Consider the following 72,089-nt stretch of genomic DNA (forward strand, 5'->3'; position numbering starts at 1 on the left):
TGTGTGTGTGTGTGTGTGTGTGTGTGTGTGTGTGTGTGTGTGTGTGTGTGTGTGTGTGTGCAAAACTGAAATTAGCATTCAAAAAGATCTTTCTTTCTTTCTTTGGAGAAAGGCGCTTCAGAGCAGAAATGTCTCATCATAGGATAAAGGTGATCGCTCAGAATAGCTTTTGTATTGATTTGCAGTGTGACCCTTCCCTCTAAGGAGACAAGAGGACCCAAAGCATGCCATGAAAATACCCCTCACACCATAACAGAGCTCCCCGGACCCCCTCACTGTAGAGGTCAAGCATACAAGCCTGTATATACTGTTCTCTTGGCGTGCGCCATCCATGCGCACTTTACCACTTGTGAAGAATGACTCGTATGACCATATCACCTTTTTCCACATCTCTGTAGACGTTTAGTTTTTTTAAGATAACTCTTCTGCTGTGTTTCCCCATAAAGACAGTGTTCAGAGAGGCTAACAGTGGGAGGGAGAGGTGATGACATGCGGCAAACAGCCTCCGGCAGATTCTAACCTGGGCCAGCTGCAGGGAGGACTTTAGCCTTATTATTATAGGGTGACCATATTTTCAAAAACCTAATCCGGGACCCATTCAATTTCAAAAATAGCAAAAATTGCCGATCTACAAGCCCACAACACGTCATGATGCAAAGCATTTGAGCTTGCACAGCAGCTATTTTCGCTACTTTTCACAATTTATTTTACCTTTTTTTGTTAAAATTTTCATCTGGTGTTTTCATCAGTTTGGCAGATTTAACACTTATTTGGCGCTTCACATGGTGACTGGCAGCTTTCAACAGAACAGAATATGATTGCTAAACATCTCTGTAATCTCTGTATAACTTTGGTGAAAACCAGGATCATTTGGTTGTGAATGTTGAAAACCGGGGCATTTTAGTGGTACAGTATTTGTCAGGACTCGGGACACCCAGCTTGATACCAGGACAATCCCAGCCGAAGCGGGACATCTGGTCATAAGGTATGTGCTCATACCAGTTGAGCCACCAGGGTGCCCAGTGCCTATTGCACCACTGAACTCTGAACCACTAAATCCCTGGTGCTCCTATTCTGGGGTGAATATTTCCCCAAAATAGCAGATCTACAAGCTGAAAACGCAATGTGATGTGTTTTAAGCCTGTAGATTGGCTATTTTTGATGAAGAGATTTGGTGTAGAAGAAAATACTAGAAGATCCTGGGGGCCTCCGGACAACTATAGGGTTTAAGTGGTTAAATAATATAGTAATTGTCTTTGTTTTGAAAAGGTTTATGCACTGTCTGCAACTGTACTATAGGATCCCTCTCTATGTAGTTGTCGATGGACTGTTCTTGTTGACAGGCTGATCACATCCTGCATTGACATTCCCATGTCACCTGAGGAACCTCTTCAGCTTTTCCTTAGGTACAGTAATTCATAGCCTCGTTCCCAGCCTTACTCATCTGCGAAGAGAGATGCCTGGTCACGACCTGAAGCAGAGAGTGTCTATAGGGGCAGAACTTCCGTCGTACCTATTTCCCCTGGAAACTATATATTTTTCGACCAATCACAAACACTTGTTTCATTCACAGAGAACGTTAACAGATTTGTAAAGCGTCAACGTAATTTACTTGGACGGTACTTCCGCCAAATTCCAGTACTTCCATTTAGGCACTCAATCGGCCAGGTCTTGCCCAGCGTGAGTAATTCATGAGCATCACGGACATCATTTCCAAAACTATTTCATGATGTCTCTCCGAGAGTCTAGAACAGTGGTTCCCAAACTTTTTAGCTCAAGACCCAAAAGAGAAATCGGATGTTTGCCAGGACCCAAACTAGCGCAAAATAGCAGATCTACAAGCTCACAACGCGTCGCTTTATGTCGCGTTGTGAGCTTGCAGATCTGTTATTTTCACAACTTTGTTTTTAGCTGATGAAAATGTGTGGAAATCTTTTGAAAATCTTTTAAAATAATATGAATTCATGACAACATTTTGGAAACAAAAAATGAAGGGATATTCACCCGCTTAAATGGATCCGTGACCCACAAATGGGACACAAATGTTTGGGAAACAGTGGTCTAGAATCAAGAATGAAAGAGGTTTATTCGTCACTACTACTCATACAGGTAGCCTAGTACAACCAGCTCGTATTGAAACACTAGTCTGTTGAGCTGTGTTTGTGACAGAAGCCCCTGCCATCCATTCCCCAATATTGGAATGCTCTTCCATAGTCACTTTTTTCTCTTGCCATCTCTCTGTACAATGCCACAGAGCATTGATAGCATGGTTAACTGCATCATGCAGTGTACACCTGTATGGAAGCAGATCAGGCATTCATTATGTTTCTCCTCTCAGTTATACAGGTTTCTCCCTTTAATTTTGTCACCCGTCTGTATTCAGTATTATGTGTGTGCTGATCACGGCTGTCCAGCAGGCTCCTCGTCACCGTCTCTCCAGCTCTCGCAGACAGTTGACTGGTGATACCAGACGGGGTGTATTTTTAGCAGTGCCACAGATGGGGCCATGGCAGCATGTCAGAGACCAGAATGTTCTTTATCTCAGCTGTCAGGCCGTTCCCTCAGGTCTGAAATGGATCCCGTCCACCGCGGGGAGGCAGGGGAGGGGAGTCGACGTGCGACGCACGACCGGGGGGTCCTCAATGAAAGGTTTTGCTCTCAACGCCTCTTTTCAATATGGGATATTTAATCTCGTCATTTCAGTATACAGTAATGGCTTCTGAATCAAGTTTGAGGATGTTGTTTACATGAGAGTAAACATTACACACAGTGACTCACTGCATGTTTTGCAGAAATACTATCAGTATCAAAGAAATAAAGAAATAAAGATAAGCAGAAAAGGAGAAGGAGAATAATAAAAGGATAGCATCGTGCAGCATGGCAAGTTTGTAAAAGATGTGTGTGTGTGTGTGTGTGTGTGTGTGTGTGTGTGTGTGTGTGTGTGTGTGTGTGTGTGTGTGTGTGTGTGTGTGTGTGTGTGTGTGTGTGTGTGTGTGTGTGTGTGACGTGTAAGTGCGAGCGTGTGCTTGTCATGAATCTTGTGGGACTGGCACTAACATACCCGAGATCAAGGTGTGTTGAAATGACATGGCTGTGCTTGTACCCCAAAAAAAAATGTTCTCATGAAAACCAACTTTCCAAAGCCGACCATGACAGTACAGATATGCACTGCAGCTATCAACTGTACAGTAGAACATCAAGTGGCATCAAGAATGTTCTGGTCAATCTGATTTCATTCAAATCAGGGCTATTTAAAGATTTGCGAAAATAGACGATCTACAATCTCACAATGCGTCTCAATGCGAGGCGTGTCTGGATCGGCTATTTTCACTACCATTGACAATTGATAATGACATGAATAAAATGCTAGCGGATACAGGTTGAAAGTGTTGCTGTAATAATCTTATGAATTCAAATTACATTTTGTATTTATACAGTATATTTTCATAATTATGAATCTTTATTGTCTCCGCCAGGCCAAAAGGCATAGCGAGAGTATGTTTTGCCCCCTGTCCGTCCGTGTGTCCGTGTGTGTGTGTGTGTGTGTGTCCGTCCTGTCTGTGTGCTAGCAGCTAATCTGCCACCCTTTTCACAATGGCCTATTATAGCGCCACCAGGAGGCCAGAATAACGTACCTGACCTGGCAGAGACCTGTGCTCCGAGGAGCACTTTTTCTAGTTATATTATATTTTCTTTGTATTTTATTATATTGTTTTCCTCTCCTACCAAATTGGCCCCCTGGCTCCCCCTGGTGGCACCCCTGCTGCTGCGGCCCCCACTTTGAAAACCTGTGGATTTGTTTTTTGTCAGGTGATGTAACGCAGTGGTTCTCAAAGTGGGGTGCGGGCGCTCATAGCGCGTCACTTTGTGCCACGCTATGGGCTTGTAGATCTGATATTTTTTGAAAAATCACGATTTTCTTTTGCAAATCTTTGAATATATATAATTTTATAAAGCAAAGATTTATAACTCAATAAATGTTTGCTTTATCTTTGCTTCTGGGGGTCCCTGCCACAAACCGTTTTCAGATGGGGGTCCGTGGCCAAATACACATCAATTTGGCGGTCTTTGGCACAAAAAAAGTTTGAGAAGCACTGATGTAACGACTCTGTCCAGCATTTGGCAGCTGGGTGGGCTCTGTAGGTGCAAATCAATTTTCAATCAACAAGCTAAACCAGGCCCGTGCAACTCTAGACAAAGCATACCCACTCTCAATAACATCCCACCAACTCTGGTGTTGTGTCAAACTGAGGAGGCCAGTGGCCTCTATGTGACTTTTTAGACACGGAGGGGGGTAGCAGAACACTTTGCAGAGGGTCAAAATGGTTGGCTTTGTGCATCGCAGTTGGAAGTCTGCAGAGACATTTCACCGGCAGCACACGTAGCAGGCTGTCCATTTGAATTTCGGCGAGAGAGAGAGAGCGAGAGGGGGGGGGAGGAGATGGTTGTAAGAATAAATGAATCAAGGCAAATAACAGGTACTGCCAGACCACGCAGTGAAGAAAACACTGGCAGTATCCTTGAAACCCCTGGAACCCTCCAACGGACCCCTGGGGGTCCCCAGCGCAACTGCAATAGTGGTGCAGAGTAGTAGGAGTAGGAGTTCAATTTGTCACAGTTTCAGTAAATTATTGTTAAAGGTTTTAGTTGGAAAATGTAACATTATGTTTGCATACGCGTTCCACTAAATAGGCAACTTTCTTCTTCAAAATACTTTTGGCCTGTTATGTAGTATGTTGTGTGCATTTACATGCAAACTAAGGTCATACAGTATGCTTAAAGCACAAGCCAGTATTAGAGCCACCTACTGTATATGGCCCAATGACATTGGTATGAAACCTGCTGAAAGCGAGTCCCCCTCCATGACCATGAACCACTTTTCAACCTAGCGTCCCCATTTTGGGCATGTACAGTATGAGAACAACACAAATAACGAAAATGGCGGATTTACAAGATGCATTGTGAACTTGTAGATCTGCTATTGTGTTGTCTTTCCTGTATAGATTGCTCTATCCAAAGGTATCTGTAGACGTGTGTCTTCTTAAAATGTTTGCTGCACTATGTTGTCTTGTATTGTTGATATAAGGTATCTGTTGCTATGCTATAGTATACAGCACAATGTACAGTATCTGCACATAATGGTACATGCCTTATTTGCACATTTATATACTTTCTTTTCCTTTTGTACCACATTTTCAGATGGGGCTCCGTGACCAAATATAGATCAATTTGGGGGTCCTTGTCCTTGGCACGAAGAAGTTTGAGAACTACTGATTTTGAGGGCACTTGTAGAATCGGCCTCAGGTCTTCATGGGTTAACTAGTTAAACCACAACAGTTGTTGTGTGATGTGTGATGTGTTGTGCGTCACCACGCTTTTGTAACGGGGACACTCATCAAGCTCCCTGGCCTCATTATGAGTCCTCATCCATTTTGTTGCTGTCGGGCAGAAACCTCCTATCTCCATATTTAAACTTTTTGTGTTTTTTTTGTAAATTAACGCCCTACTTGATCATACTACAGCGTCACACAAAAGCATCAAAAGTAGCAGGTCTACAAGCTCAAAACGCGGCGCGAAGCGACGCGTTTTGAGCTTGGATCTGCTACTTTTGCTGTTTTTGAATTTGCATCCTGAAAAGTAACATTTTTGGACATATGAGGTTTACACTCGACAGAGACAATTTGCTGTCTCTCAAGGCAAGGTAACACAGGTCCAAGGCGCAACGGGACAAGAGGTTCTGTACTCCTGGCCACTTGAACAGCCTTCACACAGACAGAGAGCCCTGTTCAATTGATATGGAAATGATTTGGGCCAGGTCCCGCACACTTAACGAGAAGCTGACACGCGCACGCACACACACGCGCGAGCGCGCGCGCACACACACACACACACACACACACACACACACACACACACACACACACACACACACACACACACACACACACACACACACACAAATTAAACCACAAAGCTTAACACGAAAGACTGACATGAAAGTTCCTGGGCCAATCCTGTAGTACACATGACTGTGGTTTTCCAGTGCTTTTCAAAGTCAAGGACACATGCATCGTTAAAATATGGAACATCAAAGGACGGCATAAAATTCCTTATAACGGCAAGTTTAATGTGAAGGTGTGTGTGGGTGGGGTGATGTTAGGTTAACAGGGTTTAGCTTTATATGTTTTTCTGTTATTTGCCTTCAAGGCCATGTAAACGCTTGTGTATGCTTTATGAAGTACTCTCTTTGCTGTGACCGATGGAACCTAACATTAGTCACTACAGTCTATATACAGACCATGGCTCCTTGGAGGCAAGCTGTCTGTGTGTGTGTGTCCGACTGTCTGTGGATAATCTCGCAAACCGCTGGACTGATGAACGCCAAACGTCTTGTGCACACTGATGGTAGGTCACGGAAGTAACTCCCTGAATATTTTCCACATATGTTATATTTTGTTATTTTGTTTTTTACTTATTTCATTTGATAATCCTGGAAGTCAATGGAGAGGCAAATAGCGTATAGCCGCATATTTGGAAGTAAATATTACGTCACTCACAGCAACATGACCTCATCAAAATGAACATCCATGATTCACATGGAAGCCGAGGTTGGTAGAACCGGTCTTGTTTATTTGTGTCTTTGAGCTGTACCGTTATACTTGTTGTTTATGTCTTCGTTTTTTTGTATTTGTGATTTCAGCTCCCTCCTTGTCAGCACTTCATGGTTAAGGAGAGGTTTTGTCGTAGGGGACAGAGAAACTGGTGATGGGCTCGGAGTTCTGATGCTCTCTGACACATTCTACAACAACTGCTGTAAGGATTTTTTTTGCTTGGAGGCAAAGCAAAAACTAAAAAAAGAAGAAGAAAGCAAATAGCTCTGAAATAAACCCCCCCCCCCCCCCCCCCCACACACACACACACACACACACACACACACACACACACACACACACACACACACACACACACACACACACACACACACACACACTTCACCGCTCTCAGAATGCTTTCGGTGGCATCCTGATTGCAGTGGTTTACATATAATAAAATCGTGTTTTCTTTTAAGAAATGCTAATGAGAGCAGAATCCAAAGGCACAACAAGGCAAAGTGGGATGACTGATTTTTTTCCTGAATTTTCAAAGCAAAGTGATCTCTGAGCTATTGACTCATAATGAGTTATGCGACTATGCGTATTATCTAGCTGCATCGTTAAGACACTCCATCCACATTTACATAACCTCCTCTATACTGTTGCATCCAGGAGCCCCTTGCCTTGAGTGTTTATCAACGTCGGGTCCGGGGACAGCCGGGGGCCCAAATGGACCCTTACAGCGAGGTCTGTAGCTCTGAGAGTGCGCAAATGCAACCAAATGGACCCGTATGGGTCCATTTGGTTCCATTTGCACACTCTCAGAGTTAAATAGATAAATTATTTCACAGTGTAGATTGGGTCCCAGAGATGTAATAAATAGATAAATAAAATGGTATCAAATGGGAGTTTGTAGCCGCCCTAATGCATATCCAACTGGACATGAAAAAGGTTGAGAATCACTGATTTTTAGATGACTATTACAGCACCATGGCCAGATTTATTGAGGCACTGTCCTATGTTCTTGTGAGGATCTCCCATTACACTATTAAAGGAGGTCAGTGACTTTAAATACCTGGGCACATGGGTCGGCTCCACAGAAAAGGACCTTAAGGTGAGGAAAGCACTTGCCTGGAGAGCTCTTAATGGCATGACCAGTGTGTGGAAATCCAACCTCCCCCGACGCATCAAGATCACTTTCTTCTCTGCAACTGTGGAGTCTGTTCTCCTCTACGGCTGTGAATGCTGGACACTAAAGCAAGCCCTACAGAAGTCCCTGGACGGGTGCTACACCAGAATGTTACGTGTGGTACTGAACATCAACCAGGACGAGCGCATTACCAACAAGCGTCTGTACGGGGCACTACCAAGTGTATCAGAAAAGATAGCAGTCAGGAGGATGATACTAGCCAGCCACTGCCACCGGCACCGAGAATTCCCGGTCAAAAAGCTCGTACTGTGGGAACCAACACACGGGCATCGATCAAGAGGACGTCCCACACCTACCTACGTGGATGTACTAAGGAAAGATGCTGGTGCAGAAAGCACAAAGGAGCTGGCCAGATGTATGGAGAACCGAGATGACTGGAGACTCCGATGGAGGGCTCGTCTGAGGACGACGTAAAGAGACACAGTTAGAAACATAGAGGTTAGAAGAGGTAAGGACAACAGCCAGCCAGCCAACAGCCAGTGTGAAAAAGGAAGTTGGTTTCAATTATTTTGTGCAATCTTCCTTCGACATTGCAAAAAATAAATAAATTAAAGAGTTATGAAAATACGCATCAAAGGTATATTCATATACCGTACATAACACATAAGGAGAGGGTCCTCTCAAACCCCAGGAGTAAAGTGGGTAATATAGGATCCAAGAAATGAAAGACTTGAGGCATATTACCAAAATAACATGATGCTGCTACAACATTTTCTAGTCCAAATAGATAATAATGTTTCAACAAGGACGGTGCTTACGGGGGTTCATTCAGTCCCTTAAGTCATTGCTGTCGGGCAGAAGCTTTATAGGATTATGTCCAAAACCATTACTTTTCAGGAAATGGAAAAAAGGAAGCTGTGTTCTAATTGATCCAATCATTATTTAGTCACAAGCTCTTGTTAACATTTTTCATTGGTTAAATATTTATAAAAACCCAGATCAGACTTGAAACACTTTGGTACATGCATGTGTCACTATAGGTAAAAATCTAATTTCAAATTTCAGATCTATGATTCAGATCTACAAGCTCGATGCGATGCGTCGTCAGTTTGAGGCTAATTTCTCTCTACTTTCGCGCGACACATACAATGAAGTACTAAATAGGACATACATTTTAAATGAATACATTTATAAATACATTGAATATGTAATTTATGGGTGGAAAAAACATTAAAAAGCTGAAATATGGAAGTACAAGGTTTCTGCCCAACAGCAACGAAGTGAGAGTGAGGGTCAACAGACGTGAGACTCAGCAGAGAGCTATAGTCAATCGATAGTGTGTGTTCTCCTTCTCCGCAGTCTTCATTACCATCTGTGTTCACAACAGTGACATGTTGTTGTTTGGGGATTCCGTGCGAGGTCAGACACACAAACAGTGGTGGAAAAAGTGCTCATGTGACAGGGTCAAAGCAGGGGGGTGAAACCAAATTGTAACATTTTTTATTGATGATGAAAAACCTGTATTACGCACTTAAAAACATCATTCTCTTAACTATATTTCTGCACTGCATGTTTTATGGTTGACAATGTATTTCCCCCCGGTCCCCGAGCCACTTGACATTGGACTCCCCTATAGGCTGTGTGACATTGGCCTTGTGACAGCGGACGGCCAATGTCCCCAGGTCACGCTGGTGGCAGAGCGAATGAGGGCGGAGTAGGGTGTGGCCCACCTTATTCAAAAGTGAGCGCGAGCCACTTGGACAGCAGAGAGACAGGCATACAGGGCAGTGTGGAAGTGACAGCCAGAAGGGACGGTTGTGCACAGGAGGAGCAGACATACCACGGAGCAGAGGTGGGGAATACAGTGATCGCGGCACGTACCAAGCCACCAGCAGCGGACGGTGAGCAGACGGCGCAGTAGCAGCAGAGACGGGGAGGACAGACAGACGAACCAAGGAACGGAGGAGAGGTCCAGTGGCGATAACGTTGCGCGCTTCACACCCTCAAAGCCAGACGTACAGTCTGGCGGGCGAGTAAGTGTCCTTCTATGCAACGTTACCTTTATAAACCCACGGTCCTAAACCTCATATGTGAAATATACCTGAACAGATGAACTGGTTCTAGTTTCTATGATTGCAGGCAATACGCACGAAGACAAGAAGAGACAGTGATTCCTGGCCTAAACCCCCGCTCCAGTTAAACCCCATATAAGGACATTCCCACCTTTTGCATTGAACCGTGATGAGTATATGACATATAGCAATTGAATTGGCACTTGGCACTTTACTGCTTCAGTAATAGTTGGCACTTTAACGCTAAATTCATTATTTATTTGCTATAGTTTGCACAAGCCCTGTCTGTTTTTAGTGTTTGGTGATTGTCTGTATTCCTGTATTTTAGTTAGTTAGTGGGCGCATTAGGAGGTTGAGGTTTTAGAATTAGTGTTATATTTTGTTTATGCTTTTCAATATTTTATGGCTTATAGACGCCACTGTATTAGCTTAATAAAATAGATTACCTTTTTATACAAACCTGTTTCCGTCCAGCTTTCTCCAAGGGATATGTGTTGAAGTGTTGTTCTCATTTAAAAGTATTGTACTTACCTGGGTAAACTCGAACCTGTGAATAGCCTAAGAAAGAGTGTTACAGAGGACCCTACCTCTTAAATAAAAAGGTGGCGTAGTCTTGCAGTACCTAACAAACAGTATTATTCTCACAGTAATTACGCACCCCGCACTTTACCGTGCAACTGATATTTTATTGTTGTGAGTTTAATGTGTATTGTTATTTATTTATTATTGAGACAAAGTACAGAGTGTCAGCATTCTAAAAAGAAGTGGCAAGTTACATGTGACAACCTGGCCACCGTCACATATTTGGCGTAGTCGGCAGGACTCGAACCTGCGCGGGGAGATGGAAGTGTTGACGGAGCGTGATGACCTGCCGGAGGCGCAGAGGAGAGAGTTACACGAGATGTTGTGTCGGTGGAAGAAGGTGTTCGCCATCCATGACGAGGATTTCGGACGGACGGACGTCGTGCAACACCAGATACCGACCGGAGACGCGGCACCCATACGAGAGCGACACCGGCCGTTGCCGCCCTCCATGTACCGGGAGATGAAGACCCTCCTGAATGAGATGCTGGAGAAAGGAGTCATCAAGGAGAGTTGCAGTCCGTGGGCGGCACCTATCGTACTGGTCAAGAAGAAAGATGGCAGCTGGAGGTTCTGCGTCGACTACAGGAAACTTAACGCCGTGACGCACAAGGACGCCTTCCCCCTACCCAGGATAGAAGAGACGCTCACCAGCCTGACGAAGGCGCAATGGTTCTCCACGTTAGACCTGGCCAGCGGGTATTGGCAAGTAGGAATGGATCCCCGGGACCGGGAGAAGACCGCCTTTACGACCCCGCTGGGCCTGTTCGAGTTTCAACGCATGCCGTTCGGGCTTTGTAATGCGCCCGCGACGTTCCAGAGGCTGATGCAGCAGTGTCTGAGTGGTCAGGTGACAGAATCCTTGCTGGTATATCTTGATGACATTATAGTATATTCACCTGACTTCTCCTCTCATCTACAGCACCTCGAGCTCGTCTTCCAACGCCTGTGGAGACATGGACTGAAGCTGCGGTTAGACAAATGCAAACTTCTGCGGAGGGAAGTGCAATTTCTGGGCCATGTCGTGGACAAAGAGGGAGTGCGGCCCGATCCGGAGAAAGTGGTGGCAGTGCGGGACTGGACACCACCCTCAACGGTCCGCGAGGTCCGCGCGTTTCTAGGTCTAGCGGGTTACTATAGGCGTTTCGTGTCCTCTTTTGCTGCTATAGCACGACCCTTAAACAACTTATTGATAGGAATCCCAAATGACGTAAAATCCCACCAGTGTAAAGTCGAGTGGACTTCGGAGTGCCAGCGGGCGTTTGATGCGTTAAAGAGTGCCCTCACACAAGCCCCGGTGTTAGCGTATGCGGATTATACACAGCCTTTTGTGGTTTACACTGATGCGAGTGGCCGTGGGTTGGGAGCGGTTCTAGCCCAGGTCCAAGACGGTCACGAACGTGTAATAGCTTATGCAAGCCGCAGTCTCCACCCGACCGAGCAGAATGACGCAAATTATAGCTCGTTCAAATTGGAGCTTTTGGCCCTTAAATGGGCCGTGACCGAGAAGTTTAAAGATTATCTCACTGGCGCTCGATTCACAATATTCACGGACAATAACCCTGTTGCGCATCTCCAAACGGCTAGATTGGGAGCTGTGGAACAACGGTGGGCTGCTCAACTTGCGTCGTTTACTTTCGACATCAAGTATCGACCGGGCAAAAACAACGCCAACGCTGATGCCCTATCGCGGTTCCCAGTGCAGCCTGTAGATGTGGCGGCTGTACAATCGACGCCAGCAGCCCGGGAGGATGAGTGGAGAGAGACGCAGGATCGGGATCCAGATGTGCAGGTGGTGAAGAGGTGCGTGGAACGGGGGAGAGCCCCTAATATGGTGGAGAGGAAGAATTGGACTCGGGGAGCGCGGCAACTGTTACGCCAGTGGAACAAACTGATTATACGAAATCATGTGTTATATAGGAAGGTGACCGATCCTTATACCAAAGAACAATACTCACAGATCATTTGTCCAGGTTCACGCAGAGAGGAGGTATGGAGAGGAATCCACACGGCCGCGGCGCATGCTGGGTTGGAGAGGACCTTGGCCCAGCTGCGACGTCGGTTCTATTGGCCAGGCATGGAGGGAGCGGTGCGTCAGTTACAACAGGGTTGTGTCGCCTGCAGCCTGCAGAGGAACAGGTCAGAGCCTCGGGCCCCCTTACAACCCTTTGAAGTCTCATATCCACTAGAAGTAATAGCCATTGATTTCCTCACATTAGGTAGGCCTGCTGATGCGTGGCAAAACATTCTGGTAGCTACTGACTTATTCACCCGTTATAGTTGGGCTATTGCCACCCGAGACCAGACTGCGCACACCACTGTCCGTGCGTTATGGACGCATATTATCCAGCCGTTCGGCTGTCCGGCCCGGTTCCACTCAGATCGAGGCCCCAACTTCGAGTCCGAGTTAATGCACCATTTATGTCAGACTTATGGTATTGCAAAAAGTCGCACCACTCCGTACCACCCGGCTGGGAACGGTGGAGTGGAACGATTTAATCAGACATTACTGAACATGTTGCGATCACTAGACACTGATAAACAAGGAAGATGGAATGAGCACTTACCCGAGTTAGTTCATGCTTATAACAACACGATCCATAGTGCTACGGGTTATGCCCCCGCCTACTTAATGTTTGGCCGACATTTGAGGCGCCCTATAGATGTCCAGTTAGGAGTGCAGTCAGCGCAAGAGCGCATGGGAGTGGGTGGCTGGGTACAGGACCACCAACAGAGAATGGCGACAGCTTATAGGACCGCAGGGGAGAGGATGGGAGAAACGGCCAAGAGGAGAAAGCAGGTTTATGACCGTAGGGCCGGTATTACACCCCTATTACCAGGAGAGAGAGTGTGGATTCGAAATAGGAAGAGAGATGGCCAGGGGAAATTGAGTACGTGGTGGGACCCCGAGCCTTACGCAGTGATGGAACAGGTGGGAGCTACGGGGTTGGTGTACCGAGTCAGACCCGAGAAGGGGGGGCGAGAAAAGACCATACATAGAAATGCGTTGAAAGTGTGTGTAGCCCCCAGGTCGCCCCACGAGGACCCCCCAGCTGTAGTGCAGCCCGAGCAGGTAGAAGCAACAACGCCGCAGTATTATGGGTTTCTCTCCGTCCCGAGAGCACCAGATGAGCCACGGCGCTCGGGAAGAGCAAATATAGGCCAGCCACCCCAGAGGTATGGACATGATTAGGGACAGTTGCAGGGACTGGCAACGGAAAAGTGGGGGGGGATGTGACAGGGTCAAAGCAGGGGGGTGAAACCAAATTGTAACATTTTTTATTGATGATGAAAAACCTGTATTACGCACTTAAAAACATCATTCTCTTAACTATATTTCTGCACTGCATGTTTTATGGTTGACAATGTATTTCCCCCCGGTCCCCGAGCCACTTGACATTGGACTCCCCTATAGGCTGTGTGACATTGGCCTTGTGACAGCGGACGGCCAATGTCCCCAGGTCACGCTGGTGGCAGAGCGAATGAGGGCGGAGTAGGGTGTGGCCCACCTTATTCAAAAGTGAGCGCGAGCCACTTGGACAGCAGAGAGACAGGCATACAGGGCAGTGTGGAAGTGACAGCCAGAAGGGACGGTTGTGCACAGGAGGAGCAGACATACCACGGAGCAGAGGTGGGGAATACAGTGATCGCGGCACGTACCAAGCCACCAGCAGCGGACGGTGAGCAGACGGCGCAGTAGCAGCAGAGACGGGGAGGACAGACAGACGAACCAAGGAACGGAGGAGAGGTCCAGTGGCGATAACGTTGCGCGCTTCACACCCTCAAAGCCAGACGTACAGTCTGGCGGGCGAGTAAGTGTCCTTCTATGCAACGTTACCTTTATAAACCCACGGTCCTAAACCTCATATGTGAAATATACCTGAACAGATGAACTGGTTCTAGTTTCTATGATTGCAGGCAATACGCACGAAGACAAGAAGAGACAGTGATTCCTGGCCTAAACCCCCGCTCCAGTTAAACCCCATATAAGGACATTCCCACCTTTTGCATTGAACCGTGATGAGTATATGACATATAGCAATTGAATTGGCACTTGGCACTTTACTGCTTCAGTAATAGTTGGCACTTTAACGCTAAATTCATTATTTATTTGCTATAGTTTGCACAAGCCCTGTCTGTTTTTAGTGTTTGGTGATTGTCTGTATTCCTGTATTTTAGTTAGTTAGTGGGCGCATTAGGAGGTTGAGGTTTTAGAATTAGTGTTATATTTTGTTTATGCTTTTCAATATTTTATGGCTTATAGACGCCACTGTATTAGCTTAATAAAATAGATTACCTTTTTATACAAACCTGTTTCCGTCCAGCTTTCTCCAAGGGATATGTGTTGAAGTGTTGTTCTCATTTAAAAGTATTGTACTTACCTGGGTAAACTCGAACCTGTGAATAGCCTAAGAAAGAGTGTTACAGAGGACCCTACCTCTTAAATAAAAAGGTGGCGTAGTCTTGCAGTACCTAACAAACAGTATTATTCTCACAGTAATTACGCACCCCGCACTTTACCGTGCAACTGATATTTTATTGTTGTGAGTTTAATGTGTATTGTTATTTATTTATTATTGAGACAAAGTACAGAGTGTCAGCATTCTAAAAAGAAGTGGCAAGTTACATGTGACAACCTGGCCACCGTCACACTCACATACATGAAATGTAGAAATACTCTGTTCCAAGTAAAAGTCCGGAATAAAACATTTACTTGAGTAAAAGTACAAAGGTATTGGCATCAAAATGTATAAAGTACCAAAAGTAGAAAGTACTCATTATGCAGAGTGTCCCATTTAATGTCTGTTTTGTAATAATAATCAAAATCTACAAAGTAACTAGTAACTAAGTTTTCAAATAATTGTAGTCAGTAAAAGTATAGTATTTGCCGCTGAGATGTTGTGGAGTAGAAGTAAAAGTACTGAAAATTGGAAATATTCCAGTAAAGTGAAAAATACCCAACATTGTACTAAATAAAGTACAGTACTTGAGTAAATGTACTTAGTTACTATACACCACTGGACGCAGATCAGTGGTACAGTACATGATGCACGTTGCCATGGCTGCAACATGTACACACCTGCAGGTTGCATCCTGTGTCCGTGGATTGAGAAAATGGCGTGGTATCAAGTCATTTGTCATGTCAGTATGGAATACCCTGTTGGAGACGTTCAGTTTACTCAAGTACTGTAGGCCTATATACAGTTTTGAGTTTCTTTTACTTTACATGAATATTACATTTTGATACTTTATACTACTCTGCTACATCTCAGAGGCAAATATTGTACTTTTTACTCCACTACAATTATTTGAAAACTGTAGTTAATAGTTTCTTTGCAGATTTCGATTACAAGTTGTGAGCTTGTGGAGCTGCTATTTTCGAAACAGTTCACCACAGTTTTAAACATTTAATTGAATACTTTGGTATTGGACGTATATTTTGATCCCAAGGCTTTTTTACTTTTACTCAAGTCAAATTATATTGTGTCATACTACTTTTAAGTAAAAAACAAAAAACAGTAATCCCTCCTCCACTGGAGACATTGTCTGCAGATCGGTTGCAGACCTGGGGCTGATGTGCGCAGGTATAAGTCGCACTGTTTAGCTGGTAAGCTTCATGAAGTGTTACGCGTGTCGGAGAGCTAATGTCTGGGATTAGACGTGTGTGTCACTTCATCCTGCGCGCTCCCAGGACGTCGTTAACACATGCTGTCTGCATCCCCGGCCCCGCCGCTCTGAAGGCCACATAATGCTGCAATTAAACTGTTCTCAAACTCCATTCCATGTGTCGTGTAAACTGTTGATTCCACACAACATCACACGCTGTCTGGCACCCAGATATTTATGAACCACATGAACCCTGGCGTCCCTGTTCCTGGCATGTTAGAACTGGCGAACATAGCCGATCAAGACTCGTCGTGAGCTTGTAGATCAGCTGGGCGAAGGGATTCGGCATAGAGGGATAAAGTTCTGGACATATGAGGTTTCCAAGTGGTTAAACTATCATGGGTCTGTCCTGAGAGACCCATGATAGTTGGCTATAACATGTCTAGCTTATATCTGGAGCCACATGAATGCCTGTTGGCAGAGTTTTTGGCAGAAATGTTGTTCAGACTCAAATTGTGGGCATGGTTTCAGCCTGATCAGACCTCCATCATAGAATCTCTCTCTGTATGTCCCCAGACCCAACGTTTATAACCAGTCAAATAACACAATGGCTTAAAGGAGTAGTTCACCGAAAAAATGACTTGTTTTCTATCAATTACACACCCCATGAAGCCTTGAATTTATGTTTTGGTCGCATTCCTGAGCCAATAATTTGTTGACCGGTGGAGTCTACTCAAAGAGTAGTAGGAGACTCAAAGGGTCTCCCACTGAGTCACCTACTGACCGATGACCCGTTAGCAAACTATTGGCTCAAGAATTTGACAAAAACAAAGAAATCTGATCATGAATTCAAGGCTTCATGGGGTGTGTAATTGATAGAAATAAGTACTTTTTTTGTGTGAACTACTCCTTTAAGCCTTAGACTGTAGGCTACCTGTGGTCTTGCTCAATTATATTATTTGACATGCAGTACTATAGCCTAAGAAGCCTATACATGATAATCTCTCAAGACAGATTCTAATCTGTCAGCACCCCTGCCTTAAACATGTAGTGTTGTTGTTAGTAGGAATAAACACAGAAGCAACCAGGAGGAAGTGGACTAAGAAAGGGGAGGAGCCAAACTGAGTTCCTGTCTCTACACAAAAAAAGGAGGTGATGCCCCTAGAGGCAAAAACAAAGAAAATAAAAATTCCCCTTTTTTTTACCGAATGGGTTCCCAGATTGATACATGACAAATGCAGAGCAGAGGATTATATAAACACAGCACACATGCAGGCATTGCCAACATGCTCGAAGCAGTCCTATGATAGCAAGCAAAGCCTGTTCTCTGTGTTGTATAATTCATTTAGCAGTAATTGTCTAGTCAGAGAAGAGGGGCAACAGAACAAACAGACAAGAAAGCAAAATGTTAAGCAGTGCATAGACTACTAGAGCATTGAGGAGTTGAGTTATAATTCATGCTCAAATAGCTGATTAGCAATAAGCCATTATTTAACCACATGAGACAGTACTGTCCCTATTCTTAGCACGTAGGCAAACATTCGGCGACAATTGGTGAACATTCAGCCGATCTACAAGCTCACAACATGTCGCATTGTGACGGGTTGTGAGCTTGTAGATCTGCTGTATTCGCAGAAGAGATTTGGTGTCGAGGGAAAAGAGGAGGGGACCAAGTATAGAATGGCCGCAGTCAATTACAGTAAGTATAGGGTTTAAATGATTAAAGGTATACAGTATGTGTTGTTATATGTTTTACTAGTGCGTACAGTATGCGTAATGGAAGAACATTCCAAAAGGGTGCTGCTTTCACTGAGAATGCAGACTTGCTATTAAAAAATAATTGTCCTATACGGAATGACTCAATCACCTCTCAGCACAGATCTACTACTTTAGCCGGATTTCCACTGTATTTTGAACTCACTAAGTGGAGGTGGGGTCAAACCATGAAAGACTTTACAAATAAGACATGCATCAGAGAATTTAATGAGGTTGTCCCAGCTCGTGTTTAGTGAGAATAGTGCAGTGGGTTGGCCGGCCAATACGAGTCCAGGATGTGACTGACTGACTGACTGACTGACTGACTGACTGACTGACTGACTGACTGACTGACGTTACATCATTGGTCCGCTGGTTGGCCTAAAAACAAACAAACCAGTCACAGATCAATCGTCCGTCTAGGGACTAACAAATGTGATGTTACACGTCTGTTATGAACCTATTTTGACATTTTTATGCCGCCTTGTGATTTATTATGACGTTTGCATTTTTGACAAATGTTTGTCTATCATGACATGCCCAGAATAGGGATGCTAGGGTTCATGTGGTTAAAGCCTGCATCACTTTGTACCCATGACACTAAGTGCTCCTGTTTACAGCTTACAGTTTAAGTTGGTTTTAAGTTTTGTATTTTTTATCTATTTTGATTTTTAATATTTATTTGTATTGATAAAACAAACAAACACATAAACACACATACAGCTCAGATCTTTAGATGCAGTATTTGCATATTCACATATTTGGTCCATAGTGGTATACAGCATTCAGCTGATCTATAAGGTTGTATAGAGTTGCAGATGGTTAGTTATAGTACAGCATTCAACGATAGTAATCATTATAATTTTAGAGCAATAGACAAACAATACTATTAACCTTGACCATGACAGTGACAACCAGTTGTCTTCATCATACCACCTTAAGCTTTATGCCCAGAAGGTTCAGTGGCTTCTACTAGATTCTAGAGAAAAGGTGCGCTCTCCCATTAATACGGTATCTCAAATTGAGATACCATACTGTAAGTGCTTTATAAATAAAGATTATTGTCTCCGCCAGGAGACATTGTTTTCACTTTCCACATGTCAAGCTAACATTGGTCAAGCCTCACGTGACACGTGACAATACGGTGAAATAGTGTGATCTGATTGGCTAGTGACGTATAGCGGCCTATAAATACATGTGTCACTTTGAAAGAGTCTTAGCCTCTTTCAAAGTGAGGTAAGACAGGAATAATCACGAAATGGCGGATACTGTAACAATTGGATAGGACACTTACACAGACAGGACAGATAGGACACTTATACAGGATAGGACACTTATACAGACAGGACACTTACACAGACAGGACGGATAGGACACTTACATAGACAGGACGGATAGGACACTTATACAGACAGGACGGATAGGACACTTATACAGAAAGGACACTTATACAGACAGGACGGATAGGACAGTTATACAGACGGATAGGACACTTTGTGTCATGTTACTTTGACACAGTAACATGTTCTATTTTTTGTAAGAATTAGAACATAAGAATTAGAACATTCCCAACATTCCCAACACAAGTCTGCTGGCGGAGACTTGTGCTCCGAGGAGCACTTTTTCTAGTTATTATTATGTCCCGTACAAATGACTGTCAAACTTCTGACAAGCATTCATATGTGTGCATTGTTGTACACTGTAAATTCTGTCTTCTCTACACTTATTTTGCACACACATGCGTTGCGTTGCTGATGATGGCTCAGCCGGTAAGAATGCTGACCATATTGTTACGAATGTCCTTGGTTTGATTCCCAGATGGACATCCTTATTGCATGTCATGCCATCTCTTTCTGTCCAACCTTCCTTTTCATCCCTCTTAACTATATGCTGTCCAAATAAATCAATAAAAACTGTCATAAAGACAAAAAGATAGCCCTTGTGTCCACTTAAAATGTGGGCTGATTGATCTATCTGCCAACAGAGACCTATTTGTCTATTCCCAAGCAAACGGCATTATATCTGCTCTTGCACTGCTATTTATTATGCGCTGACTATCTGTTTTTAACCACTTTAACCCTGGAGTCTCTATTTTGGGCATGTCATTAAAATTATTCAAGAGTTTTCAAGAATTTTATTTTATTTTGTAAAAAAAAAAAAATGACAGAAAATAGCCGATCTAAAAGATCACGTGTCGCAATAATAGTGCTGTGTTGTGAGCTTGTAGATCGGCTATTTTCTAAAGAATTTGAAAGAATAAATTGTCCCTATAATCTATTCATTTGGAAACGTTTGGAAACGAGGTCATTGAGGCCGTTAGGAGCCAATACAGAGGTTGTTTGCTGCAAACAAAAGGAAAGGGCTCTGGATGGAGTCTACACAAGAATGCTAAGAATTGCACTAGGTGTCACATGGACGGACCACATCAGAAATGAGGACCTCTACGGGGACCAACCACGGGTCACAGACAAGGTCAGAGAGAGAAGGATGAGGCTGGCTGGACACTGCATCAAGAAACCAGAACTAGTGGTAAGCAAACTGACACTATGGGAGCCAACCCAGGGCAAAGCCAGGAAAGGCAAGAAGCACACCACCTACGTAGATGCACTGCTAATCTATCGATTAGTCACCCCATGGAGACTTCAGAATTCATGGATTTCTTTTGTTTTTGTCGCATTCCTAAACCAATAATTTGATAGAAATTACGTCATTTTGGGGGTCAACCATCCCTTTAAGACCATTTTTCAAATATTTTAATTAACATTTTGGACAAAATAGCCAATTTTACATTGAGGTGACAAGATGTCCCTACTAGTGCCCAGCTATCCTATGTCCCATTGGTTCTCGAAGTGGGAGTCCTGGGGGGGGGGGGGTACCAGGGAGTCCCCAGCAAAATGAGTTAATATAGAGTCACAATCACAATCATTTAACCACTCTAAGCATATTTTATACTTTGGCTATTCAAAAATAGCAGATACACAAGCTCATAGCGCTGCACTCGGTGCCCGTTATGAGATTGTAGATCTGCTATTTTTGAAAAATTCCTGGCACAACATATTTTTGAGATGGGGTGGTCCGCAGTCAAATACATTTTGGGGGTCCTTGACATGAAAAGGTTTGAGAACCACTGCTGTATCCAATGCATTGAGGTGTAATAGACGACGTCACACTGATAAGAACCAGTATGCGTGCAACCAGTATGCGCGCAATGAAACCCATTCTATCAGGCTAGGACACGCCTCACTAGCCAACACACAAGAGGGGGTTGGGGTGCGCTGAAACCAGCTCCCCCCAAAACAACAGGTTGGGAATTGATTGCGAGAAACAATCACCTGTGCGTCCAGTCTCAATGTTAGTAAACAAATAATTGGTCTATGGTCTATGTCAGTGGTTTTCAACCAGTGGTCAGGGGACCACCAGTGGTCCTTGAGGGGGTTCCAGGGGGTCCCCAGACAAATTAATAGTTAGTAAACAAATTGAACCTTGTGTGTCTGTAACGCGTTATTATGATAACGCGTCTGTAACTCTGAGAGTATACAAATGGAACCAAATGGACCTTAACGGGTCCATTTGGTTCCATTTGTACACTCTAGTTAAATGAACACTAACGATGGTGATACAGTGTAGATTGGGACCCCCAATAATTCAAAAATGGTTGAGTCCCTGGCATATCTTTTCAAATGGGGGTCCGTGGGCTAATAATATGTGTCAATTTGGGGGTCCTTGATACAAAAAAAGGGTTGAAAACCACTCGTCTATGTGGGTGTAACACGTTCATCCCAAACAGCAGGTGGCGGCACCGCTCACCGAACGGACAAGTTTGAGGCCGAGGTCGGCGGAACAACAACACCAGGTCATCAACACAGTGCACATTACAGCAGTCTGCAGTGCGGTGGGATGTGAGTCTGCTAGCCTTTATTTTAACAACATTAACGCCGTTCTATCGACCATTCAACGCTTATCACGGGTTACGCGACGCGTATTATATCCTAGTATTAACGTGGCGTCCGGGGCTGCGAGGCAAATTTTGCGCCGTTCGTGTATTAACTACTCGCAGGGAAAATGTAGCTAACGCTAGCTAATGCTAAGTTAGCTAACACGCTGCTGCTGCTGCAGTGATTGAACATGACTATCATGTCTTTGATAGGTGTGTGTGGGATTGTGCGCGCCCGTGCGTGTGTTTGGTACCCACTCTTGTAACCGTGGTGGAAGAGGTACTCGTGCTCTAACTTGTACTTTTACTTAAGTCCCGGGTAAAAGTAGCGATGCTACACAATGTGGAAACACACTCGTTAAGTTAGAGGAGAATGGCCCGTTTGACGATCCTATTTATTATGCGTTCATGTGTTCATCAGTTAATTGATGATGCGGCACAGAGGTGGGTATGATCTAAATCGGTGCTTCTCAAACTTTTTCACGTCAAGGACCCCCTGTTTGACACGCTTCAGGCTACGGACCCCCATTTAATGGCATTTCCATCTCTGGGACCCCAATTTATGTTGTACAATCAAGGTTAATTTAACTATGAAAGGGTTCATTTGGTTCCATTTGTACACTCTTGAATTACAGACCCTGAAGGGTACATTTGGTTCCTAATAACTATCCCATCATTTAGCTGGGGACCATCTGGAACTCCCACAAGGACCACTGGGGGTCCCCGGACCCCACTTTGAGAAGCACTGATTTAAATGATTTCATGTGCTGCTTAGTGGTTCTCAATCCTTTTTTTTATGTAAAAGAAAGACCACATTAATATGTATTTGACCATAGGAGCCCCATCTAGACATTGTGTGCCAGGGAGTGGGTCATACCAAAATGTTCAATTTCTTTCAAGATTTCTTTTTGGAAAAATAGCAGCTCTACGTGGGGAGATGTATTTAGGGTTAAAATCAGTGGTTTTCAAACATTTTCATGTTAAGAACCCCCAAATTGATATGTATTTGGCCACAGACCCCCATCTCAACAATATTTTGTGCCAGGGACCCCCAGAAGCAAAGATTTGAGTTAAAAATGTTTTCTTTAAAATGTATATAATATTTTAAAAAAACAGCAGATCTACAAGCTTATATATATCTGCTATTTTTGAATCGCCAAAGCATAAATTATGGTTAAAGTGGTTAAAATGATTGATTTTGACGCTATTAAGACATTTTGCTGGGGGACCATCCCAAGGACCCCTGGGGCTCCCGGGATTTGAGAACCACTACTAATGTATGAATCACCACTTATCAGTTATTGCATGTTTTGTATAAATAATATAAAACCACAAAGTAAAGGCGGTCAAATAATTATAGTATAGTAAAAATAAAAGTACAATATTCGCCTCTGAGATATTGTACTTTATACTTAAACTCCGTTTAAGTATAAAGTATACCAAGTCAAACAGAAATACTCAAAGTAAAAGTAGCACTTACCGTACATACTGTACTTGAGTAAATGTACCTAGTTTCCACCACTCTGGTAACTAATAATAATGCCTGTTCTTGTAATGTGACCTAGTTTGAAAGCAGCGCAGCAGCTATGGACACCAGAGCCTTACAGAACCCATATCCGGACTATGATGGAAGTCCTGCGTCCACACAGGCTCTGTTTGATGCCCAGGGAAAGGTAAAGAACGTTTACAATGAGTATGTGTGTGTGTGTGTGTGTGTGTTTGAGTGTGTGCATGATGTGCCTGCGGGTATTGTATTTGTACACCTACACTGTAAAAAAAACAAATTGTTAATCCGACTCTGAGACTGTACAAATGCAACCAAATGGACCCTTGCGATTACAAATTTAAGTTGGCAATTAATTGTCAGTCAAATAATTACGATTAAGGATTTAATTGTGTGTTTGGCATTGAAATTGGAACGTAATTAATGCAAATTTAATTTCTGTTTCCTTTTTAGGCTTCGTAACGAAAAATTGCACAGGGCAGATATGACCAAACTTAAATATACAAAGAAATGATTGACAATTTTATACATGTAAAAATAGCAGAAATAGCTGATCTACAAGCTTGTAGACCTGCTATTTCTTTTCTTTTTTTATATTTGAAAATGTGTGAACATTTTTCAACATGGAAACGATTATGACGATTATGCAAAAATAATTGCGACTATCTCAAATTAATAGGCTCTATGCACAGCAGCCATATTATCACTTCCTTCACAGGTGTTACCAATGATACTAATGAAGGCTCTGTTCCATTTAGTGTAGCACAGTGGTTCTACGACTTTTCAATTTCCACGACCCCCATAGCTCTGAGAGTGTACAAATGGAACCAAATGGACCCGTAAGGGTCCATTTGGTTCCATTTGTACACTCTCAAAGTTACACACCCGTAGGAGGCCATTTGGAAACCCTTAAGGAACCATGAGGGTCCCTGGACCCAAATTTGTCCCGCTGGTGTAGCAGTGTTTCCAGTGAGCCAACATGCTCAATATCAACACCCTGACTCTGTTTGACCAGAATGGAATGACCGGAATGGAATGACCAGAGCCTTCATTAGTATCATTGGTAACACCTGTGAATGTCTTCACAATATGGCTGCTGTGCATAGAGCCTATTGCAAATTGCAATTAGACGATTATGTAATAATTGTGACAGGCTTACCCTTACGGCTGTGCACGTGAACAGTCTCTAGAGTTACAAATGGATTGAATTAGACCAACACTGAGTATTTGACTGTGTGATGTCGCGTTTGCTATTGCTTCCCCTCAGCTCACGGCGCCGTTCGCTCGGCAGTTGAGCAGCAAAGTGAGCGAGCTTTTAGCGGTGATGGAAAATGGACTGAAGTCTGCCGACCCGAGAGACTGCACCAGTTACACGGGATGGACAGGTGAGGACGTCCTTAACACCCGTATCATCTAAATAGAACATAGTTATGTTGTGTACTATTCAATCCAACCAATTGGTACGTCCCACAGAACAGTAGTGCCTCCAAGGCAGGGTTTAGTCCATTCAATAGATAGATATATGGTTGGTAGGCTGGGTAGGGAGGTGGATTGATAGATGGGCGGGTAGGTAGATAGATAGATATAAATGAGTTGATTTGTAACGGGTTCCTTTTACACTACCCTTGTTGTTATTTGCTATTTTACTTATGGTCAGGTGTATACACGTCTTTGTCAATAAAAATTCCATCAATAAATCAAAATAGACAGACCTTGTAATTATTGATCCTGTGAGGGAAATTCAGGTGTCATCTGCCTCAACAAATCTCAGTTGAAACCCGTACAGATTGATTTTCACCCACAAATAAAAATTCTGTCATTATCCACCTACTCCCTCATGCCAGCTGAGACACGAAGGGTTTGCTTGGGCAGCTCATTGGCAGCTTGCTCCAAAACCAGAAGCCAACGGTTTACCAATCCTCCTTTGTGGTCCAAAAAGAGCTAAAGAAATGACTTTAAAATCAATCCACACAGCTCGTGCAGCAACATCCAAGTCTTCTGAAGCCAAATGAATGCCCTGTGTGAGTGGAAAACAACAAAATGTCAGTTATTTCTTCGCTAGAGTCGGGGGCAAATTCACAAAAAAAAGATTGTGGTCGCTGATAGCACTATGAATTGCACATCACTTGCACCTGCTATCTGCCATGTCTGTCTCAAGGTCTGATTCGCCAAAGATATTTTGTAACCGAGGGGTTTGTGGAAGCTGGTAAGCCTAGCCAAAGTTTGTCTAAAATTATTTATTACACCGCCTGCCTCACCAATCAACACGTTACTGTTTAACATTATTTGGACTGATATGATCAGTCATTTGTTCCAGAATTCCTTTACTGTGTATATATATACTGTATGTATAGAGATTACAGTGAAACTCTGATCAAAGTAGCCATTTCTTGTACATTCTCTACTTGTATTAACTAGTACATGTAATTGTGAGAAAGAAGAAAAGATTAACTCCATCAATCATTTAGCTGGGGAACCGTGGAACCCCCTCTAGGATCACGTTGAGCAACTCAACCTAGGTAAAAAAATTACCTTATGCACCACTGGTATGAGGGTGAGCAGACAATGGTTTGAGTGAACGTATTCATTTAACCCATTTTGGGCGGGAACCCCTATTTGTAACTATACCTTTCAAGACGGGACCCCCTTTTGGCGTTCCTGTTGCTATGTACAGTATATAGCAACATACATTTTTTGTAATATTTGAATACATATTTGAAGTTTTTCAGAAAACATTGGTCAGGATGTAGAAGGCGTTTTTAGGATCGGCCTCAGGTATAAAAGGGTTAATAAAAGGAAACGCACATTCTTTAAATATCTGTTTAACCCATTTACACCTGGAACCACATTACGTAACTATACCTCTATAACTATATTAGTATATAACTGCAAAATGGGTTAAAGTAGCTATCAGTAGTAAATCTTCAATTGTCATGAAAAGTCCAATATCATACGGATATTAACCTAATCTGAACACTCACCTCCTCAGACTCCACCTTAGCCCGTAGCACTTGCTCTAGCCTTGACGACCTTGCAGGCTTATGCAAAGGCTAAAATGTAATTTAGATGACATGTTATGTAGACAGATGCCAGGTCATTTGCAGACCTGGCATCCTATAGTGTGTGTGTGTGTGTGTATAGCTTCAATGTACAGATTATTGATCTTTTCTGATATTATACTGTTTAGACTGATGATATCGGTTCTTGGTTTACCTATGATCCTAGATGACCCTCCCTCGTGTTTTCCTTGCATACTGTAAATCGCTCTGGATTAACCCATTAGGATTAGGGCCTGAGGTTCCGATTCTACAAAATGCCTTCTAAATCTTAACAGTTTTCTGAAAAACGTATGTTGCTATATCAGTGGTTCTCAAACGTTTTCATGTCAAGGACCCCCAAAATTATATGTATTTGGCCGCCGACCCCATCTCAAAATATTTAGTTCCAGGGACCCCCAGAAGCAAAGATTTGAGTTAAAAATGTGTGCTTTAAAAAAATATTTATGTTCAAAGATATGTATTCAAAGCTCATAGCGTGGCACTCGTTGCCGCGGCATGAGCTTGTAGATCTGCTATTTTTGAATAGCCAAAATATGAAATAATGGTTTAAGTGGTTACACAGATGCGTTCCCGGTTTTAATGAGTTAAGAGCGTCCGCTAAATGCCTTACATTGTAAATTGTAATTCCAACATCCAGTCCATTCCCATGTTGTCTACCCCACAGGCATTGCTCTGCTCTACCTCCACCTGCATGAAGTGTTTGGCGAGTCCTCCTTCCTCCAGAAGGCCCTGGACTACGTGTGTCACAGCCTGAAGTGTCTGACGCAGCGCCAGGACGTCACCTTCCTGTGCGGGGACGCAGGGCCCCTGGCGGTGGCCTCCGTGGTCTACCATCGCATGCAGAGAGCACAGGAAGCTCAGGAATGTCTCAGCAGGTCAGTATGAATGAAGCCTGGTTTATACTTTAGTTGCGTGCCGGTGTTGTGCTCAGTAAATGGCAGATCTACAAGCTCACAAGTGTGAGCTTGTGTATTTGCTATTTACCACCAGTGCGCAACTAAGTATAAATCTGACTTTAAGTTTGTTTTACCAGTGTGTAAAACAAATCTTAGGACAGTGGTTCTCAAAGTGGGGTCCAGGGACCGTCTGGGTTCCTTGGGGGGGGTGGGGTTCCAAATGGACCCTTACAGGTCTGTAACTCTTTCTTATGGGGGTCCTTGAAATTAAAAGGTTTGAGAGCCACTGATCTAGGAATACATTGAAATTCCATTAATAATAGTTAAAAAGCTAAAAAATATTTATGTAAATAGTACTGTAAGAGTATAAAACTGTTGTGCAACAGTAACTGAAGCAGCCAAAATATGACTGTAAATTAAATATCCTGTGATAAATTACTTGGTATCAGAATGGCATAGACTGGCATACTCACCGATACCAGTATTGTAGGCAGTATCGGCAGCTTTTCATGGCTTGGTTCATAACATATAAACTAATATATTGATTAACATCCAAATGTAAACCTTTAACTTCACAAGGCTACTGGTGAGGGAGAGAGAATCTGGGACCTTTTCATGTGATTTTTACATTGTCATTTAAAAGACAACATGAATTTCCTTTTCCTGCTTTCATCAGCACTCTTCCTGAAAATGAGGCAGTGCAGTTTTGGTAAAGTATTTTCTGCTTGGGCGTTTGTACCTGGAGTCTAGCACTTAAATAATTTCCAGCAATCGAATTCCTTTCTCAACGGTGCTCAGGGGAATCATGTCGTATGCTATAAAGTAAGAAACCGCTCCTCTTTTGTCGCTTTCCGTAATGGGGCAATGGCCGTAAAATACACAATTGATTGTTGTTTTGGCACACCCCCGCTGGCGCATATTGGACAAAGCTTGTGGCTGGACTTAAGTTAACTTGGGCGTGTATTTTCACACTCGTTGTGGTCACTGGGATGGTACCTTTTCAGGTGATGGAAAATATTTTGTGTCCCTTCTTGGTTGACGGACAGGTGGCATATTTTAACAAGCTACCGTAATGGGCAGCGTGTTACCTTTTTTGTCAAAATTGTTATTACATTTGGAGGATAGTGCAAGGTCACTTTGACCCTCATGTTCCACTCTTTTGCTCTCCTTTTTTTCAGTCGCTTTTGCATCCACTGTCGTCACAGATGGTAGCTCAAACATTTCCTTGCTGCTCAGCTCCCAGTACTTACCGCATGACTTGCCACACACAAGCCGTGCTACTCGTACGCTGAGTTGGTGGTGCCAATGCTCTACCATTGAGTAAAATTTTTATCATCATCGTTAACACCTTGAATTCTATCACCATCTCCTTTTGAGATCATTTTATCGCCCAGCCCTACTGTAGAATTCCACCTTAGAATTAATTTGGGATGCACCGAATATTCGGCCACCGAAAATATTCTGCCGAAAATGGTTAAAAATGCATTTTCGGATTTTGGCCGAAATTATTTTAATGCTGAATGAATATTACAGAACGTTTAGAAGTCGTACACAAACAGCACAATCCGATCGGTAAAACACTGTTGTAGGGAGAAGTATACAACAGCTGCGTCTTTCTCTGTAACAAACCGTTGAATGGAGGAGTACACACTGCATTCCCCCCCCACACACACCACCATCTTAACTCAAGACTCAAGTAGGAAGGAAGGAATACTAAAATTGTTACCAAGCTTTGCTGTTTTCATCTTGAATTAACCAAACTAAAATCCACACATCAGAGGGGGTAATATTAGTAGGTTAACCAGCGCTAGTTAAGAGCCTGTATGCACAGCCCAAAATAATTAACACCAGCTGTAAAGGCTTCTGTCTTTGTGTGTGCGTGTCTTTCTGAAATGAAACTGAAAGTGACTTCTCCGAAAGGAATGGCCGGAATGGCAGGCCTAATGCATTTTGGCTATGTGCAATAATGCAACTGCAGAATTGTATTGCCTTTTGTAAGGGTATTCAATATTTGTTTTAATTTCTTGCATTAATATTTCTTTAATTTGCAATAATTCAACTGTATGGCATGCTAATGTTTTGAGACATATTGTACTTTATTAATACACAATAGTAAGTAAATAATTCTACACAATAAAACAATATATGTTTAACTGATCTCAATATGCTCCATACATATATATATATATATATATATATATATATATATATATATATATATATATATATATATATATATATATATATATATATATATATATATATATATATATATATATATATATATATATATATATATATATATATATATATATATATATATATATATATATATATATATATATATCAGAGCATGTGAGCGGAGCGGGTGAAAATGCCGCTCCGCGCTCCAGGGGGCTGAAATGCCGCTCGCTATACGCTCATGTTAAACCCCCCCGCGCTCCGCTCCCCGTCGCTCCTCGCTCACGTTGATTTGCGCAAATCTCGCTCCACGCTCCGCTCAAACCGGGTCGCTCAACAGTAAAGAAAAGAAAAAGAAAGTAGAAATTCTAATGACATCTCGGTGCACTGCGGATGTCTGTGTGTCTCTGAGTCCGTGCGACCGGGCATGCTCAAACATTCGGTGCGCGGCCCCCGCGAGGGCGGCCTGGAGCGGGAGGCGGTCCTCGCTCTGAGTAGCGCTCCAACCTTTTTATAACCAGCTCCGCGCTCACGTCAAAATCGCGTCGCTCCGCTCCGCTCACATGCTCTTATATATATATATATATATATATATATATATATATATATATATATATATATATATATATATATATATATGGACAATATAGTGATTATAAGTTTTGCCATAGTCATGTAGCAGAGGCACAGCCATGACGGCAATGGTACAAAAATGTTTTTAAAAATGTATACATATATTTTTAAAATCATTTTCGGCTATTTGGTTTTCGGCCAAGTGTTTCCTATATTCTGTATTCGGTTTCGGCCAAGAAATTTCCATTCGTACATCCCTGCCTGTAATTAATAACTGTTGTCAGCCATTACGATAAAACAAGTTTTTGTCATCCGACTAACATTTGCCGAGTAACGATCGTTGGGTAGTTGACCTTGAATTTAATAAAACATTGGTTAATCATGTGAACTCGCACAAACATAAGCTAACTACCATAATATCACAAGTGCGGAGTGGCCAGAAGAAACTACACCGCCGTAACCATGCACCTTGATTGGAGATTGAAAATTCTAACTAGGAGCTTACGACGTCCCAAGTCAACGTGGTATCTCCTGCCCCTCCTTTCCCTGTGCCTCACGCAGACTGCTGCAGCTCCACCACAAAGTTGTGATGGGTGCGGGAGGTCTCCCAGACGAGCTCCTCTACGGTCGGACGGGCTACCTCTACTCCCTGCTGTTCGTTAACCAGCAGCTCGGACAAGACACCATCCCACTGCAGTACATCCAACAAGTACGTCTTCATTAAACTCAACCTACAATGATTGGATGTCTGCATGCTCGGCTTCTTCTAATGTCAATTCACGTGCACTAGATCTGGGATGTCTGCACAGTCCAATTCCTTCAAAAGGAATATGTTAGCACTTGCAGTGGCATGAATTTAACAACGCACATTAATCGGAGCCCGTGCGGAATTGTGTTCTGACCTATGGATCAGATCGTTTTAACCCAAACCGGGGACCCATCTGTGTAACCACTTTAACCATTATTTTATACTTTGGCTATTTGAAAATAGCAGATTTACAAGGTTTTTGCAAAATTTAGAACATTTGTGCAAATCTTTGAATATATATATTTTTTTTCAAGCGAACATTTGTAACTCAAATCTCTGCTGCTGGGGGGTCCTTGGAACAACATATTTTGAGATGGGGGTCCGCGGCCAAATACATATCATTTTGGGGTTCCTTGACATGAAAAAGATTGAGAACCGCTGACATAGAAACATAGGTTTTTCATGAAACTGTTAGGATTTAGATGACATTTTTAAAATGGGCTTCAGGTCTTAGTGGGTTAAGTATTTTAACGTTTCATTTTAGACTAAACCCATTGATCTCAATGTATCACAGTCGTATACGATGATGAATTACCGATGATGACCGCTCTTCTCTGCCACAGATCAGCGATGCCATTCTGGCCTCTGGGGATAGCCAGTCTAGGAGGTTCCGCGTCCAAGAGCAGACCCCCCTGATGTACGAGTGGTACCAGGAGCAGTACGTTGGCGCTGCCCATGGCCTGGCCGGTATCTACTACTTCCTCATGAAGGTGAGTGCTGATTGGCCAAGCATGCGAATGCCTGCCTGTCATTGGCTCCGTTGGGGATAGTGAGGAGAGCAGCCTTCGTCTTCGCAGGAGAGAGAATTTTAAATGTGGCAATATAGGTCGCTCACACATAATTCAACTAAAATAGTTATTTGCATAGTGTTGACACAAGCAAGAAAAATAATACATGCAAAGATGGAAGGCGCATAAATAAATAATACATTTCATTTGAGAAACTAATAAATAAATAATTATTGTTTTGCACATATGTTGTGGTAAAGAAGAATTGGAAAGAATCCTTCTAGCACAGTGAAATATCACTTGAAAAGATATGAACGCTTTATTATTGCTTTAGAACAAGAATGTGACTTGAAATGATTGCACTATAATGACTATCGTAGGCCTGTCACAATGACTTGAGGTAATCACAATCATTTCTATTCATCTGTGTAATAACTGGGAAATTAACAGAAGATGTATTTCCATCGTTATTTCCATGTCAATGTCCATGCGCTTACAACCTGGCATCCCTATTTTGGGCATTAACTGCTAGATACAGTATATTTAGTTACTCTGTATGTAATCTAATACAGTGGTTCTCAACCTGTGAGACGGGACCCCCACATGATTTTGGGGGGGTCCCCAGATGACGGTGAAGTGAATTTTAAGGTGGTAACGACTGTTAATGCCTCAAGAAAAGAAAAAGACCAAATACTGCATCAAAAGTAAAAGTATACTATAAAACATTGGCCAAATTGTCAAATGATATAAGATAGAGGCCAAAATTGTGAAAATAGCCAATCAGCTATTTTCACAATATGTATCTGTGGAACGAAGTCAAACAAAATGTGGGGTCCCCAGTTCAAATATGATTATTTTGGAGGGTCACGGCCTGAAAAGTTGAGAATCACTGATCTAATATACTGTAGGAATAGGCAGTTCCTCTGTAACGCTCTACCATTCTGTTCCCCGCCTGCAGCCAGGAGTCGTCGGTGGCGCCGAGTTGGTCCACAGGCTGGTGAAGCCCAGCGTGGACTACGTGTGCCGTCTCAAGTTCCCCTCGGGGAACTACCCTCCCTGCTTGGGCGACAACCGCGACTTGCTGGTGCACTGGTGCCACGGCGCCCCGGGGGTGGTCTACATGCTCCTGCAGGCCTACAAGGTAAGAGCGGCGGTGCCAAGGTTTCTGACGCAGCGGCGGGTGTTGTCTTAAGACAGGCGTGGGTACCACACACGAACCCTAGCGTCCCTATTCCGAGGGCGGACATTTGCCAAAAATAGTGGATATGCAAGCTCGCCTTGTGAGCTTGTAGATGAGCTATTTTTGGCACAGAGATTTGGTGTAGAGGGGAAAATATATATATTGGATCTAGTATAATAAGTTGTTTAACCCAAAATCCATATCCATTGCATTCATAAACAGATTTGCATTAATTCATTGCAAGACAACTAAACACACAAATTAAATAAACTCAACCATAGCATCAGTTTGATTTTCAAAGGTAAAAAAAAGTTAATGGTTCATTCCAGTTCCATAATACAATAATTCTGTACAGTTCATCAAACAGTTGTTCAGTTCCTTTCTGGATTACCCGGTTTCTAAAAAGACACAACAAGAAAGAAACCAACCAGATGTTTTTATTCTTATGTATGGGAAAGTTTTGAAAAAACTGGATAATTACAGGAAAATATTTTTAAAAAACGGCAGGAGAGAAGGGTAAAATCTGGGAGAATCGAGGAGGAAATCGAACGGTTGACAGGTATGTTCTTGAATGGCTTATTGTGTATTCTTCTAAGAATGACTAGAAACTTGGTTATGATAAAGCTCTCTGGTCTTAAGCCACATCCAATGTGGTAGGATTGAAAGCGTCGCATTGGACAAAAGCAATGCTTTCTTTTGTTTATAGCTGTGGATCTCAAGTCTGCTCCTGTGGACACCAAGGACTTTACTGCTAATTGTCATTCTAGCCATCAAATCGGGTACCAGTTAGGACCTGAAATGCCAGGTTCCAATTATTTTCTTGGTGGAATAAAACAAGCAAACAACCAAAGACCAACAACTATAATTACCTGGGATACACAGCTGTGGAACTGAAAGCTCCCTACAGTATTTTACGGCATTCTTGTGCCATCTAGTGGCAAATTATGGTAGTTGGGCCATGATGCATACACATACAAACATTACTAACCCCTATTACAGTAGTCAGCCAAGTGTATTCTGTGTTGCATCATGTGGATCTATTATTTTTCTGTCCTACTAAATAACTTCCAGGACGTCATTTGCTCTGATTTGAAAGTCAAACGGTGCCTGGCATTAATGTCCTAAAATACAGCTATTACCCTGACAGCCAGAGCTCCAGCCAACGCCTGGGCTCCGCTGGATCCATCGAGTGCTGCGTTACATTGTGTTAGAATCGGCCGTCGGCCAGGGAATGTTCCCTTTGTAATCAATGAAAGGTGCTCCTCCACTGCCGACATTGCGTCAGCTTTGCCCTGCTGGTTGGACCTCCTGTTGGTTCGAGCCGAAAAGCGGTTGTTGTATTTTTTTATCCGAACACTGAACACCGAATGCAACGTCGGCTCACATCTAGTGCATTAAAATAATGAGGCAAATTATTGCATTGAAGGGCTGCAGTTGTAAAAGGTTGTTTTCTCTGGTGCTGGCTATTCATTCACGTCATGATGTGCTGAAAAATGTGTAACAGTCCCAAAATTACGAGCAGTTGTCCCGTCCTTAAGTTAACTCCACGGTTCCATTGTACATTATATATTCCGACCTTTCCTTGAACAACCAAGTAACAAAATTTGTTCAATCTAGTTACTTCCAGTTGAGGAATATTGCCAAAATTAAGTCCTTCCTGACACCCCAGACCTTGAAAAGGTCTGGGGTGCTTTTAGCTTAATCACGTTTAGATTACAGTAATTCCCTCTACTCTGGCCTCAGCAAAAAAAAGTCATATCCTGTCTACAATTGGTACATAATTCTGCTGCTAGACTGTTAACTAATACTTAGAAACGTGACCATATCACGCCCTCTTGCCTGCCCTTCACTGGTTGCCTGAGAGCTTCAGAAATGATTTTAAGATCTGACTAATCACTTGTAAAGAACTGCATGGACAGGCTCCCAGTTAAATTTCATACAATATTATGCTCGTCCCTTATAAGCCTGTGTGCAGCCTCAGATCCTCAGATAGGGCCCTCCTGGCTGTTCCTAAAACTCGCCTCATTACCTGGGGACCTGCAGTCCAGGCACGTAGACTTTGGAACAGCCGACCTGAAGAGCTACGGTTAGCAACATCAGTGCTTTGTTTTAAATCACTTCTGGAAACATACCTCTATGTCAAGTCTTTTTCTTAATTATATTTGCCTATGACAGCTAGAATTTAAAATGTGTTAATCTCTTTGACTTTAATCGTTATATTCAGATTTTGCTTTGTTTTTTGCATTCTCTTTTTTCTTTGTTCTGTAAAGAACTTTGTTTTTGAGAAGCGCTATACAAATGAATTCTTTCCTTTTTTTTATTTTTTTATTAACACTACGGGTCCATTTTGTTCCGTTCGTACACTCTAAGAGTAGCTGTAGCTGCGTATGCATAATCCATGTATATTGTGCCTCTGATGCTCTCAGATTAAACACAAGAACAAAAAGAGCTCTACCGGTGGAGCAGATCGAGTGTCAAACTGACGATGTTGGTGACAGTGACGCAACGGAACGCAATGCTCCTGGAGGAGCCAAGCCATTAGGCTGACAACCAGAGGAGTGCTTGTTAAATACTGCTTTCAACTGGGAATGTCATGTCGCCTCTTTCAGTTTAAAGTCAGTCATTTCGTCAAGGTTGCTCAACTGAAAAATATACTTTTGAAAAATGATTCACTTTGTGGAGTGACACAGTCGCGTGACTTTGAATGTGTGGTTCAGTGGTGGATAGTAACTAAGTACAATTTTTACTATTTCCATTTCTACTCCACAATATCTCAGAGGAAAATGTTGCACTTTTTTAGTCCACTACAATGACAGCTTTTGTTACAAGTTGCTTTGCAGATTTAGATTATTATTACAAAACATACATTAACCACTATTTTATACTTGGGCTATTCAAAAATGGAAAGAAATAGAAAACTCAACTTGTGGCCCATTTCACAAACCAACTTGTGAAATGGTCCATTCTGCATAACTGAGCACTTGGGACTTGTAACAGAGTATTTCTGTGGTATTGCTACTTTCACTTAACCACTTAAACCCCATCGTATTCTGCGGGAAACCGTTGCAGAAAATAGCACCTCTACGAGCTAGATCGGCTATTTTCAGCAAAGATATGTATTGTTGAAGAAAAACAAAAACATAGTATAGAGCCCTGAGGGACATCTGTTAACCAAGTACCGGGTTGAAAATACCAGAGTACTTCTTCCACCACTCGTATGGCTGTGTCAAGTGTTCCTCAGTAAAAGTCCCTCTCTGTCCTCCTGCCTGTGTGTGTGTGTGTTCCAGGTATTCGGCGTGTCCCAGTACCTGGAGTACGCCCTGTGGTGTGGCGAGGTGGTGTGGCGCTGGGGCCTGCTGAAGAAGGGCTACGGCTTGTGTCACGGTGTTGCCGGGAACGCCTACACCTTCCTGGCTCTGTACCGACTAACCCAGGACCCCAAGCACCTCTACAGAGCCTGCATGGTAGGTGGACATGATGTCGGCGCTGTCGGGCGGAAACCTTGCATGTCCGCATGCATTAAAGCGGTGGTTCTCAAACTTTTTCATGTCAAGGACCCCTAATTTAATGTGTATTTGGCCGTGGACCTCCCATCTGAAAAGATTTTCTGCCAACGATCCCATACAAGATTTGTGGTGTTTAAAAATGTCAAAAAATGTAAAGATTTTTGGAAAATACGTAAGGGTCCATTTGGTTCCTAACTATCCATCATTTATCTGGGGACCCCTGGGGGTCCCTGGACCCCACTTTGAGAACCACCGGATTAAAGTTATCAGTTGCCACAACTGATTTCAGTCATTTTTAGGAGATTAAGGAGTATTGGAATTGGTCAAACAATAGAATACATGTTCTATTACTTAAATTGTAAATTGATGCTCATAAGCATCTTCCATAAAACCCCTAATGGCCTTGGATATTTCATAAAAGAAGAGGTTAAAACCTCAATCTGCAATTTATTCCATTGTTTGTATGTAGAACAGCACGAACATAGGCTTCTTCTTCTTTCGTATATCATCAGATGGCCAACTCAGTGTCCTGCAGCCACGCCCTCGTATCTGGTCCTAAGTCGAAAAGACCGGCTTCTGAGGGTGGGCTGTATAGGGGGCAGCCGGTGATAATGTGCTCGGCAGTCTGTTCAGGCTCGCCACACTCGCATGCCGCACTGTCCGTTAGGCCCCACTTCTTCATAGAAGACTTGAAGCGCCCGACTCCAGTGTGCAGACGGTTCAGCGAGGTCCATAGATGGCGTGGCATGTCTTCTCCTTTTACACCTAGGAACATAGGCTTAGAATGATAATTCCTATACATAAACCTACATATTGTGCCAATTATTTAGGAAACGGCGCTAGTGTGGAGGAGTCCTTTCACACTGTTTCACAAATCACAGATTGGGACGACCTAACAAGAATGTTCAAACCTGAGATTAGATTTTTCTGTCCAAAACGGTTACTTTTCAGGAATTTAAAAACCGATTGAGGTTAAGACTTGATTCTGTCTGATATCCACACAATCCGCATGTATAAAATGTGTTAAATGTAAACATGACATGGGTTCCTCAGGTGCTTTGTGTGTCGGAACGATTTGTGTAATGCGTCAGCATCGAGCTCTGAAGCAGCTCCTTTCATCAAATTACTTCTCGAGGCGGTTTTCCCTTTTCATTTCGCCATTCTACAACGAGAGTGACTTTGATGGAAGACATGGAAGTCAAGCTGAACTCATTTAAAAAAATTACAACCAATGATTTCTGCCACTGGCCACACGCCAGCCTCAAATAAAAAAATATTCCGAAGGAGAAAAAAAAAGAAAACCGTCAGGGAAGCATGGCCTTTTATGTTTATTGATTCAGTAATTGGTAGCTGTCAGAAGTTGGGATCAACAATGATAGAGTAGTGCTTAATTTATGCTCCGCTGTACGATGACGTCCCACACCGAACATGGCCGATCTACAAGCTCATAACACATTGCCGATGTGACGCGTTGTGAGCTTGTAAATCGGCTATTTTCGGCACGTGACACCGTCCTACAACAAAGTACAAATCGGGCTTAAAGGGTTGGTATGAGCACATTTTTGGCCTGGTCTCAGGTGGAACGCGTCCCATGTGTACCTTTTTTTTGTATTAATATTAATCTATTCATAGAGGATATATATAGACTTGTCAGATGTCTCGTCAAAGCTTCCATTATGCGAACAGGATGACACGGTCACAATCTGAGATGTCACTTGGACTCTAGCGTTTCACTTAGCCAGACAAAATGTTGTAGCAGTTGTTGACATTGCTCGCTATTCTCTCGAGACCGCCGAGCTCTAGTGTTCTGTTGTAGACAAGGGGGGTGTCCTGACTCGTGACACTCTGTCACTATCATTCTGTCACTCTCTCCCTCGCCCTCTCATTCTTCATGGATTAAAGTTCTCAGTCTCCATGGATTAACCCGTTCAATCCGGGAACGCATCTCTCCGCATTTTAGATTTCTTTGGCTATTCAAAAATAGCAGATCTACAAGCTCATACAGTAGCTTGTAAATCTGCATTTTTTTAGAAAAATCATGAAAACTTTGCTAATCTTTGAATATATATATTTCTAAAGCGATTATTTGTAACTCAAATCTCTGCTTCTGGGTGTCCCTGGAACAAAATATTTTACAAATGTTCGCTTTAGAAATGTATATATTCAAAGATTTGCACACATTTTCACGATTTAAAAAAAATTGCAGTAGCTCATAACGCGGCACTTGGTGCCGCGTTATGCTTCTATATCTGCTTGAATAGCCAAAGAAATCTAAAATGACAGATGCGTTCCCGGATTGAATGGATTAAAGTTCTCAGTCGCCACGACTGATGTGTCATTTGGATTCCATAGAAGCCAGCATGTCTTCTATGGACAACTAGACAACTATGGGCACTAGAACATCCTCATTTTACATATTGTGTTGTTTAGGAATCAGTTCTAGAGTTTCATACTGGGACTTGGTTATGCAAACATTTTCGGTTGTGAGGTTTTGTTTTGATCCATGCGTTCTCCCTCTCTCTCCCCAGTTTGCTGACTGGTGCATGAACTATGGCAAACATGGCTGCCGGACCCCGGACACTCCCTTCTCACTTTTTGAAGGTAAAATAATGCATAATAATTAGGGGGTTTCAACTCTTTTGTTTTCCGTTGTCAACATGTAGTACTGTACACTGATTCCAGAGCCACCATAGACCATATGTCTTTACACAATGAGTGCAAAATTGTATGCTCATCTTGAAATAAATGTGTCTTAAATTGACATACCTTATTGCAACTGATACCCACTCTGAATCGTGCTATTCCACCTGTTTGCTATAGCTGAAGGTATGATGTCACACATCATCCTCATAGTGTTTGATAAGGAAATTATAGAGTGACACGGCAAGTAAAAATGGCTGGCGGCTGACTTTATTACGATTCATTACAATGTCTGCTTTCAATATGTGAAGGGTTTGTTATTAGTTGAGCAAGCTAACTAGCAGTGGTGGAAAAAGTACTCAAATTAATCAATGCTGCAATGTAGAAGTACTCTGTTACCAGTAAAAGTCCGGAATTCATAATTTACTTGAGTACAAAAGTATTGGTATCAAAATGTACTTAAAGTACCAGAACAGAAGTAAAATACTCATTATGCAGAATGTCCCATTTCATAACTTTTCAAGTGTATGAAATGCATAAAAATCTTTTGAAAATAGCCAACGTTATTTGGCTATTTGCCTACCACAAAGGGCCGAAGTGGTCAATGTATGTTTTTTAATAATAATCAAAATCTACAAAGTAACTAGTTACTGATGTTTTCAAATAATTGTAAAAGTACAATATTTGCCTCTGAGATGTAGTGGAATAGAAGTAAAAGCACCTCAAAATTGTACTTAAGTACAGTTCTTGAGTAAATGTATTTAGTTACTTTACACCACTGCTAACTAGTTGTGTCTTGGCCATGAGGGGTTGGGTTGGTGCGAAATTTTGTGGGCGGAGCTTATATGCATACCTAACGTGTCACTTCTTGTCTCTAGGCATGGCTGGCACTATCTACTTCCTGGCTGACATATTGCAACCAATGAAATCAAAGTTCCCAGCTTTTGAGGTGTAAAGGTATCTGCCCATGGCCCCTCCCTCCCCCGCGCTGGACAACATAAGACGTCCTGCACTAATGCGTACTCAACGCTCTCTCACACACATTTGAAACACTCTTTATTCTGCATGATCAAGCAGGCTCTGCATCTCTCATCGCCTCATGTCTCTTGGTATCTGCGTTTCTGAAGATCAGTGGGTTGTCAAACTTTTTTGTGCCAAAGGCACGCCAAATGGGCAAGTCAAAAATGTCAAAGACACACCTGTCATAGCCAAAATAACCGATCTGCAAGCTGACGACACTTTGCGATGCCACACGTTGTGAGCTTGTAGATCGGCTATTTTTTGTGAACATTACAAAAAGTAATGATTATAAAAAAAAATCTGCCAATAACGAAATGCCCAAAAAATAGGGACACCAGATTGAAACTGGTCAAAAGAATTGTAGGGTCAGGTGTAGAAACTAGTGTGCACAAAGTACTTCTATAGTAAATTAAAAGTTATTTCATAACTTGTATAGTTGTAAATATTGCACAAATGTGTGGTTGTCAATAAATTCCCACGGCACACCAGGACTTGTCTCATGGCACACTGTTTCAGATCCACTGCTGTAGATGATTCACAGCTGCAATGTGCCATATCCTAGCTACTCCTCTCTGCTGGGAATTTGACCTCTCGAAATGATCTTAAAATGATCAAATTTGCTCAAAGTCTCTGCTATCTTGGTGTCCAGTTAATAGGCTTAATGCGAGGGCTTTCTGGGCATTTTTTGTTAAGTTGATGTACATTAAGGTTAATACTTTTGTATGTTCATTTTCGCAATGTTTTGAATGAAGTTTATTCTAAAAATGAATGAATGTGACTGACTACGGTTGCAAACTTCTCAAAGGACATACAGTAGTAATCACAACAGTAAATGAAACTATAAAATGTTGATGTTTAATTGGAATACTATGACGTGTTATGGAAAAAGGTACATTAGTTATTTGTGACTGTAGTAGTTGAAGCATTTTTAAGTTAAATTTAGTGAAAGTGTTAGAACAACATGAGATTTGTTGTGAGTGACGTCGTATACTGTTGCTAAGCTGCCACCTGTGAGCATTAAACAGTGTATTTTTGTAGCTTTTGGTATAATTGTGAAATGTAGTTTTCTGTTCCCTTTCCCAGCCAGTTTTGCAATGACAAAGGACATTCACAGAGTGGCAGTAGAGAGTTGGTTTGTTGACAACTTGTTACTTCCCTGTCACCCACACCCTAAGAAACATTCAGACACAGTAAAGATAATGATACTTCTAAACCCTGGAATTTAATGTTGTCTTTTTCTACAGGGTACAAATATAATATGGCTTTGTTCTAAATGCAAACAAGGTTGGGACTTTTCACAGCTGCACCTGTTGAGTTTAGTGTTATTGTTTTGTCTTACATACTAAGCCCCCTACTTTTTTCCCTATACCAAATTTTCTTTGCCGGAAATAGCTGATCTGCACGTGTCTGCTATTATCACCGATTGTTCGCCTCAGAATATGGACGCTAGGGTTAATGCGGTAAACATAATTGTGCCATGCACATGGGCTTTCATTAAGACATGCCGAGATTTGTATTCCTAATCCAAGTGTTAACAAATGAAAAGCTCAGCTGTGACTTTTCCTGTCACTCTAAACCTGCTCTGCAGCGTATTGATTGAAGCCACGGGCATGTGACCAAAAAGTCACATGCTCCCCCAAAGCTCTGGAAAGGTTTAGGAAATTAAAAGCTATGCAGTCACACAAATAAGTTGTTAGTAGTAACATACCATGGTGAGGGTTGAGCTTCAGGTTAACTAAACAACTTTAACCACTTAAACTCTATATACTTAGTTGACTCGGGTCCCCTATGGGTCTATATATACTTGGCCCCCTCTTTTGTTCCCTCCACACCAAATGTCTTCGCTTAAAATAGCCGATTACAGGCCCACAATGGAGCTAGTAGATCTGATGTTTTTGCTGAATGTTCGTATTTTGTATGTTACTATTTCTTTGCTTTTTTTTTGGAGAGGGTGGGTAATTGAAACAAATAATTGTTTAACCAGTAAATGAGTAATTAAATATACTGAACCTAGTAAAGAGTGATTGATCCAGGATATAAGTAGATTGGTTTCACAGTTCTAAACACCCGTGTTCTGTCCCCATAGCTCTCATGGCTCTTGCCAAGTCTCTATTCCAAATAAGGCTAACGTGCTGAAAACCCCACGGTGACACACTAATGGCACCGCGCTTTTTTAAGCCCTCGTGGCCCGGTGGCTTTACGACCCTGAGACCCTGACCTAGCTGGGATCTGCAGGGGGGTCCATGAGGAGGGGTTAGGATTGGGGCAACATGGGGGGTGGATGTAACAGTGTGTCTTTGGAAGCTGCTGTATTTCTCACTCGACTCCCCCCACCCCACCCCCAACCTCACTGCCTCCACTCGTCCACTTCCCAAGCAGAGGAGAAACTGAACCCCTCCGGCAACCAAGGTAAAAATAGAGCTCATCTGTCCAGGGGCGCGGTCTCTCCGGCATGTCTTCCAACTCCTGTCTGTCTGTGTCTGTCTCTCTTTCTCACCCAATCACTTCAACTTGAAAGATATTTCAGTTCTTGTCCTGCAGCTCCTTAAATCTCCAATGCAGTCTATACATTTAAAGCCCTACCTTGGGATTTGAAACCCGAGGCGCAAGCGGCTACATTTATACTGTTAATCCATAAGGGACGGCTTGTTTGAGAAGAGGCAAAATAAATTGTGTTTTGATTTTCATTTGTTTAATTCATTACCTCGTCAACCAACAGTGGTCCTACCCGACCACAGGTAGTCATTTCTAACTTCTCAATAGAAGAGCAGGTAGACTAACTAGTAACTACAACCACCACAGTTATTAGTTGTATTGTATTAAGTAACCATACTCTCTGCCATATACATATTGGTCAAAATAGCAGATTGCTCACAAAAACAGTTTTGGATTGAGGCTTTAAAGGTAGGGTAAGTGATTTTCTTTGGTTAAAACAAGGGTTAAATAGCTCTATATTCTGATCGTACTCATTGCTATAGAGTGTTTGTTCAGTAACATGAGTCTCCATGTATCTCCATCTCTATTAAACAGAAAATGCATTTTCAGGGCAAGATGCCAATTTTATCAACTCTGGATGGAGAACTCAGACAGGATACAGATTAAACAAGTGAAATTGGGAGTGATGACACTTAAGAAATGATAAATGAAAATGTCATTTTCAAATGAAAAACGAGTACTCTCCCCTGAATGGCTGAGATTTTATCACCTACATAGCTGAAAATGTATTTTCTGTTCATTAAAGAGCTGGAGAGAGGGAGACCCCTGTTACAGAGCTAACACTATAGCAATGATTAATGTCAGAATATAGTGCTTAAACCTTTTAAACAAAAAGTGTTTTGTTTTAACCAAAAATATCACTTACCCTACCTTAACAATCAGTGTGATAGTACCAGCCTGTTTGCACAGCTGTAAAAGTTAAGATTACATTACCCACCAGCCAACTGTGCACACAAGCTAGGGAAGTGATAAGTTAACCACCTACTGCAGTGCCAGGCCACCACTGTCTCTCTGCTACTGTACCTTGCTTCACACTTAAAGGGCAAGACCACTTTGGTAGAGGTTTGGGTTGTGGTGTTACCTTGCCATGGTGTAACTAAGACATCTAAAATAATTGATTAAAAATCTTCTCCTCATTGACTTGTATGGTAAAACAGCTCTCAAAGTCACTCTTTTAGCACGTAAACGAACACAAACTGTTGATTCAGACAATATAGTACATCACCAAACCCAGTGCTGTTTATTTTTATAATATAAAAAAACTACCGGGTTTGGTGATGTTCTACAGTATATTGTCTCAGTCAACTTTGTTTGCGTTGGTTTATGTGCTAGAAGAGAGATTTATGAGAGCTGTTTCAGCGTACAATGTAAGTCAATGAGGAGCATACTTTGAATAATCAATTTCTAATCAATGGAGCAATTATTTTAGATTTTTGTCCACTTTTAGAGTTACACCATGATAAGGTAACTACACAACCCAAACCTCTACCAAAGTGGTCTTGCCCTTTAACTTGGCCTTTGGAACATAATGTTTAGGAGGACAATGCCTGTTGGGCATGCAATGCATGTCCCTCCAGTTATGCAAACCCGTGGAACCTGTTGTCAGAGTACTTGGAGGTCAATACCATCTGCACATACAACATAGGTCACTGTACAGACAATAAACACTTTCTTTATAACAGTTTGTTCCTTTTGAAAATCTAGCCAAGGCAAGAGATTTCAACATGGTGTTTTCTAGGTGTGGCCAAGTATCCAAGAGGTTTTTGTTATCGCTCTTTAGTGTGTATGTGTGTGTCCGGAGTTAATCTCTCAGACCACTGGGTTCGATCCGTGGCAAATGTCTTGAGCACACTGCCAGTAGGCCACAGAGGTACCTCCACATGGACACATGTTGAGGTCAGTCACAGGACAATACCCCGTCCACACACACACCACTGGCTTGGTAGTCAGAGTGCTTGCTCAATAACATTTCAGCGTGGCAGAAACGGGACTTGAACCTGCGTCGTCATCGCAATAATCACACATTTTGTGATCATCTGGTGAGATTATCAATAAGTTATGAAGAATAGTTAAAATAGCCGATCTGTCAAGTTTACAAGTCGCAAGACGTGCGCCGCTTTACCTCTTATGCCTAAACTTTTTTGCCATTTTTTAACTATTTTTAAAAACATTTGAATAAAGTGAAAATCTACATCGACACGTTGTGAGGTTGTAGATCGGCTATTTGAATTATTTTTAAAATGTTTTTCAAAATAGGAAAAAATGCCAAAAATGTTTAGGCATAAGGGCACGCAAGATAGTCTTGTTGAGATTCTGAATTATTATTATTGGGAAGCAACATCAATTTAAACGCTTTGCACATAACCAGTGGTGCATGGGTTCGATTTCCAGCCTGGCATGAGCCACTGGAAAACTGGCATATTGATGCAGATAATTTGACAAATCTAGTACCGGCGCCAATGCTGCGAAGCTGTGACAGAGTGAACTTGTTCTGTCCCCCACCTCAGACGTCATAATGACATAGGGTTGTGCTCCAGCAGATTATCAAAGCCAAGAAACCTTTCAAAATGGTAGGCAAGTTGGCATCACCAAGAGGAGGCAAAAATATTCAGCCATATTATCCAAAGAACCCCAAAACAATGTAACTCCCCCTGACAATGCATCCCTATCTTCAAACAAGTCCAGTTACTGTGATTAGTCCAGTTAGCCTGGGTGTGAATTAACTTTTGACTCAGGAGCTTTTACAAATATATATTTTTTCACATCAATTATTTTCTGAAATAAAGGGTTATGGTTAATTTGACTGATAGTAGACACATGTATGTAAAAAAAAAACAGATAATCCTTAACCCGTAAGTGAAATGTATTAGTTCCATGGACTCAAAATCATTGTTTTATTTGATGGCCTTGCTAACCTTAAACAATTGACAGCACCAAAAGGTTAATTGGCCTTGCCCATAAAATGATTAAACGCTTGGCCTGGCACATACCACATAAATAAGCCTAGTCCTTCGGCAGCTGGCCTGGGTTCAAATCTGACCAGGGGCTCTTTGCTGCATCATCCCCCCCCCCCCCCCCCCCCCTTCTCTCTCTCTCCCACCTTTTGTCTTTTTCTTCTCACTGTCACTATCACAAATAAAGCAGCAATGCCAAACAAAGTAACAGGTCTCAATTAATTGGTAGCCAACAATTTATAGCTTTGAAATGTTATGTCAAAGTACATTTTGGCCAAAAATAAAAGCAGAAAATGAACATTGCCCGAATAGCTCTTACGTGTTTTCATTGTTTCCAGCTATTCAAGCTGCAATGTGCCATATCCTAGCTAACTTAACTTCCAGCTATTCAAAATAGCTGATCTACAAACACTCAATGTATGAATTTGGGGTCCTTGGCCTGAAAATACCGGCTCAATGGTCTTGTGTCCACCCTGAGACTGAGAGGTCGGGGTTCAATCCCCGGCCGAGTCATACCAGACTATAAGAATGGCACCCAATGCCTCCCTTCTTGTCCTCCGCATCAAGGGTTGTATTGGGGTTAAGTCCTTATGACATACTAGCGTCATATCCAGAGGGTGTACTTGAACATCATTGCTGCCTCCTGAAACAGAAACAGGAGACAGGCTTCTGACCTATGGGCCACAACAGGAACCATTGATTCCCAAAGCTGCAACCTGAAAATGTTTGAGAACCACTGCTCTAGATCAGTGGTTACCAAACTTTTTAGCTCAAGACCCAAAAGAGAATTCTGATGTCTCCCTGGGACCCAAAACTAGTGAAAATAGCAGATCTACAAGCTCACAACACGTTGCAATGTGAGCTTGTAGATCTGCTATTTTCTACTACAAAAAATGTAAATATTAAAAAGAAAAATGTAGGAAACGACAAAAAAGGGATATTTACTCACAACCCATATAAATTGGTCTGTGACCCACAAATGTGTCCCAAACCACTGTTTGGGAAACACTAGATCATGGGTCTTCAACAGGGGGTCCTCAGAGTTACTATAGCCGTCAAATCTTTGTATGATGGGATCCTTTGTTTTTGCATTAACTCACCGAAAATAATGTATGCGCAAATTACCGGATACAGTAGTAGGTGGGCTCTAGACCAGATCTGATCACTGAACAGTAAATAGACACGCGGTTGACCCGAGGTTAACTCCAAAAATACACGTTAGGTCACAGAAGTGTCGCCAACTGAACACACTAATCCGAACAGTCAAATGCAGTGTCCTTTAATTCAGTGGTTCTCAAAGTTGGGTCCTTGAGGGGGTTCCAGGGGCTCCCCAGCAAAATGTGTTAATATAGCATGAGAATCAGTTTAACCACTTTAACTTTAACAAAAATTGGCAATCTACTGTACAATCCAATAACGCAACACAAATCTTGCGTGAGGGTCCCTGGCACAAAATATTTTCAGATGCGTGTCCGGGGCCAAATACATATTAATTTGGGGGTCCTTGACATGCAAAAGTTTGAGAACCACTGCTTTGATTCTGTAAAATTCTGCTGATAGCATTGCAATTACTTATTTTCAGGTAACAGACTTCTCATCCTCACAACCTCGCCTTGAAAATTTCACAATAGTTTGCTGTAGTTCTCATTCCACACCAGAGATGGAACTAAACTTCTTTCAAGTAAAGCTTGTGTAATTACAAAGCACTAGCTTTGAAAGTAACTAGTAAGTACATTTGAATTATGCAAATTGTTTTGGCCTATTCCACATTCGATTTCCATGTGATTTTAACTTGGCTTATAAACTGAACGCAAAGGGTAGGCCTAGACTGAGCTGAGGCCAGGATAATGACAGAGATACAGCCCTAACCCAGTAATAAGCTGAACACCTACTTTATGTTCAATTCTTATCTCAACTCTAGCCTACTACTATGGGTCTAGAATAGATTTCCTCAAAGCCTACACTCTCAGAACCTGCTTTTACACTGAGTTTTGCCTTGTGTCTATTAACCATATGAGGAGGAGCTCTCTCACAGTTTAAAAATATCTTTCTGAGCTGAGTTAAGTCTCAAATAGCCAAGGCCAGGCGCTAGATGCATTTTCCACCTTTTCATATTTAATGGTCAATTGCGGATGTTCCACCACAGACAACTTTGCATGGAGAATATCAATAAAGGTATTATTTTCAATGTCAGTGATAAGGAACTTTCAATGCTGGGCAAGGAGTCTTGACACAGTTCCCTAGCCAACTAAAAATAACCCTGTCCCCTTCTAAAGGCCTACTCCCACTACTCAAGGGGACCACATCCCCTTGCCCTAAGAAAGATATGGCTGCTCCAGCATGTCACCGGACCCACCCTCATTAGCATTCGTGACATCACAGACCTGAGATAAATAAGAGGGGGCTTTTGACCATGGCTCAGGACCACTCTCTCTTGGGACTCCGGCTTCACTTCTCCTTTCTTTCCTCGCGCCCATCTTCAACCCACAGAAATGGTGTGTACCAAAATGGTGTATTTGGCGTCTTGCGGACGTTTTGGGTGGGGCTCGCTGTACCGGTGGAGTTACTACTTTTTTAGATTTGATTTGAACCAAAGCAGTTCTTTGTGGCATTGTTTTTTTTGGATACCCTGCACGCCCCCCAACCAATCCCCCCCAAAAAAGGCTGAAGCTTCGATGGCATCAATGAGGTTTCTTTGGTAGAGTGGATAAATCGAGGCTGGAATTTTTCATTCATTGCATTTATAAAAATGTCAATTTGTGACGATTTGTCCATTTCTCGGAGGATTCCAAGATTGATTTGTTTGTGAAGGAAAAAAAACGCTTTGGAATATATCAATTTCTTCTTAACATTTTAGTAGGATTATATCTGAATGGATGGATTTAATGTATTTCTTTGATCCACCGTGCAATGCGTTTTGCATAATAGTGCATTGTTTAGATGATCTACAATAGCTGCAACAAAGTGTAACGATGGTTCAGTTTAAGAAATGAATACCGATTTACTTCACATGGATACCACCTGCTTATGCAGAATTCATGGGACTGTTCATTAATTCCACTGTTTTCTGTTCTCTGTGAATGTGTGTACTTGTGTGTGTGTATGTGCTGTGTGTGTGACTGTGTGTGTGTGTGTGTGTGTGTGTGTGTGTGTGTGCGTGTGCGTGTGCGTGCGCGTGCGTTTGTGCGTGCGTGCGTTTGTGCGTGCGTGCGTGCGTGTGTGTGTGTGTGTGTGTGTGTGTGTGTGTGTGTGTGTGTGTGTGTGCGTGCGTGCGTGCGTGCGTGCGTGTGTGCGTCTGTGTGTGTGCGTGTGTGTCTGTGTGTGTGTATCTGACAGGCAGACGCCGCCGCACCCGCTGCAGCCGCAGATTTCTCTGCAGAGCAGATTGAGGGTAAGAAAAACGCCAACTCCTCCTCACACCTCCCTCACATTCTTACACACTCTTAACAGTCTTACAAACACACATAGACAGCATGCAGAATGTGCCAGAGAAAACCTAGTCCCTCCTCATTATGAGGTGAAAAGACATGAAACTATGTGTCCCTCAATCTTTCTGTGGTGATATTGTATTTACATATACTTGTAGAACGGCCATTGGGGGTTTTGGGGACAATAATGGCCAATTTATGGCAAAAATAGCAGATCTACAAGCTCACAACACGTCACATGACGTGTTGTGAGCTTGCAGATCTGCTATTTTTGGCATAATCACCGTTGTCTGATGAAGTATAACTAATAATAATGATATGGTCCCCACTCCTTTGGGGTATTTCTTTGTCAGTACATTTGCACATACGTGACATTTGTCCTCTGCCCATCCTAACTATTACATCAGGGTTTAGTTTGAAAGAATACAAAATATAGACACATTTTTCTACAGAGAATTTAAGTCTTAAAATGGGACACAAATGGCCCCTCTAAACACAGTCACTTTAGACTGTGCATCACAGCTAAAGGCTGAATAAACAACTCAAAAGTCTAAATGAGATGAAACAGCCCTGGTTTAGAGGCCGCACAGAGCGCCATTCCTGGGACCCTGTCCCAGCTGTCGAGGGGGATTTGTGTCCCAGTCTATTCTGAGCCAGGCCAGCCTTGGCTCGCATGGCATCGTGTTCCTTACCCCTTACACTGCTAAAGGTGTTAATAGCGGCCCGACGTTCAAGATGCATGTGCCTGTGGCATCTCCTTACACAGGGAATCCAAACTCTGTCATCCCCTATAGTCAAACAGCTACTGCCTAACTTAAGCTCCGTTGCGTATCGGAAATCGCAGATTGTGTTTATTTTCGGGCCACGTATATAGTATAAACATGCTAGTATACGCACACGTATATAGTCCGATTAATATAGTATAAATCTGACTTTAAAGCTCTGTTATCTAACTTTTAAAAATTGAATCAAATGTTATTTCGATGGATTTGTATGGTAGAGTATATATTACAATATAACTAACACAACTGCTGGTGATTGTATTTGGTCTCCCTGCTCTTCTATTGAGAACGTTAGATCCTGTTGTACAAGTGGTACTGCCTGAAGGTCAAAATTCTATTTCTCCCCTTGAATTATTACTGTAGGTGATGAAATAGATTTCATAATGCCTTAGTGTTGTAGTTCCACAAGAGGGCCACTTGTATTGGGGCAGGATGATGTTCAGGCCATCCTCATGGTTAGAGGTGTCTGTTTTTCATGAGTAGAGTAAAATGTATACATACAAGCCAATCAATAATGCAAGTCTTTGCATGCATTTTTTGTAGGATAAACGTGAGCATATTGCCTCATGTCTCAAAACGCCCTACTTTTCTGTGGCATATAAAACAAGTTGGTTATTAGAATTTTAAGCATTTCAAAATGCTTTTATATAGTCATAATCCAATGAGGTTTGGCCTTATAGATCAAAATGTGCTCATTATTTGTTGCTGTTTTCTGAGTGTTTCCTTAATTTTAGACTGCACAGTTGTTAAAAAAAATAAAATAATAATCTTTAATCATCAGTGAAATTAGACATCCCTGTAATGATCATCCAGAGTTTATTATTTATTTAGATTTTAGAAAGACAGCAAAGTGCGCTTCAGAAATGCTCCGGTACATTTGTGCCGCAGGTTTGAGAGCAGCTCCTGTAGCTTGGTGGCCAGTGGAGCACTGCTGGCACGCTGGAAATGAAGAGGTGTGAATTTCACCGCCATCAGCATTCTTATGTATAACTCAAGCAGGGGCCTCCGTGCCCCTATATGGCTGGGGTTAACTTGTCAGGACGTATCGGTTGTCCCCCCTGTGTTGCACTAAAATGCTACCAAAATATGAGTGTCGGGGGGTCGGGGAGGGGGTCTTAGGGGGAACAGGTGGGGGGTGGTGGGGCACAGTTGTTGCTGTTACTGCTGTTTGAATCTAAATCACATTAGAGCATTAATCTTCCAAAAGATCAAAGTCAACCGCCGTCCCACGGTAGCTTCCATAGTGATAGTCCATCCCTTGTTCTGTCCTTCCGTGCGCCACCGTTCTCCTCTCTGCGTTTATCCAGCTGTCGCTCCTGATTAGCCGGGGACAGGTGTGCTAAATATTTAGCTTTATGCTTGAGCCCCCCAATATAGGCTGACACCTCATACCTGGCATACCGTACCTTTTAGGACAGCACAGCTTTTATAGAAAGACGTGACAGCAGTGGCTCAGGGAGGTAGTGTGGCTGGGGAAGGTTGTCGGGTTAATCCCCCGGCTCCTCTTGGCTTAGCGTTGACCTTGATCGAGACACTGAACCCCAACTGCTTCCCCGGCGAGCACTGTTCAGTAGTCAACCACTGCTCCTAATAGTAAGGATGGATTAAATGCAGAGAATGAATTCCAGGCAAGTGCAAATGTACTTGGAAAATACCCCAACAACAACTTGTTAATTTCAAGTTTCTCAGTTCACCCCAAAAGAGAACATTGATCTTGTGACAGTCATAGCATAAACAGTAAAGTACACGTGTCCCATGGCAATTCATACATAAACAAACACAGTACATACAGTAAATGCACGTATTATTTATTATGTCACAGATGTACTCTGTTACAGATTTACTCTCCCGAATTTGCATTCTGTTTTGCCATACTCAAAGATGTCTGTGTCTGTGTTTGTGTGTGTTTGTCCAGACTTCAAGGAGGCTTTCGGTCTCTTCGACAGAGTTGGTGACAGCCAGGTGGCCTTCAACCAGGTGGCTGACATCTGCAGGGCCCTGGGCCAGAACCCCACCAACAAGGAGGTTGCTGCCATTCTGGGAAACCCAACCGCAGACGGTGAGAGGCCACACACACGCACATGCACTCACTATTAAAGTAACCGTTTTGGACATTCATGTATGAGGTTTCTGCCGGGCAGTGATGATATCACAGATAACGCTCTCTTTTGAGTTAAAGGAACACTCTTTAGCAGCGTAGTCGCTGGGTAAAGCTACCTTGGTTTAGTATAATGTAAAAAATCCCAGTGTGGAGTGAGTGACTAAATTATATCGACAGCATCGTAATTGTGCTCAATGTCATCATGAGCCCGGTACACGTGCTCGTGTGCGTTTTAATGGCCTTGCTCTCCATCGAACACGTGTCAATCTGTGCCATCTGTGTGCCGTGCGCTCAAACGGGTCTCTTCCGTCAACAGACATGGCCAACAAGAGGATCAACTTCGACGCTTTCCTGCCCATGCTGAAGACCGTCGATTCCGCCCCCAAGGGAACGTACGACGACTACGTTGAGGGTCTGAGGGTCTTCGACAAGGAGGGCAACGGCACAGTCATGGGCGCTGAGTTGCGCATCGTGCTGTCCACCCTGGGTGAGTCTCAAGTGTCCGGACGAGGGCCAAATTTAAAGACGCGTGATACAAATATAGCCGCACACAACTTGCTTGTGCGGGGGATGTGCGTGTCTGTCTTGTGACACGGCTCCTTATGTGACATGGCTCCTTGTATGTGTCTACAGGAGAGAAGATGAATGAGAAGGAGATTGATGAGCTGATGGCCGGACAGGAGGACGAGAACGGCAGCGTGCACTACGAGGGTAGGCTTTCACCCTTCCATATATGGACACTTCCTGTCGGGCACACCACCCACCGCGCACATTGTGATGAGCAAGCAAATACTGCTAAGATACTGCAGCCTTTTATCCTGCCATTTGTCCAGTCCTTTTTTAGTGCCATTGTACAGATGCATGATAAAATATCAAATCAATTTGGGAGATATATCATAATTATTATATATAATTATACAATGTAATGAATATCAATATATGTAATATAAATATCATAAAGGACTGGACATACATGTAATTTTGAAAATGTAACATAACACATCAATTCGAATGAATAATTCTAATGAGAATAATTACCAAGTAATGCATTTTATTACTTTTGCCAAACATTGTCAACTGAAGCATAAAATGACGGGCCATAATATGACACAGAAGAGGGTAGACTAAATGAAACATCAAAAACATTATACTGTAGTATTTCTTTTCAACTTTTCGCCTATAATGACATTTTTGACAAATTGACAAATTATTAAATCGATTATGTTATCAAGTTATGAATTATTGATCATTTTAATATAAGCCATTACATCGATTAGTTCAATTAACTGCTGCACCCCTAATTACAATGTTATGTTATGTTTTAAACAACATCTCACATGAGCCTCTCTCTTCTTCGCCTCTTTCCGCGCAGCTTTCGTCAAGCACATCATGTCTGTGTAAGAGGAGCGCATGAGGACGTGCTGGGGGCGGCTGTAGCTCCCTCTACAGGCCGCCCAGGACGGTGTCAGGACATCGCACCGTTTTAAAGACCAACCCAGGAAAGAAAAAGGACTATGTACAAGGGATGTTGATGCCAACCAATTCTTGTTTATTTTTATTTTTTTCTTTTGTCAATTTCGTCTCTCAAAACCTCCTCCTCCTCTCTCTCGCTCTGGACATCGTCATCGACCTCCTCTCCGTCGTTGTAGAGCCACCACCACTACCACCGCCACCCGACTGACCTCTCCCCACTTCCCACACACCACCGGGGCGTGTCACCGCCCGCCGCATGGGGTGAGGAACGGGGGAAGGAGGGGTCGCCGCTCATCAAGTGGGGGATGAGCCCTCTGTCCCACCTACCACCGCATCCAGTCACATCCTGGCCCAGCTACGCCAAAGGCGCTGGAGGAACGGCCGTGGCACCTGACCGCCAAACTCTACCCCAATTCCCAGCCCCCCCAACCCAACCACCCACCCCCCTACTTCTCTCCGCTCTTATCTCTCTCTGCGACGAGGGGAAACAAAGTTTTATTTATTTTCACTCATTTCTCATTTCAGAATAAACTTTTCCAAAAGTACATCCCATCCGGGTTGAATGTTGGTCTTTTCATTGTCCTCGTTGAAAGTGTGATGCAGAGATATCATAGTTTTGAAATATTCATTTTTTTTCTTTTTCAGTTTGGTGCTTGATTTCAGTTCAGTTTTAGTTGTTTGCATAAGTTGTTTTAGTTTTAGGAATTGACTTGTTTTGGTACTGCATAGTTTTAGTTTTTTACTTTAGTTTGAGTTAATTAAGTAATTTTTTTCCTATTTAGTTTTAGTCTTCATCACATAATAACTGGTGTAATGGAAATTAAGTGAAGGGTTGCCAGATTTGCCTACATACCTGTAGGCATGTGGTTGATTTAGAAGAGATGACATACATAAATAGCAGCTCTGAGAGATGAGGCTAGAGTCACACATTACTTTAATGAACCGAGCAGATGTTATTTGGTTTTAAGAGACACTTAATGTCTTTTTAGCGCTACCGTCAGTGCTATACATTTTAAGTATGACTTATTTAAACCCTCTAGACTTAGTAAACTGGCCCTGAGTTGGCACTGTGCTGACCGTATTTTTTCTTTCTTTTTTTTTTAGACTACACCAAATCTCTCTTAACTGTGAGCTTGTAGATCGGATATTTTTGGCTAATGTAACTCACTACGTAATAATACAGTAGTTTCATGAGTAACGTAATGTTTCACATTACTTTTACAAATTGGCGAATATTAATAATTATTGTGTCAAGTAACTCATTAGTTTCAGAAGGTCTGTTTACTAATAGCTTGTTTGTTAATCAATTTATAAGATAGAGAGAGAGAGAGGAAAAAACACACCATCAACAATGAACGACAGTATACAACAGTACACATCCTATACAATAACCTGCACTATTCAGAAACAAAATACACAAGTCCCCAGTGTCATTACAGTATCCTTCACTATGCATAGCAAATACACACAAACACAGTGTCTGCCTGGCTGTAAGGGATATAGGTATTCTAACGTGTTACCAGTCATTTTCATTTGACCACGTAGATAGTTTCAAAACTGGGTGGCCCCGTGGATAGTTTCAAAACTGGGTGGCCCTGTGGATAGTTTCAAAACTGGGTGGCCCCATGGAGATGGACAGCAGGTGCGCCACATATAACGTTACGACCCTGTTGTCATAGCACTGTAATTGCTCCACCACGCATTTAACAACTTGTCAGTTGACAAGTAGACAAATAATAGTTCAGATGACAGACAAAAGGAATGAAGCACTAGAGAGCATCACGGACAATTAATTACCTTTTATTTATAAGGTGCCAGATAACACCAGTGACTGTACAGTTCGATGCCAAGTGCCTCTTCATCAGAGTCATACTGTAGTTCAGTGTGAACTATGCCTCTGATATATAGCCTAATAGTTAAAATGAAACATGTTTCGTTCTGATTGTTATATGTTTTCATGGGTCTTTACTTGAACTGAGAGACCTGTGTTAACACCACTGTGAGTGACACAAATGTTCTCTTGCTGTACAATAACCCATGACTTATAGGAATGTGTACGCCTATAGCCTACATACGCACGCACACACGCGCACGTACGCACACACATACACACACACGCGCGAGCGGGCACACGACACACACACACACACACACACACACACACACACACACACACACACACACACACACACACACACACACACACACACACACACACACACACACACACACACACACACACACACCTGACCCATGCAGAAGCATAAAGGTCATAGGAGGAGCCCACCAAAATAGGACCAAGCAAACCTCACATTCCAGAGCTGGCATGTTGGTGGCCACTCATTAACCACATGAACCCTAGTGTCCCCATTCTGAACGTTAGCCGAAAATAGCAGATCTACATACTCAGAAGACGTGACAATGTGACGCGTTGTGAGCATAAGAGATTTGGTTTATAGGGGGAAAAGGACCGGACCTAGTATAGACTCCCGGGGGACTCTGGTCAAGAACATATAGGCTACAGTATAGGGTTTAAGTGGTTAATAGACTTTACAATGCTTATTGTGAGGCTCCTCTACCAGAGGACAGCACATCTTGGTTGTCATGACAACCGGAATTGAGGCTAGTTTTAGAGCTTCATTAAGTCAACAGACATTTTTCTTTCTTTCTTTTTAATAGGAAAAACAACAGTGTTTAAAAGCAGCAGTAGGCCCATATGCTGTAGCTATGGAGGGTGGGAAAGTCTGGCCAATCAATTTATTGAAAATCATCAACAGCATGCTTCAGGCAAGTCATTGATTGATTGATTGATGTATTGATTGATTGAATACTTTATTAACAGTTGTCTTATAGTAGGCCTACAGTGGTACGAGTATACAATGGTGCTAAAACGATAACACAAAAATGTGTTTCCATTGTGGTCCTGTGTATTCAATTAATCAAGACATTTTAAGACATGCAATAACATACAAGCAATCATCAACAACACTTGTAGCAATAAACGTACATGTACAGAAAACACTTTTTTTTTTGTTGGGGGGGGGGGGTCATTTTAGGGATTTTAAGGACCCTTTACACATTGCAGACAGGTGCTCTTTTATGGCGGTGTAGTGACTGTCTTGGGGCGTAATCATAGGGCGCCCATTCACCATGGGCTCTTTAAGAAAGTAGGGGGGGATATGATTAGAGACAATAAGGAACAGGTGTGTGTTGTGCTGTGCGTATGAGTGCAGTGTGTGAAATAAATGGGATATGTTGCTCTGAGTGCCCAATTGCTAGAGAGGTAAGGAGTCACAAATCTTCAGTGGTGACTGGTGAAAGGAAAGGGATTTTCAGAAGTCTTCAAAAACCTTGTGTATTCAATTGGAACATCTCCCAGCGATCGACACTAATAATGATACACATTGACAGACTGTATGCACAAAAGAAATCGGAACAATGTGTAGCTAGAAAATGCGATACAGCGTGCTCAAGACAAGATTACATAACTGGATGCTGAATTCTTTAAAGTAGTGAATATTAACTAATAAGGCAAATTGGTTTAATAATTGAGACAGTTCATACTTAAGCCTCAGAGAGGTGGTAACAGACAAAATCCTTCTCCTGAGGAAGATGTAGACTCCTGTATGTAACCTAGATTATGTGAGTGAGGCTCCCCCTGCTGGTATAGACTGTCTATTATTTGGAATATTGTCCTTGAAACAATAGGCATGTTGTGAGTTTTTATTTATTTATTTCTCCTTTATTTAACCAGCCCTGGTCACATCTCTTTTGACCAGGGCTGGTCAAGGAAGCATAAGCAGGGATTATGAGCAAACATACATTACACATTGATGCAATCTCAAGTGTTCAGTGAGTTGTTGTTTGCTCTTTTCAAAAAAGAAAAAAAGAAGAAAGAATTGCCTATCTACAAGCTCACAATGCATCACGTCATGAACTTGTAGATAAGCTGTTTTCGTGCCACACTATCACACGCCAAATTCAATATATAATAGGGAGTAAGTGGTTAAAGCAATTGTACCAAAAGCAGTGTTACATTGGATAAACCAGAAAACCACTGAACATATTGTGGTTGCCCGAATTATCATATAGCCTGTTCCCACCAGGTATACGTATGTAAACTTTGTCTCCCTCCTCCAGCTCTATGATGATTCCATTAGATATGTATGCAAAATAATATCCATCAAAATTGACTCCATAGTTATTAAAGAGTAACCGCTCATTTATATACATGTAGACATGTACTGAATGTGGTTGAAAATTGTGAGCTGCAGTAAATCTGAAGTAATAGGCTCCTCTCAGTGGCACTGTAAAGACACCTACAGAATGAGAGAAAACGCAGCCACACACACACACACACACACACACACACACACACACACACACACACACACACACACACACACACACACACACACACACACACACACACACATACACAAAATCATCGTAATACATTGAATACAGTGGTGTGTGAAACCATCCTACCATATTGTGGTAAAGAAGGCAGTGGTTTCAACTTAAATGTAATTATTCGATCATGGTAACAAACAAACAAACAAATTACAATAACGTTATCTTATTCCACCCTGCCTAACACAGTTTATTGCTATACTTAATCACCTGTTGTTGGATCGTATGCCTTGCCGATGTTAGTGAAGACCTTGTTGTAGAGCAGAGTGGTATGAGAACCAAATGGTCCAACTTGTCCAGAATCAGTCAAACCAACAGAGAAGGCCACTTTTGGTTTGTCTGTCAACACAGGAACATGATCAATTTGTAATTTTATTAATAACTATTAGCATAGTGTATATAATTAAACCAATACATAAACCAAATATATGAAATATGTTGTCTTGCAGTATAGAAACTTACATCTTCAACTGTTAGCATCAGCAAGACAACGTAGTAAAACTACATCAACAGTCACTACAGTACACCCTTTAGCGGTGCTCTTATGACTGAGTTTGTAGATATTCAATAAGCCTTGTAGGATCCTAGTTCACTAAGTTCAGTAAGAGTGGGACAGGCATTCTGAGATACAGGAGGGGGCTAGAGCATTCAAATCTGCACTGAAAGTACGCCTTCACCCATTTTCAACATGTATTATGTATACATGTATAGTCTTCATTTTAATACCTGTAATCTGTGTCTTTAATTCCTCCACTTGGTCCTCACTTGCAGTAAGCCTCGTTTCTACGGTGGTCAGCTTTGCAAGGTGGGCTGGAAATCAACACATTAGCATTAAGGTAATCTTTCATTGACATTTTACGCAGTGTCAATAGAGTGTGTAAGCTTTACCATGTTAATTATATGGATCAAATATACAGTAAATCACACTACAGTACATGATCAAAACAGTATCCTCTGCGTTCAGTTGAAGTAATTAACACCAACGTAAGTTATTTTTCCAACACTGCCCGGCCCTCATACCTGCATTCAATGAACATGTTCAAATTACCTTCACTTTCTTTCTTTAAGTCGTCCACTTGATTTTGACAGGCACTCAATTTGGCAGCCATTTCTGAAAGATAGCACAGTATATTAAGCTATTAAACATGTTTTAACATATTTCAGCCTGTGCCATTACAACTTCTTCAAGCTCCATTCTTAACCACTTAATCCCTATTTTATACTTTGTTGTACGATGGTGTCGAATTGCGAAAATAGCTGATCTACAAGCTCATGTTGCGACATATTGTGAACTTGTAAATCTGATATTTTGACTCTTTTTGATAAAGTTTAGAAATGCTTGCATTTTTTGGGGGGAAGTTTGGGGGAATTGTCACTTATAATGACATGCCCAAAATAGGGACGCCAGGTTGAAAGAAGTTAAATCATGTTTCACACAACACGCATGTCTTGACCAACCCTACCTGCGCTTTCTTTTGCCATTCCTGCCATCTCTTTTTTGGTGACGCTCAGCTCCAGCCGAAGAAAGGTCACTAACTTCTTCTGCTCCTTGACCTCTCCCTCACTATCTGTCACCCTGGCCTCCATGTTCCTCAGCCTCTCTCTCTGTTCTACCACCATGTCCCTCAGTTCCTTCAGCTCTGTCCAAAGATCCGGTGCTGCGAGGGTACCTTCAACATTGTTCTCTCTTCCCTTGACCCATCCACTCTCTCCCTGAGCCCCGGCATCAGACAAACAGAACAGCAACAAGACCAAACCACCACAACCCTTCATTCTGAATCTGAGTCACTGTAGAGATTTTGCAGCTGCCTTATATACTGTACTCACCCACCTTACAAACTAACATTGGCCACATCATTGTACACAGTGGAAAGTTACTGCCCAAGCAGGACAAGGACCATCTGAGAACTCCAACATGTGCTACATGATAAGAGCTGGAAAGATTGCATGTCTGTCTCTGAAGAGAGTGGATGTGATCATGTGAATATATTTAATGTAATCAGCTGTTAATAAAAATAAATAAAAATAACAGTGTGTGGTGTGGTGTGCTCACTGAGTGTGCCTTGAGGAAATGATCCCTTAAAATAGATAGATATTTCTTCAAAAGACATAAAGTTTCATAAAGCACAAGCACATTTTCTGTCTGGCTGTTTGTGTAAAATAATTGTCCGGTTTCTTTGTTTGACTGTTTGTGCTGCATAATGAGACATGCGACACATTGTGAGCTTGTAGATTGGCTATTTTCAAATAGCCTATGTATAAAACAAGGCTAAAGTGGTTAATGTATGTTTCATAATGTAATAATTTATATCTGAAAAGTAACTAGTAACTAAAGTTTATATAGTTTAACTATATTTGCCTCTGAGATGAAGTAAAAGTATTGGAAATTGGAAATACTCAAGTAAAGTACAAATACCTCAAAATTGTACTTAAGTACAGTACTTAAGTAAATGAAGTACTAAGTATTAACTTAGTTACTTTCCACGACCACTGGTTAGATGAAGACAAGGTTGTGGGCTGAATTAAGTTGGAGGGGGGAGTTCCACTGGCAGAGTACCTCCTCTGTCTTTGCAGTGTTCAGGGTGATTCAGAATTAGAACCACTAGATGGCGTCAAAGCCCAGTAACTCCAGTAGTTCTATGGAGAGTGAATGTGCAGAAGAAGAAGAGTCATAAAGTGTTTGTTTTGACCAGTGGACGCGTTTAGCACCGAAGAGACAATATAAACATGTTTATTAATAAAGTTGTTAAAACATGCTTAACTGGACTGCAAAACACATCCCGCAACGGGCCATCGATCTCTGCAGCGATAGCAAGGTACGTGTACAATCATTTTTTAATTATTTTGTTTTTTAACGGTTACCTTTTTTGCTTTCATTTTGGGATATGTGTGTTGTTGGGGAAACGTGCAACGTTATTATGGTCCTAGTTTGCGATCAGTTAATCATTAATATGCGATTATACTCTGATTTAAAGTTGTATTCAAACAAACTGACTTAGTTTTTCTTGTATGGACTTGTGTCCTCAGAACTGGGTCATGATCACAACTGTTAGCCCTGATACATGACCGTCAGTCATGGATGATCTTCACAATAGTGTTTGCACTTTCTCCCTTTATGGCCCGTACATCCACATAAACGTTCAGATGCCAAATATAAAGTGTTTACCCCATGGCCACGGATGTTGCAATTATATACGGGCCCTCAGAAGTACCCGTATCGTCCATATTGTTTAATAAAAAGCATTTTAATCCGATCGGTGCCCATTTTCTCCGTGTGCTTTCAACCACGCGACCCTATCGGTTGGGAGGTGTACTGCACTCTGGATACATTATAACTATGACAAAACATGGATGCTGATCGGATTAAAATGCTTTTTATTGAACAATTTGGAAGATACGGGTACTTCCGAGGGCCCGTGCATAATTGTAACATCCGTGGCCATGAGGTAAGCACTTTACATTTGAAATTTGAACGTTTATGTAGATGTACGTGCCGTAAATGTAGAAAGTGCAAACATTATGTTGAAAATCATCCAAGACTGTCAGTCTTGTATGAGGCTAGATTGCAACCTTTGGCACACTTTGAACACCTGACTGTTACATGACACTATACCATGTTTAGATCAGTGGTTCTCAAACCTTTTAATCTAAATGACCCTCAGTTTGATATGCATATAGGCCATTTAATAACATTTTGATCTCTGGGACCCCAATTTAGGAATCTAAGGACATTTGTATTGTTAGACATGGTAGGTTGATTGATTGATTGAATACTTTATTAGCAGTTTGCAAAAAAAAAAACACAGGAAAGTACAGTTAAATACAAGGTCTGCTAAGAGGATTTTAAACCCAATAAAGCCTATGGCTTGTTTACATATTTGGGGTCCTTTGTACTCAATTCATCGAAACATTAATGACAGACAAATATACACTACTATGCAAAACGTCATATAAACAGTTTGAAAAATAAAATAAAAATAAAATATGTACAGTAAACGGTTCGAGGGGGGGCTAGGTTTTGACTTTTACAGGGGCCAGTTTTGAATTGCAGCCACCTGTAAGTGCTCTTTTAGAGCGGTTTTGAAGGAGAGTAGAGATTTACACTCCTTTACGACTGTTGGTAGGGCGTTCCACATTTTTGTGGCATAGCAGCAGGCGAACGAATTTAACCCCTTCTTAGAGCCAATCTGGTGTGAAACTCTGATCAAAATAATAGACACTGTTGTAGTATGTTCTGTAGTTATATTTACAGTACATAATGGTGAAGATGAGCTATCAATCATTTAGCAGGGGAAACCTATGGACCTCCGCCGGGGGTCCCTGCAGCACCCCACATTTAGAACCATGGTGCTGCAGCACCCCACATTTTGAACCATGGTTCTGCAGCACCCCACATTTCTGTGGGGTGCTGCAGAGACGGTTCAGTTCTATAAATGAGTAACATGAATACCTTCAATTTGCAGTGACTTGCAGTACAGATGATTTGAATATAATAGTCCACCATTAAAGCACATCCTGTTACAATCACATCACCATTAGCGACCACTAGACTCCTGTGGGAGGCATTTAAATGTCATAATTGGAGAGCCATTAAAAGGATGTACATTCTATCTCTAGACCCTTTTAATGGCTGAGAAGCAGCTCTAGAATCAGGCACAGCTCAGCTGTAAAGGCATTACGAGCCTTTACTTTGTGATATCAAACCATCAGGAAAACACAACACACCATTAGAAACCATTATAGACCATTACAAAACCAGTGCAAACCAATAGAAATGTGTAATGGGTTCTGTGTTGTTGGGATTAGTTTGCAAGAGTAAAGGTGGCCATACACTACGACATGGGTTCCCAAACTTTTCAGCCCGGGACCCCAAAATAAGGCGGAAATTGACTCGCGACCCCACCTAAACCTGGAGGTCATTTATGCACATAAACTTGCACGTTCGGTGCGCATTTGTAATGTGTTAAAATGGTAAAATGTACCATTTGTGATAATTTTAGATGGCATTTCATCCATTCTGTTGAATAAAAAGTAAAAAAAAAAAAAAAAAGGTTTTTTTTTTTTTTTTTTTAATGACCCAAAATAATTTCGCGACCCCACGTCAGTCTCCCGCGACCCCAAGTAGGGTCGCGACCCCTACTTTGGGAACCCCTGCACTACGAGATAATCGGGCTAAAAAACGACCCTCCCGAGTATCCGGGGGGCGTGTCTACCCCAGCCTAGATTTAAAAATCGTTTATATTAAGATTATCTTGTAGTGTATTGCCACCTTAAGTCTCTTTGTTCAACCTGTATCAAAAATGCTAAAACAGGCAGATAAATAATGGATGGTTTTGTGTAATGCCGGGTGGAAATCATTAGTTTCACCTTCCGCAAGATTAATGAGGAATAATGATTTTTTTCTTTCCTTTGCCCCAGACTGCAGCACACCCAGGCCCAGGAGCATGGAGACGCCGGCCGTCCACGTCCAGAGACCTCCAGCGCCAAGTCCCTGATGGACATCGGGACGCGCCGGCTCTTCACCGAGGACCATGACCTGTTCAGACAGAGTGTCCGTAGGTTCTGGCAGGAGGAGGTGGTTCCTCACCACAGGGAGTACGTACTGTAGAACCACTGCTTGATGCATGAACACCCATTTGTAACTGCAGACAGTTATGAATAGAGATATGGCTTGCTGGGTAAAAATCAATACGTGGCAATATAGATTTATTTTCTTTTTTTGTAAACGACAAATCTTTCTGCTTTAAAACTGGATTCCAGTATTGAGAACTCAAATATTTTATCGATCAAGTAAGTAAGTAGTTCAGAGCTTATTGTTGGTGTCGGACGAGAACGAGCGGCTTTTCAGTGCTCTGGGCTAGACCCCTGGGAGATGGATTGCTGAGGAAGAGCGCAACGCCTACCATCAGCTCCCAGTACTAACTTAGTTACCCAAGCCATGCTATTCATACACTGAGTTGGCAGTGCCTGAGATCGAACCCAGTGCCTTGTGGTCTAACGGCGGTTGCTCTTCTGACTGAGCTACCTGGACACAATTGTATTGATTAAACCAGTTAAAGGTAGGTGATTTACTTTTGTTAAAATAGGTGTTAAATAGCTCTATATTCTGATAGTACTCATTGCTATTAGAGTCTTTATGTCTCTCCAGCTCTTTATTAAACAAAATGCATTTTCAGTGCTCTCTCCTGATTGGCTTACCTGAAAATGTACTATATTCTGTTTACTAAAGAGCTGGAGAGACCCCTGTGACCGAACAAACGCTCTGTAGCAATGATTACTATCAGAATATAGTACTTTAACCTTTTAACAAAAAAAATCAAAACAAATATCACTTACCCTATCTTTAATTATTTGACATAAGACATAAAGATGTTAGAAGATCAGAAATGTATTTTATTATCCACAAAGTACATCCCAGAAGTTATCGCAAAAGAAAATAAAAACAACGGAGGGTAAAACATACTCTCCTCCATGCCTTCGGCCTGGCGGAGACAACTAGAAAATGTGCTCCTCGGAGCACAGGTCTCCGCCAGGTCAGGAAGTTGTAATAGAGGTTGTGTTGTCACAGTACGTCCTGCGAAGCTTAGCCAATGGTGCCGGAGATTAGGTGTTCACAGACGGACGGACACACACACACACGGACGGACGGACGGACGGACGGACGGAGGGTAAAACATACTCTCCACCATGCCTTCGGCCTGGCGGAGACAATTACAGCCTGCCTCTCGAGGTCGTGGTCCTGAAAAATAATCCTAACCCTTTCGCCTCCATCCCAGGTGGGAGAAGGCAGGCCAGGTGAGCAGAGAGATATGGGAGAAGGCTGGGGAGCAAGGTCTGCTGGGAGTACTGACCCCCGAGGAGCATGGTGGCATCGGAGGGGACCTGCTGGCTGCTGCTGTGGTGTGGGAGGAGCAGTGAGTGACTCTCTCTACTGGTTTCACATTTTGTACATGAGTTTTAGAGGTGACTGTGCCGATATTGTCCTAATAAATCAGAATCAGGCTTTGGCCAAGTATGCTGTCGCACATAACAAGGAATTTGACTCCGGCTGTCAGTGACTCAATATGTGTAGGCCAGTCACAATGATTACATAATCGTCTGATCGCAATTATTTGGGATAGTCGCAATTATATTGCATAAGCAAATAAGCAGGCAGTTTCCACTTATCTGTCTAAATTCATCTGTTGAAATATAGCTGATCTACAAGTGGTGACAGGGATAGTCATTATGTGTATGACTATGTGTAAGTGTATATCTATTGCACAATAAATGTACCTACAACCATTTCACAATGAATTAATGTCAACACGTGTGCAGAGTTGTACCATAAATCATTTGGCATTCCTGAATTAAAGATGGGTCTTTGTCCATGACTCTGCCAGAACATCTTGCAACCCACTCTTGGGTCCCACCCACCAGTTGAGAATATTTACTGTACTGTTTCATTGATGAACTGCAGTGTGAAGGTTTTAGTTGACAGTTTTTTTTCAGATGAGGCTTATGGGAATATTTAATCGCTCTTGGGTGGAAACTGTGTATGTCGAAAACAATTACTTTTCAGGAATTGGAAAAAATACCCTGTGTTCCAATGGATCCAAATGTACAGTAGTTTAGTCACAAACTAGCCTCGGTACCCAGGCTTTATTTCTTCGGCTCAAAAATAAACAGACTTTCAACCTGGCGTCCCTATTTTGGGCATGTCATTATAGGCAAAAAATTGTTTTCTTCTTTCATAATAGCCGAAATAGCCGACCGACAAGCTCACGTAAGGTTGTAGATCGGCTATTTTTGCATGACATTTGTCATACGACAAATTAGAATATACAGCATTAATGTATGAAGACAAACATAAAATGATGAATTATGAAACATGGTTTCTGTCCGACAGGGACGATTTGTTTTCCAAATTGTTCCTTCAGCGTCGACTCATAGGAACGTATTTGTTGTGTTCCAGGATGTATTCTAACTGCTCTGGCCCAGGGTTCGCCCTCCACTCTGAGATCTGCATGCCCTACATCAGCAACTACGGCTCCAAGGAACAGATCGAGCGCTTCATCCCCCAAATGACTGCTGGGAAATGCATCAGTGCCATTGCGATGACGGAACCGGGGGCGGGCAGGTGAGCGATTCACAAGCCGTCTTAACCCTTTCAGACCGGGAAAGGATCTGTGTCGTTTTTAGATTTCTTTGGCTATAAAAAAAAAAATAGCAGATCTACTCGGTGCCGCGCTACGAGCTTGTAGATCTGCTATTTTAGAAAGATTGTGAACATTTGTGCAAATCTTTGAATAATATATTTTTTAAAAGCGAAACTCAAATCTTTGTTTCTGGGGGGGCGAACAACATATTTTGAGATGCGGTCCCGGTCTTAATGGGTTAAAGATGGGTGGCTGAAATTGTGGGAAAGAATATATTTTCCTTGAAACTGTACAGTATATGCATATAAAAATATATGCATGTGTATGTAAAGAAATATGATGTTTGACTTATTTGTTTTATTTATAAACTAAAACAGGTTTCTTTTCTTTTTAGTTGCCTCAGGGCAACATTGTGCAGTTAAGACTACTTTTGTTATTTGTCTAAGGTGATATACTTTGTCTAAGGTGATTAGACTGGCTTCCGGGCCAGTCTAAGGTGGCTGTTGGTGGCTGTCATGCCCAAAATGAGAGCTCGGCACAGGTGGATAGGTGAAGTGCAGCCAGTCGGTGTCTGTTTATGGTGGTTTCTTCCATTTGGTTCATGGTGGTGGTTTATGCCGACTGAGTCCTTTTATTGAATTAATGTTATCTGGAGGAGTGGGATCAATCTTGATATATTATCAGGGACCCCCAAGCTAAAATGGGGTGAAAGATCTTTTCCCTCAAGAAAATAAAAAGTCATACCATAGGGTTAACTAAGTTCTAAAGAGTTCAGACAATTTCATATGAGTTTTGTTTCCCTCAACCTTTCCCTCAACCTTTCTAACACAGCTCTGTGTTTTTAATAACCAGAGCTAATATTGTTCTTGCACATTTCTCAGCTTTAAAGATCCATATCAGTCTAATTTTGACTTCTAGCCATTAGCAGAGATTGCCCCCGTCTTCAACAAATGCTACATACATAGCATTATGCGGTGTATATTTGGAACATCTCATCGTATATATTTAAAACACAATACACTGCCATTCATGTTTAAATGCTGTGGAAAGACACTGTAAGACTTTGGAGTTTCTAAGTATAGGCAACTAACCGCACAAGTGCAGCATTTCATCTTGAAGAGGGCTTTTAATGGTGCTGTGAGTTTTATCTACAGTAATGCTGAGCTCACATCTTGTGAGCTTGTACATTTGATTTTTTCACCGAATGTTTGCCTATTTTGACCAAATGTTTGCCTGTTATGACATGCCCAGTATAGGAAGGCTAGGGTTAATGTGGTTAATCTATGAGGTTAATCTCTTCTTTTGACCCACTCAGTGACCTTCAAGGTGTGAGGACCTATGCCAAGCAAGATGGTAGTGACTGGATCCTCAATGGCAACAAGGTAAACCTAACTCTAACAACACCTTTCTGACTCTCACAGGTTCAGACCATAGCTAGTTATACGCTCTCTACCCTGCAAGACACTTAAACCCTATATACTGTTGTTCATTGTATGTCAAATAGATTGTTTGACTTACACTACTGGACTACACTAACTGGACATAATTAAACTTCTATCCTGGGTCCCCCAGGTGTCTATACTTGGCCTCCTCCTTTTGTCCTTCTACACCAAATCTCTTTGTCAAAAATAGCCGAAATACAAGCTCACAACACAGTGCTTTGTGAGCTTGTACATCGGCTATTTTCGCTGAATGTTTTCCTATTATGACATGTCCAGAAAAGGGAGGCTAAGACTCATGTGGTTCATGCATATATTAATAGTTCTGCCTTTAATCAAATACAGTTCAACTCCACGATGAATATAGCAAATACGATGACATTAAATGAGGTAATAATAATAGGTTTAATATACTGTTTTTGTTGAGCTGAAAATAGTGATTTTCCAGACAAGTATCTACAATGCAGAGATTTGGCAAAAGGCAAACAATGCATCGTAAGGGTCACCCAGCCTTAGCCGTTGTAGCCCCCACTCTATGTAACCACCTTCCCTTGGCAATAAAAAACCCAGGCAGCTGATTCCTGTAAAATGCTGCTAAAAACATATTTATCTCACAAGCGTTTTGTCTTGTATTGTGTCCGTCTCTACAGTTTTTAATGGCTGTTATTGGCTGTTATCCTGTTTTTCAGTTTTTAGCTTCCTATTTTAATGCTATTTCTGTTTTTATATTCATGTTAGGATATTTTAATTGTATACTGTACCACCTTGTTTTGAAAGGCGCTTTATAAGTAAAATGTACTTTACCTTACCTAATATACCGTGTATTTTATCTGTAGGTGTTTATCACCAACGGTTGGATGAGTGACTTGTGCATCGTCGTGACCGTGACCAACCGGGAGGCGAAGACAGCGGCCCATGGCATTAGTCTCTTCCTGGTGGAGACTGGCATGAAGGGCTACCACAAAGGACGCAAGCTGGAGAAGATCGGCCTGAAAGCCCAGGTACTCACTTCACTGCATGGCTTTAACCCCTAGCATTCCTATTCTTTTTAGCACTTTAATAAGTGCTTTACATACAAAACACAAAATTACAGTAATTACAAATTGGTTTAAAATAGTAGTTCTCAACTCCAGTCCCAAGCTCTCTGAATATTACAATTTTTTTCGTTCTTGGTAATCTAATCAGTAGCTCATTCACTCCTGGGACCCGAGGTGAATGCTGTTATTTACCAACAGAAAACAGTAGCATTGATATACATTTTTTTAAATAAAAAATGATCCTTGATTATTCGATCAATCGAAAAAGTAATTGACAGTATAGTCACTAAGAAAAGAATGGATAGTTTAAGTTTATTTTTGTTAATTGCAGCCCTATCACTATGTCCCGTCTTTTCCATCAGGACACAGCAGAGCTGTTCTTCGAGGACGTGCGTCTCCCGGCCAGCGCCCTCCTGGGTCAAGTCAACAAGGGCTTCTACTACCTCATGAATGAGCTGCCTCAGGTAGGAGCCATGTGGAGAAACAACTGAAAATAGACCAATGATTTTCAAACTGTTTGTGCCCAAGGCACACCAAAGGCACACCAAGAAGTCAGAATGTCGAGGCACACATGTATTCATGTTCGTTCAAAAGGGCCTCTATTCCACGTGTTTTCACTCTTATCACTCTGTAAAATGTTTTTACTTTCACTTGTGCCAAATAAAATGTTTCATCATCATAACCTTTATTTCAACTCGGAATACAGTTGAGGGGCAGGCCCTCATTTTCAATGTAGCCGAGATACAGAACACAATAATATCAACAGGGATATACATTTATATACATCATATTAAATATAGTAAAATATAATCAGAAGACAGAGAATACAAAAAAAAAATCAAAGAGCTAAAACAGATACGCTAGAAAATTAATTAAAGCAGTTACAGTCTGGAACAAAAGTGTTGGAAACCATTGCCCTATATTGACCCAAGGAAGGCAGCGATCTGATTTTACGGACTTCTGGAGCTCATTCCAAGCAGATGGAGCACTAACAGAGAATGCTACCTTGCCTAGCTCTGTATGAGCAAATGGAACCTTGAGCGTCAGGAAGTCACAGGAAGTCACAGGGACTAGGGTTCTGATCCAACATAGCACAAATATAAGCAGGGAGCATTCCTTTGATAGCTTTAAAAATTAAGTACTTGTACGGTATTCTGAGACCCTCTCAATTGTAGAGCCACTTGAAGAGGGTATGGCTAAATTGTCATAGTTGGAGGTTCTAGCCCTAGTGAATATCATGAACTAAGTTTTGTTTGTATTCAGAGCAAGTTTAATAACTATCTCATACTTTCACAAATGTTCACCATAGAGTATAGTATAGCTGTTTAATCAGGGATTAATTCAGTTCTTTGGCACCAGTTGAAAGTAGTTGTACATCTGCTAGTTGTAGTCTGGCTCCGCTGGACTTAACTTCAAAACTCTTCATCTTCTTGACACCTCGGAGCTTTGATTTGTATCTTGAGTATTTCTAAGAGTTTGGTCACAAAATTACCTTTTGCCTGTTCACTCAATTCGCAATTTCATTGCCAATTTGTGTAGGAGCGCTTGCTGATCGCTGACATGGCCATGGCCAGCAGTGAGTTCATGTTTGAGGAGACCAGAAATTACGTGATGCAGAGGAAGGCCTTCGGCAAGACCATCGCTCACTTACAGGTCTGTGGAGAGCAGCTGTGTGTTTTTCCTGTCTCGAGTCAAATAGACTTGTTCACACAAAGATGTATTGGTGTCTTAACCACACTTTAATAGTTCATTGAGATACTCAGGATTTGTAGTTATTTCTTGCTTGCTAACAGACATGACTGAAAGTGGTAACGTATTCTATCCTAACAGACGGTGCAGCACAAGCTAGCAGAGCTGAAGACAGAGATCTGCGTGGGCCGGGCTTTCGTAGACAGCTGCCTTCAACTTCACGCTGAAAAGCGCCTGGACTCCGCAACGGCCTCCATGGCCAAGTACTGGTGAGAAGTCACCTCTGAATGCACTGTGACTGCCCTAGCTTTGTGATCGTGAGTGTGGGGTTGTTTTGGTTGTAACGAACCTACAGTATATAACATACTCTCCATAACACACCATCTGCTCTGTAGACTGTTTCAAATGGAAAACAACAATAGTTCACAGTTCATATGAACTTTCCTGGACACCAGAACAGAAAAATTGCCTTGTTTTTGGTCAGTTATCTAGCTTTAATTTCCTATAGTTATTATGGTGAGAGAAAAATATCATACTTAACCCTTGTAAAGGGGTTGTAAAATGATCTTGTGGACTATCTCTCCCTTATTCCATTGTTAGCTTACTGGTTAAAACTAGCTAACATACTGTAGTTAGCTCTTACGCTAACGCCGACCAGATGTCTCCTAGGGTTTTGCATCATCTCAAGAGCATTTGGATGAAACCATCTATACTGTATGCTAATGTCCACGTTGTTCATTCATATTATAGGGCGTCGGACCTCCAGAACAAAGTGGCGACACAGTGCCTGCAGCTCCACGGAGGCTGGGGGTACATGTGGGAATACCCCATTGCCAGGTGAGTAGCACAAACCCTGGGTGTACTTAGAATTGGTTACTGCAGGGTGCTTCAGTGATAAGATCACAGGTTCAACCCCTATAACAGCTAAATCATAAGATAAGATCTTTATTGATCCCGTAGGGGAAATTCAGTTGCCAGCTATACCTGCTCATTTACTATATGAGCAATTGCATAATAATTGCATTTTATGTGATGCCATATCAAGTTGTGTTATGTTAACCACTTTCGACCTGATATTCCTATTTTGAGCATGTCATTATAGGTGAAAATGGTGAAAAACTGTCAACAATTGTCCAATGTTTTTGGAAAATAGCAGATTTACAAGCCCACAATGCATCATGATGTAATGCGTTGTGAGCTTCTACATCGGCAAATTTTGCTATTTATCTTACGATGAAGTAGATAGAGCTTAGGTGGTTAAGCTTCTGCATCGCCATAATGTACACCCCTTAATGTAACTCTTATCTCGCTCTCTGTCCCTCCCCCGCCCCTCCCAGGGCGTTTGTGGACTCCAGAATTCAGCCCATCTACGGAGGCACCAATGAGATCATGAAGGAGCTCATCGCTCGCACCATCGTCAGCCAGAAGTGAGAGGCAGAGCTTTACCAGGGTGGAGGGAGCACTGAGCATTGGGTTGCTTTGCACGGGTCTTTATCAATAACTATAGACGTACTGGGAAGACAGTAGAGTTTTTCTTTTTCTCAAAATGACATATCTGAGATAACATAATATTATTCCTGGTATGAAAGTAAAGCTTGTTGCGTTACTGGTTAACTAAGTCCTAGCAGTCCTCGACTACTTACCCAGTAATTGGTTGACTAGGGTTCATGCTACTTACTCTGATCTTGCACTCTAAGTGCCTCTGGGTAAGAGTGCCTTCCTAAATGCCTAAATTGTAAATTAGAACTTGGTGAGCTTATGAGTAATGAGGTAAGGGCTTTCTGGGGTGTTGTCGGGTGAATTTGGGGTAGTTACAGTATATTGCATTTTGGAGGGAACCCTTTCAAATGAATTTACCATCAGAGGTCAAGGTTCTTATTCATGTGGGTGAAACCAGACATGATCAGCCTTGATGGTGAAAATATTAAGAATGTTCTTATCTTGTTTAGAACAACACAAAATCCAAGGGCTAATATGCTTAGTGATGTATATTTTTGTAAAGTAATAGTTGGCTGTTGTGAATATTTCTCTAGATCTTGTTTGACTGGTCTGATCAATTTAGCCTTTTGCTTACGCACATGAATTATGTGTCCATCCCGTCCATTTGATCATATAAACACTCTGACAGAGAACTGAAAGTAACCGCCGCTAATCAATTTTTCTAGTTTATAACTTTGATAACGTGTTTGTTTGTTTTTTTAAATAATATTGAATCATGTCAATAAATATTTAAAATGGGCCTGTTATGAATAATTTATTTCCTTTTACAATTTCATACAGAATAATTAACAACCCATTGTAGTGCAAATAAGGTCTTGAATTGATTCAAAAGCCAGGAGAAATACAGCAAA

General features: G+C 42.0%; 3 protein-coding genes across 4 annotated transcripts; all 3 read left to right on the forward strand.

Moving 5' to 3' along the window:
- Positions 1-21,621: 21,621 nt before the first annotated feature.
- lancl1 (LanC antibiotic synthetase component C-like 1 (bacterial)) lies at positions 21,622-42,475 on the forward strand. The gene is made up of 10 exons (XM_084050734.1): positions 21,622-21,658; positions 23,259-23,366; positions 24,465-24,582; positions 26,921-27,131; positions 30,468-30,615; positions 31,278-31,424; positions 32,401-32,583; positions 35,910-36,086; positions 38,657-38,729; positions 39,647-42,475. The coding sequence occupies exons 2-10, from the start codon at positions 23,280-23,282 to the stop codon at positions 39,721-39,723; spliced, it is 1,221 nt and encodes a 406-aa protein (XP_083906860.1). The 5' UTR covers positions 21,622-21,658; positions 23,259-23,279; the 3' UTR covers positions 39,724-42,475.
- A 5,157-nt stretch (positions 42,476-47,632) lies between these two features.
- mylz3 (myosin, light polypeptide 3, skeletal muscle) lies at positions 47,633-53,574 on the forward strand. The gene is made up of 6 exons (XM_084050735.1): positions 47,633-47,733; positions 48,575-48,629; positions 51,364-51,507; positions 51,866-52,036; positions 52,183-52,260; positions 52,922-53,574. The coding sequence occupies exons 1-6, from the start codon at positions 47,731-47,733 to the stop codon at positions 52,948-52,950; spliced, it is 480 nt and encodes a 159-aa protein (XP_083906861.1). The 5' UTR covers positions 47,633-47,730; the 3' UTR covers positions 52,951-53,574.
- A 6,527-nt stretch (positions 53,575-60,101) lies between these two features.
- acadl (acyl-CoA dehydrogenase long chain) lies at positions 60,102-71,976 on the forward strand. 2 transcript variants are annotated; one of them, XM_084050773.1, is made up of 11 exons: positions 60,102-60,251; positions 62,854-63,030; positions 64,212-64,349; positions 65,390-65,554; positions 66,889-66,955; positions 67,849-68,013; positions 68,412-68,513; positions 69,589-69,702; positions 69,880-70,007; positions 70,489-70,575; positions 71,076-71,976. In XM_084050773.1, the coding sequence occupies exons 1-11, from the start codon at positions 60,163-60,165 to the stop codon at positions 71,167-71,169; spliced, it is 1,326 nt and encodes a 441-aa protein (XP_083906899.1). In that variant the 5' UTR covers positions 60,102-60,162; the 3' UTR covers positions 71,170-71,976. The 2 variants fall into 2 exon arrangements, with proteins under 2 accessions (XP_083906899.1, XP_083906900.1); XM_084050774.1 differs by lacking the exon at positions 69,589-69,702.
- The last annotated feature ends 113 nt before the right edge of the window (positions 71,977-72,089 follow it).

This window comes from Gymnoscopelus microlampas (assembly GCF_963454915.1).
Source record: "Gymnoscopelus microlampas genome assembly, chromosome: 24".
Classification (NCBI taxonomy): domain Eukaryota; kingdom Metazoa; phylum Chordata; class Actinopteri; order Myctophiformes; family Myctophidae; genus Gymnoscopelus; species Gymnoscopelus microlampas.

Bases quoted from the DNA above. Each gene is read 5' to 3' on its own strand.
- lancl1 (XM_084050734.1), top strand. From the start codon at position 23,280: ATGGACACCAGAGCCTTACAGAACCCATATCCGGACTATGATGGAAGT. The intron at 31,425-32,400 runs GTGAGTGCTGAT...CCCCGCCTGCAG, and splicing joins TCTACTACTTCCTCATGAAG to CCAGGAGTCGTCGGTGGCGC. The intron at 32,584-35,909 runs GTAAGAGCGGCG...TGTGTGTTCCAG, and splicing joins TGCTCCTGCAGGCCTACAAG to GTATTCGGCGTGTCCCAGTA.
- mylz3 (XM_084050735.1), top strand. The intron at 48,630-51,363 runs GTAAGAAAAACG...GTGTTTGTCCAG, and splicing joins CTCTGCAGAGCAGATTGAGG to ACTTCAAGGAGGCTTTCGGT. The intron at 51,508-51,865 runs GTGAGAGGCCAC...TTCCGTCAACAG, and splicing joins GGGAAACCCAACCGCAGACG to ACATGGCCAACAAGAGGATC.
- acadl (XM_084050773.1), top strand. From the start codon at position 60,163: ATGTTTATTAATAAAGTTGTTAAAACATGCTTAACTGGACTGCAAAAC. The intron at 63,031-64,211 runs GTACGTACTGTA...CCTCCATCCCAG, and splicing joins GTGGTTCCTCACCACAGGGA to GTGGGAGAAGGCAGGCCAGG. The intron at 68,514-69,588 runs GTAGGAGCCATG...CAATTTGTGTAG, and splicing joins TCATGAATGAGCTGCCTCAG to GAGCGCTTGCTGATCGCTGA.